The 60,948-nt window shown below is 39.5% G+C and overlaps 2 protein-coding genes across 5 annotated transcripts; one reads left to right on the top strand and one right to left on the bottom strand.

The window, feature by feature from the left end:
* Window positions 1–1,478: 1,478 nt before the first annotated feature.
* On the top strand, window positions 1,479–31,083 carry znf644b (zinc finger protein 644b). Its single transcript, XM_063891804.1, has 7 exons — window positions 1,479–1,558; window positions 5,139–5,183; window positions 21,025–23,688; window positions 24,535–25,074; window positions 27,133–27,246; window positions 27,500–27,590; window positions 28,831–31,083. The coding sequence occupies exons 3-7, from the start codon at window positions 21,039–21,041 to the stop codon at window positions 28,994–28,996; spliced, it is 3,561 nt and encodes a 1,186-aa protein (XP_063747874.1). The 5' UTR covers window positions 1,479–1,558; window positions 5,139–5,183; window positions 21,025–21,038; the 3' UTR covers window positions 28,997–31,083.
* Window positions 31,084–39,626: 8,543 nt separating this feature from the next.
* On the bottom strand, window positions 39,627–44,213 carry LOC134869304 (uncharacterized). 4 transcript variants are annotated; one of them, XM_063890825.1, is made up of 7 exons: window positions 43,960–44,213; window positions 43,362–43,456; window positions 43,225–43,266; window positions 42,876–42,923; window positions 42,620–42,673; window positions 40,924–42,385; window positions 39,627–40,783 (listed from the first exon to the last, which is right to left on the bottom strand). In XM_063890825.1, the coding sequence occupies exons 2-7, from the start codon at window positions 43,453–43,455 to the stop codon at window positions 40,567–40,569; spliced, it is 1,917 nt and encodes a 638-aa protein (XP_063746895.1). In that variant the 5' UTR covers window position 43,456; window positions 43,960–44,213; the 3' UTR covers window positions 39,627–40,566. The 4 variants fall into 4 exon arrangements, with proteins under 4 accessions (XP_063746895.1, XP_063746896.1, XP_063746899.1 ...); XM_063890826.1 differs by lacking the exon at window positions 42,876–42,923 and having other exon boundaries at window positions 43,362–44,212; XM_063890829.1 differs by lacking the exons at window positions 42,876–42,923; window positions 43,362–43,456 and having other exon boundaries at window positions 39,628–40,783; window positions 43,960–44,209.
* Window positions 44,214–60,948: the final 16,735 nt, after the last annotated feature.

Below are 60,948 nucleotides of genomic sequence, written 5' to 3'. Positions count from 1 at the left end.
AAATGATTGTAATAAATAAAACCTGTTCTACAACACATGAGGCTGACATGATTTTATTTACTGACTGATGAGGTTTAAATGGCCTGATGGTTTTCCTGTGGAATCATGAAAATCACACTTTGGCCAGAAAAACCAAAAAAACATGCGACAGTATTAATAATGTATTTCCAGCATGCATTCTGCATCATTATCCTACAATTTAAATGAGGGTTAAAGCTCACTGCTTTTCTTGTACAGCAGTTCAACATTAAATATACAACAGTCGCACATACAACCATTTTGAAATTCAGTTAATGGTCACATAAGACCCATAATCCTTTCTGTCCAAGTTACACTGTGGATGACACAGTTGTGATATACACACCCATCTAATATGAAGAGTATCCCTTCGACAATATTACCCTTTGTGTTTCTAACATGTTCATTTGAAAGTACTTTACCCTTCATTTTATCATATACAAGCTGATATTGTGAAAATACAATTTCATACAATTGATTTGTCAATATTAAAACTGGTCACATTCTCATCCATAAAGAGGAGCTCCGAGTGCATTAGGTTAGAAATGTCAACCATTTATCCATTACTTTTAAGCTAACTCAGTCAACGATTATTGCATCAATTTGAGCTATTTCAGACATCAGGCCGTTACGTTTAGCAGAGATTATCTAGCCAGCTAGCTCTCACTTTTTGAGAGCTAGCTTTTTTCATCTAGTTATCTAACCTTTTATCAACTACTTTGAGCTATTTCACCACTTGCCAATAAATTTAGCCAGCTAAACCAACCATTCTTTTTTTTCAACCAACACATTGTAGTTATTTCAACATATAGCTGTTACTTGGCTAAGTATTTCAATCATTTATCCATTCATTTCAATAATTTACCTTTTTAGGTTGCCTACATGTTTCAATTTACTCCATATTACACATGGTGTCTTGGATTGTTTCTGTAGGCCTACTCTATTAGTTTTTTTTCATTTAGGCTACATGCAGTTGAACTTATCCTAAATATTCCATGTCAACTGCAGAAGTAGCCTACCGCTTTGGTTATAAGAAGGTTAGCCCTGGAAGAGAATCATAAATATTATTAGATATATAAAATATTGCTATTTTATTTTATTGTCCCATTTGGGAGTGAGTCCACTAATAAGAATAAGTCTGTGTATCTCTAAACGAAATTGTAGGCTGTATATTGATTTGATATCAGGATGCAGTTCAAGGTCATGCACCTCACTCACAAACTTAAACATAAAATGGTGTATTCTGTTCTAATCCATTTCAACATGTTGGCCAATTTGTCGGTTTCATTTGGTGGTTACGTCAATATGGTGAGCTTTTCTAAGTTTGCATTTCAGGGAACTAAAGTGGAAAACAAGCTTTTTGGGGTGAGCAGTATGGGTGACGTTCTTTCCTCTGCCTCCTCCTGAATATTTCTCTCTGGACCAGACTCTGCAACCTGCGCGATTTTAAAGCAAAATGGCGACAGTGTAACAGAGGGGAGAGCCGAGTAACCGGGTCAGGTGCAATGACAAACCTGAAGACAGGAGTCGTCGTCCTGAGGTAAGATGATACAGCCTGTCGGAACCTTTGATGTGCGCAGGGATACATTGCAGTCTGGTACGGTCAAAGTCTGCCGTGTGTCGCTGTGGTGGGTCGATGTGAATGTATTAAAACACTGCAGTGACCGACAACCGGGGGCTAGTTTATCTCAACTTCAATGTGTTCGATTTGCTACACAAAGTGTTTCTCCAAGACGTCGCTGGTACAGTTGTATCTCTGTGGCTCAGCCTGGGGCAGAGCAGCTAGCTGACTGTCGCAGAGGCTGTCAAAATAAAGTCACTGCTAGCAGAGCCAGCTCTCTGCTATGTGGCTAAGTTATTTCAGTTTGTACTAAAGGACAGTCGGATAAAAGCTGTTTTATTGGAAGTCGAACGACAAAAAAGTTGGTTGTTGATGTTTGTGTAGGATATGTATGCAAAACGTTTGATTTAGGGCTACATGGATGCATAATAAACTTGGTTTCTCAAGTTTTACATCTCTGCTTTCTCTCACTTTAAATGACCCAATAGAAACAGAATGATTTGGGTTGTAGGGTAGTAATAACACCTTATTATACTTGCATTAACAGTCTTACCTTACCTTATTGTAAGTTGTTACATGGCAAAAGTAATGCCAATGGCTAATGCAAAGTAGACCCTGCAAGTCCAGGTGAGATAGCACTGCAACATTATCACTGCAGAGCTAGCATGACAGCATAGGATTACAATTATATTTTCGTAAAAAGCTACTATATCAGTTAATACAAATGTTAATAGGTTAATCAGAAAGTTTACTGTCATTATAGAGTCATCCATTTAGTCTCTATTGTATAGGGGAGGGATTTCTCTAGAGGTCTAATCAACCAGATTAATGACACTTCTGTGTTATTGTGAGGATATTCTTTGTTCTTTTTATTGTTGTCTAAAAAGACTGCATTTGCAGTAGTTACAGCCTCTCGAATCACACAAAGCTGCTGTTTACATTAGCAATTTCAAGTCTAAAAGTGGCAGTCAAAAAGCAACACCAAACATGAACACAACTTGATTATGTGCAGTAGCAGAAATAACACACTTTTATAGGGTTTAAAAAAAATAACACATTAAAAGCATTGTCAGATAGCTTGAGATGATATTTAACCCATCCTTACAGCACCGTTAATAAACAGCAAAAAAGCTTCCGTTATATAAAGCACAGGTACACAGAATAATTCACTCTAAGCAGAATGTCGGGCAGTCAGACGAGGTTGTACACCTGACATTGCTCCGCTGGACTGTGGTGCCTCCGCTGTCTCACTTTAGTGGCAGGCTAGCAGGTGAGACAACAGATTTGTTGTCGTTGTAGTACTGCTTTCTTTGTTCGTTCCTTTAGGGACTCTTCATTGTCTGTGTTTTGTTTTTATGTTAACATTAACTACTGGCACATGTTTCTATTGTATTCATGTTTGTGTGGTCTTATTTTTTACTTTTTTGAAACTTGAAGCACTTTGTGATTTTTATTTCTGTGAAAGGTGCTATACTAAATCAAAGTATTATTATTATTATTATTATTATTATTATTATTATTATTATTATTATTATTATTATTATTATTATTTGTACAAAGTTAGTAAAACCCATATATTTGTTACTCACTTTTGTTTTGGAGTTGTGGAACCAGATTACTCTCCTTAATGCTCCTCTGTACTGTAGTTTCTCGATTGTATGCTCAGGATGTCTTTACTCACTAGTGACCTCCATTTTCGTTTCAAAAGACATAATATTACTGGCTTAGTTTACTAAAAGGTCAATAGGGCATGCAATTAGTCAACCCGGTCACAAAGCAAACATTCTGTTGTGCTTATAGACACACCGATACATATATATATATATATATATATACTGTATATACTGTATATACAGTTTAAAATATTAAGTATGTTGGAACTCATGTTCATGTCTATGTTGATGCCCTATGATGGTGATGGTGAATACATATCAGCAGTTAATAGCAAGAGTTTCCTTTTAAATGGTGCTCTATCCATTCGTCCATCCATCCATCCATGTGTAAAAATGGCAGTGTCCCTTCTATATCTTTTGTTATGTGTGATTTCCATCGAGTAATTAAACAAAATAATGCCAACACAGATAAAAAGCATATATAGTGGCATTATTCGGAATGTGTGCACAGCAGACAACAAGTCATATTGTATCTCTGTAATCAGCTCACGAGGAGGTTGTATCAAATCAAAGTGAAGACCTACAGAAGTGAGTCCATGCCTCCCTGTAGGTGTCTATAGGGAGAGCTTACGTGGCTATAGGAGGAAGTCAATGCACCTTATCAGCCTGCTGTAGGTTTTACTGCTCGACTAAATAAATCAGAAGGTCGAAGCATTTTATCCACAAATTGATTAAATGTCACTTGACAAGGTCAAATATTTTAACCAAGACGCCTAAAGTCTATGACTGCTCAGCATAGCAAACAGGTCTGTGTTCTCTGCTGACCTGGCTGGCTGCTTACACTGCTATAAATGAAGACACCGGGGACTACATAAATGGGAGAACACTGGCCTGAATTAGCAACTCAGCTGAGGAACAGCTGCAGAGAGGAGATATTTTAGTAATCAGGTGGATCTACTAAGAACATTGAGGTCTGCAGAATTATATCAAAGGCGAGGAAATAAGGGCGGGCATGGAGTCACTGCAAGACTCATTAAACCTCTTGGAAATTAATTTATATCACAGTTGTTTCTCTTGGTAATCAACATATTGAGCTGTTTGCTCTTTGTTCATTCATGAAGTATATGCCTGTTCCCATTAGTGCTGAATCTAAAGGTTATCTTTTGTTTTCATGTTAAATCATCAGGAAAGAGTTAAAGTTGCATGCAAAACAATATCCCAGACGTCACGGTTATGTTAGTAACTATTTTTTTTATTTTTTACTTAAAGCCAGGTAATACATTAATCCACACATACAAGACGCCAGAGGTCTTGGGGCACTTTTGCTTAACGTTCTCAAAATAGTTGTTGATTATTGTTTCGCGGGAAATCGATTTTCATATCCTCCTAGCTTCAGTTTCCGTATACATTTTTAAAGTTCATTAACACACCTTGGCAAACAATTCTCAGTTTTTAATGGTCATACTGAGCTTTAAGTTGAAGAATAACCAGGAAACCTTATTGGCTGTCCCTAACTTTGCTGATGGTGCTGACTGTCTGTTCACTTTAGGCTTACCAGTGATTATGTTTCCTTTCTTGAAGCACAAAAAGGAAAGAATGTGTTTGATAATGATTAACATATAATCTGAGTAGATGTTGGTTAACCTTTTGGGTTTTTGGAGACACAAACACAAAAGATCCTGTAAAGCAATCTACCTTTCTGATTTATAACACTTATCTGACGCTGCAATAATCAGACCTTCTTATGTACTTGTGTGGATTTATTTTGCAAGTGAAAAAAATCATGCTCTTTTTTTGGTATCCTAATACAGTCTGAAATTGGAGGGACAGATTTCCTGAGGCAGGGAGTGTCAGATGTGATCACAAAATCTAAGTGAAGGTAAAATGTTCTTCAGTTGTCTGTGTCGTGAGCAGTTTAAAGTTAGAGAACATTCTCTCTGTTACAGATGAGTTTTCCAGGAGCCATGAGGGGGAATCTGTGACATTCACTGGTAAGTACATTACTTTTTTAAAATGTATCTTGTTAAATATTCTGCCTCATTATTGAGATCCACTTTCTCTAATTTGACAAACACAGGTGTTAGTAAAATATCGTCTCTTATTATCAGCTTTATGATTCAGACGACAGTCACAACAGGGTGACCTCCCGCGGAGCGACATATGTTTATTCAAATAGCCACTGATCTGAAATTAAAAGTATTTGAGCGGTTAAAACTCAAAAATGAGTGTTGATTGCTTTTTAATTGAAAAGCATGAAAAATGTGTGTGTGTGTGTGTGTGTGTGTGTGAGTAGAGTCTAATGTTCTTGTTAGTATTATCATCATTATAATCACAATGGCAGAGCATAAAGCTAAAATGTGACCGTCTCTGAAGAGGTGTTATCATCCAGAGGCACAGTAGTATGTCTCCTTACCGGCTTAACACCTGAAACTGTAGCTCTGACGTGTGAAATGCTCTCAAACTGTAGCTGGGTGTGATTAGCAGTCAAATTAAATCTGAGATGTCAGTTACATGTGTCAGTGCTTCCACTCCTACACTTGGCAGGTTGTAGGGAGTGACAAGCTGGCTGTTGATTATTCTCCGGTGTGAAACCCAACCAGTGTTTACTCCAGTCTTTGTTCAATTCTCTTAAAATGTAAGTCTCTTTTGTGGATTTAGATTTTCAAATTGTCCCCATGATGAATGTGTACCATAGTAATCTAATCATGAAAGGTATTATTTGTAACTTTTCTGCATAAAAGTGTCTAAAAACGACTAGACCGGTGTAATACATAATGTTGAGTTGCATTCTTGCGTTATCCCATATCTTTTTTGATTTCAAACCTAAACCTTTTTTTTTCTCTTAAGGTCATGGTGCATTTCATATTGTTAGCTTTTATGGCGACATATCCCCTCTGAACATTATTGTCTCATTACAATACTGCACATATTTTATTTTATTTTAGTAAGTAAAAATCAATAAAATGTTCTCATAGTATACTTTGCGTAGGTTTTGGTGCATTTATAGTTTTTCACATTTTTCAGTCGTTTAGTTTTTTATAGTTTTTTTATAGTAGTTTAATTTTTTTCAATAGTTTTTCGTAGAATTGATCTTCTTTATCTGTGTTTACGTGCACCATATACACCAAGGCAAATTTGCTCATATGTGAAAATCTACTTGGTAATAAACCTGTTTCTGATTCCGAACTCATACATTTCCTAATAATCTGGTTTTAATAAAGATTTTAATATACTTTCTCTTATTGTTTTTACATCCATATTCATATAATGTCTGGATCTTAAAACATCAGAAAAACAGGTTGAGATAATGGTAGCGTCAGGCCAACCACATTAAATGAACATCATTTTAAACATTAAACTGATTTATTTGTATTTTTGAATCATCGGGTCTATTTGTTTAGGCGAAGCGGAGCTAAGTTTGTACCATCATGGTCCAATCATTAAAAGTATCATTACCACATTCAAACTTCGTATAACTACGAGACCAGTGTTAAATGTGTTTTTTAGTTGCTAACTCTCACCCTCCCCATTGTATGTAACTACATCCAGACATGTATAATGTTGATCAGGATTTCATTTATTCATCTGTAATGGTATGGTATAGCTGTGATCATGCGTCAGCGTCTTCGTTCGCTGCCAGAAGTTGACATCATTCGACTTTTCATCCAGTTATAAAGACAGCAAGTTAAAACTTTTTAGATCTTGGTTGTATTTATCTATACAGATTTGAATCACCAGCCTCTGGATCTGAAGTTATCTGAGAAATAAGCTTTGCAAAAGTTTACTTGACTTAAAGAAATTCAGATTCTTACATTAAAACTGCACTATTGGGTGTTCTTCCAGATTTATTCGCTGGGGCCGTTTGTTTTGGAGGGGAGGCGGATAATCTTGGATAATTCAGCTCTACTACTTCCCAAATCGTTATTGGCAGAAATTGACATCCACTAATGTACATTTAAATCAAAGGTTTGTGTATCATATCCAGAGGTGCAATGAGTCATATTTAACTTGCATACATTATAATGCAAAATACCTCCTGAACCTACGTTTCTCTGCAAAGTCCACGTAAGTCCATGCACAGAGGATGTTGTGGTGGATGGATGGGTCAGTTAGAGACAGACTTTCCCTCACAAGACTGCTGTGTGTGTCCTGAAAAAAATCCAAATTCAAATCATTTTGACTCATAACTTTACTGAGAAAACAATTTAGTTAATTGGTACTGTACTTTTGTAGTATACAGGGTTGGCCTTATAGACTTCCTAATGACTCGTTTAATCCTGATCTTTCTTTGAATCACTAAACCATTCAAGCACACAAAAATATGTGTCCTATGAATTAATATTGAAAATAAAGTGTAATATAATTTTAATAAAATTCAGTGTCCATCCAGTTCTCATCCATTCTTTGACATTTTTCCAGCTCCATCCACAACTACCAAAGAAAGAGCAAACGAGAGAGTGGAATGGCATGTTTGAGCATAATTAGCCTTTATAAAACGTCACTTTAACAAACATTTGGTTTGGAAAAGCTTTGAATAAACCCCTCAGTCTCATCAAGTCCTGACATTTTGAATACCGTACATATGTTGTTTTAGGCAGGATTCAACATCTAATTGGGATGCACATCATTGTTGCCAATAGTAGGATTTCTTACACATTTGTTTTCTACATGTATGTGTAGTTAAAACCTCTCACTGAGATGTTCATGGTAGTGAAGCTTCCCTGCTGCTGCAGTAGACAACAGTAAGGAGTTATAAGGCAGATCTTCCCTGTCTTAATGTGACGGCAGCCCTACTGAGAGGGATTTGCAGAAACATATTTTGGATGAATTTGTAGAGATCAGGGTTCATTCTCTGGTTTTGATTCTCCGGTGCAGTCTGATTATACAAAAACCCTCAAGCAAGAAGCTTTTGAAGCCAGTTTATTTCAATCCAAACTTGGATTTCCATTCTTTTTTAGTTTTGGATGTTTTTCATGTTGAATCCTGGATTTACATGTAAATTGAGTGGCAGTGTGTTTTTAAAGAGCCATGGGAGTTACTCTTTCTTGGAGAAGGTTTTGTTTTAAAAGGAAAGACAGATTTCCTCTACTTAAATCTAAGAAGCCGGCAGGTGAGATTGCTTTTTGTCCATCAAAGGCTGAATGAAGCAGTAAGTCACGAGCTGCACATGTCCACAATCCAGCCTCTGCAGATCAAGCCTCCAATTATGCTGTTCCACTTGGGTTATGGACCGTTTCCTCCACTAAGGGGCAGAATATGATCACTGATGCGCTCAGCCCTCGCTCAAGGGGATGATGCACTGAAAAGCAACATCAGCTAATGTGCACTGTGTAATCATAATACATTGAAGGAATGATGCATGAAAACAAAGATAGCTTATAATAAAAAATAAAGTAAAAACATTTGTCATAAAATGAAACCTCAAAGTAAATCAAAGATAAAAAGAATCATGTTATTATGTATAAGGAATATTTTGACTTTAAAATAATAAATATAGGTTGTGTTTTTTGCATTTTGCTGCACTAAACTGATGATTAAATCTAGATTACCTACACGTTTTGCTATATTTTAGGCCTGATCCAGATGAACCAAAGTCTATGAGAATGTCAAATCAGTATTTATCTCTCCGAACATCTCACAGGTCCAAACTGCTCTGTGTTTGAGGGTTTGGATTAGCGAGCTTCCGTTGAACATGAGCTGCGAGGCGGCTAACCCTTTCTTTGGTACCGATCTGAGGTTGAGCTCAGCACTTTCCTCATTAATTTCCCACTTATTCTCAGAGTTGGCTGTGATATTTGAGAGATTTGAGCATGCGGGGCACAGGTTAGGTGCAATTATGCTGACAGAGGGCTTTTACAGTTATGCTCAATGAAATCTGGAGTGTAGGATTAGACATGTAGAAAGTTATATAGTGATTAACCTTCATTTGAGTCCCCTCCGTGATCTCCAGAAGACAAATCCGCCTGCTGTCAGGTATATTTCTCCACCTTGATAAATGACCTTCAAAATGATAGATTGAGGCCTTTTTTCCTTCTTTTTATGCTTTTGAAGCATTTGTTTGCCCTTTTCATGAAGTTCAAATGCTTCCTTAAGATACAAACCTCTTCAATTGTCTTAGGATGTATGGCAGTATCGATTCAGAGCTAACTTAAAGGTCCTCTGTGGAGTTTTTGACCACTATGGGCGCAATGGAGCACAGCAAAAATACCCAGTTAATGTATCCTTGTGTTATGTCTCATAACATGTTTAAGGAAAGGGTCAGTCTCTTATCATGGCAATGAAACATATTTTCTGCCCGAGTCATGACGTCATGAGTCATCACGTTTTTCTTTCCACTTTTTCATATTCCCTGCAAGGGCCTTCTGTTGGTGATTTTTGGTTCTGGGGAGGATTTATTAAACTATCACACCAAGTTTTTTACCAATTAATTGACTGATACCACTTCAACATATATATATATATATATATATATATATATATATATATATGTATATTTACAGATTTCTCTGCTGGATCAGACTGTAGTTCAAGCGGAAAAATCAAATAGCAAAATTATGATTTGCTTATTTGCATAGTCGTTTCTTAATTTATAGTCGGAGTTAGATGTTTAAATGTAGATTATAGCAGATGTTAAATACCTTTTGCTTTTTCCAACGAGTTAAAATCTTCCGGTGGGGCCAGAATAGTTTATTCTGTGTCTTACAAAAATGGGGACATGAATTATCTGAAAATACAAGACAAAATATTTCTCCACAACCAAGAAACTTTATTTAAAAAAGGTTTTTAGAGCATGTTGCCCCCATTGACTGATTTTCCTCTTGTTTTTCGAAATATACAATTCCTGGGATTTAGGATTTTCACAGTGTGTGTTTGAATATGTTGGGTTAGTTTCATTTGCTCAACGTTTTTGGCGTGGTGTCAGCAGCTGTCTTGTGTTATAACAAGTAAGTAGGAAAAAAATCCTGGTCTGCCAATGATATAGGAAAACTAATGAAAGCTAAAATGTCACAGTTAAGCTACATTTAATCTGTTAATTGTATAGATGCCATGATGTTCTACTGATTACGCTTAGACATTTAACACTACCAAACATCTATATTGCTTCATGTCGCGACTCTCTAATCATTGCTAATCGTTATTTCCTTAAATGCGGCATGATGAATGGAGCTAGCTAACTTTATCTTGATCATACGTTTGCTCTTTGACGCCACAGAAAGAAAGCCTTTCATAACAATGGCGGGTCTCCTCCCTCGCCCCTCCAAGAATGAACATTTTTGAGCCCCTTTGATTCGGCCCGATTTGTTTTGATGTGAGGAGTGAGCGGTTTTTAAAATCTCCTTAACTCCCCAGGCCTGGCCCAGCCTCCCACAGGGCTAATGACCGCAGCCCGGCCTGTGTTGAATAATACAGACGCTTGTGAGGTGGAAGTGGGGAGGAGGGCACGGGGTTAGACGTGGGCCCTCTTTCTACAGTACACCTCCATTGATAAGATTGTATTAATTGGTATGAATAGAGAGGGGTTTCTCTCTCTCCTTGTATACATTTAGCATTATACTCATTAGCTTCCCGTTGCCTCCCAGCGAGTTTCTCCTTCACATCCCCGGGGTCTCCTGGGAGGCAATTTGCATCTCTCCATGGTGTCCCTCTGGGGTTATTGAGGAAATATTAGCCTCTTTTCTTCTGTGGCCGACCCTTTGATTTATTAGGATCTGGGGCTGATAGAGTGCCACTCACATGTTAATGACTGGCGCTGATACAGGCCCCCGGTGCAAGACGACGCATTGATCCGGGTTGGAAAGGTACAATTGACAAGCGGCACTGAATAATCGCCTTACACGCGTCTGTGTGCTTATGTATGTGTGTGTGGACCTTGGGAAATGACAAGGGAATCCCACTGCTGTCAAGGCCGCTGCGCTCAGGCTGTCCGTTTTCCCTGATAGAGTTAGATAAATAGGCTTTTGTTGCCCCTCTGAATTCCTCACGACTTTTTGACAGGCGCAGTTTTGGGCGTTTTCTCGTCAGAGGCTGGCTTTGTTCTGCTATTCATGTCGTCTCTTTGACCCCATGCGGTGCTTATTTTAGCCACTTCTAGCTCTATAAACCCCGTCACAGGCTGCAGACGACACACTTGATCCATTTGCTGTTAAGAGATGTTCTCCTGGTCTAATAATAGAAAATCTAGATGACTACAGTTTGGTTGCCATTAGTGACTACGAGGCCGCTGCTCCCCATCCCCGCAGCCGTGCACTCGTATTATGTTTTAAAGAAAGATAATGAGAGATTTCATCCTAATACCTGCGATGCTTGACATGCCTTCGAATTGGAGCTCACTGATGTCTGCTCAGCAACATGGAGCCCGTCCTCAATTTAGAGAGCAGTTTGACACCGACTCTCTTCATCTGAATGGTCACATGTCTGCGGCAACAAAGTTTGATATAAATATATTTCATCCCCCCCCCATCTCAACCGGAGAGGGAAGCATCTGCCTAATCACAGCAACAACTTCTGTCTTGCTTGGTGTCTGTGCACTCTCAGTTATATGGTAATAATAACATTTAATAAAAGTCAACATCTATCTGCCACTGAATCAAGATACCCAGCGCTGCCTCTCCTCTGCATACTGATAACCCGGGTTTGGAGGGTTATGATACGAATGTATTTTGTTACATGTAAAATACTGTTATCAGTAGTATGATCTAAGTACAATATCAAAGTAATGTTACCCGATTCCTTAATTTACTTTTGGATCACCTCAGTTTTTAATGATGATAGGTTTATAGATACTTACTTTGTGTATCCTAAGTTGGGAAATTGTTTTGTCACAGCAGCATTTTGAAAGTCATTCTACAAAAATGACAAACAATAGAACAAAATACAAATGAACATAAAAAATGAACGGATCAATTCAAAAGTAAAGAAATATCAATGAGATGTTTTATGTATGACAGCAGAACAATGTGTCATCTTAAATGAAGGCAAGGTCTACAAAGTACTATAGTTAACAAAACTTGAATAAAAAATAAACACAGTATTTTTGTCAAATAAATCAGGTGTCCATCTACTGCATTATAAACAAACAAAAAAAATTAAGGCCATACATCTACCCATAATATATGCTGTGTCTTCATTTAAAAATGTTTTTTAACATTCTAATCCTGCTAGTAATCCACATTTTTTAAAGAATGTACCAGTAATCTGATTACATCCATCTATATACATTTTCATATTTGACCTTTTTTTTTGTATTTGTATATTATTTATATATTTAAATGTGGTGTAAATACTTGTCTCTATTCTTTTCTTTATGCTAAATACGTTTAAAAATATGTTCTTTTTATATTCATTACATTTTTCTCTAAGAGCCTATTATCTAATGTTGTTTAGTTTTGCACCATCAGACACCAAAGCGAATTCCTTGTATGTGTAAACGTGTCAGGTAATAAACTGGATTCCAATGTTTGTAACTTCAAGGGAAACCAGATATTTTGTTTTGTATCCTGATTACGCATTCCCATTACATGTAATCCGTTACTCCCCAAGGCTGCTTATACCAGATTAGAGTTTATGTATATCCATTGTGCAGCTCATGCATATTGTTATGAAGGAGTAATGCAAGAAATGGAAATGTGCCATTTCGACGAGCCGGCACAGCTTGCCAAAAGCGGGCAAGTGGGTAGTGCTTGTGGTGGTGCTCGGGTTTGTTTTCCTCTCAGTGTCGGGAGATGAGAAGTCATGTATCTAAACAGAGCAGATATGATGTTTATGAGAGCCATCTGCTCCACTGCCCTCCTCAACGTGAGAGCAGCCTCATTAAAACGGTCACATGCCTGAGAAATTTCTAACCACTTTTTTTTTTCTTCTTCTTCTTCTTTTTACCCTCTTTAAAAGGAGTAGAGTTTAAAACTAACAAAGCCTTGGGAAATCCCCATCAGACATCCCTCCCTTAATCCATTTAATTTTGAAAGGTATTGTTTAAAGCTTTAAAGTTTATATCGTTTAATCCCCCTCCAACACTACGGGCAGCAAATGAGGCCGTGTCAGCAGCTTGAACAGATATAATCTACTCCACACAACAGAAAATCCTCCTTCAAGACAAGGTTGCATGGGTTTCCTGTGAACTCGCCGTTTGATGTTTCTACCTGCAATTGAACATGACTTCTGTCTTAACCCAACTGTCACTCGCTCCCTGTCCCCTTTTATCACTCCCAATGTTATCGCTTCACCTTTTTTCATCAGTAAATCTACCATCACAGCCATTTCACTCATTCCCCATCTCTAGGACGAAGGAGGGGCATGGGGAACTTTGTTGTGGGCAGGATCGGGGGGGTTCTTCAACACACTTTTTACTCATGTAGGATCTCGGACAAAGGAAGAGATGGTTTCTGTGGTTTGTGAGTTTCAGTATCATCAGGGTTTAAAGCTAACAGTTTCACTCTCAGCATCTCTGTACTGCAGGTGCTTCCACACACCATGGATTGTCCAAGATATTATTATTTATAATTTTTCCATTTTATTTGTTGAAGCAACTACAGGGAACTTTCATTTTGTGTAGATTTTTGGGGCCATGTGCAATACTAGTCAAGTTGTAAGGGTCTTGAGCTGACTCATGCATTTGTTTCAAGGGGTTCATTTTAATAGTATCTACTTTGTTTAACACATCTGTTTTTGGCATGCATAGCAATGAGTAAATGTTTGTATCAGCGGTTTTGTAAGATTAACAACTGTAATAAACGTGTTCTATAGCTATGTGAATACTTACTGTATGATTGAGAAAGAGATGGTAAAGAGCGCATATTCTGGATCCTGCATTTTCCCACTTTTTTAGGTTGTGTCAATTCTCTTCTCTATGCTAATTCAGCCACAGTATCAGACATATCCACAGCGTCCAAAACTAGATTCTACTAAGAGAAGGTCCTCTTACGTTCTATAATGTACTGCTATTTCTGAAAAGTTGTCTGTAGAAGTGTGATTATTAGAGCTTCCGGTCGTGCTGTAAATCGTTCTGATATTGCAGGCTATCTGATACGCCATATAGGGCAGCCATAAAAATAACTTTAAAGAATATTATCGTTGATGGTCTACTCTGGTTATCTTGGTCATATAGAGGCATCGGGAATTAATTGAAACAGTTTTAGAAACATTGAAAAGTTGTAACTCTAAAGCAGTATTTTAGAGATGATGCTAAGCTAGCAGCTAGTTAGCCTACTTTACCTAATCTCAAATTGGAAATGGGGAGCAGCTAGCCCAAATCTAGCTTTATAATTTGTCAAGATTTTGTTTAAAATGTAAAAACATTTGCCCTCCAAGATGTATCGTTTACAACATTATTTGTACTCATTAAACATATTACAATCAAGTAACATTAGAATACCACCCAAACATATGGAGCTACTCCTTTAACTTACATCTTCCAGTTGTATTTGTTTGTGAATCTCTTCCGAACAGCCGGTACTCTTTTTGTTAAAGCATGTATTAGCATTTAATCTTCTCATTACAAAGCAGATCATTTTATTTGCAACACACCTCCTATGGCACTCCTATATTGTCATTTAGAGTCTAATTTTAGTATTGTAACATGGTATATATTTTCACTCAAGCAGTAAATTACATTGTTTAGTTATCAAAGTCTTTGTGTAATTACATTTGTGCAATTCAGGATGACAGGGCTGATAGTGTCTGCACAAGACGCTGGCATACATAATCACAGCCAAAATCCCATTAGGGAGAATGGAGACCATTATTATGGAAATGACCTTTGGGTGACAAGAATTCAGTGGGATAAAGGAGTGCGTAATCCAGACAAAGACATGGTGTGAAGCCGCTCTCCTTATTTTCTCCAGTGCTAATTTACGGAATTTAGTGTGTTTCACGAATCTCCTATTGGGGTTTTAGGTTTCGCTGCTAAAAAAAGGCACATTGAGGAAAGAGAGATTTGTGGCGTCTTGCTAATTTCTTCTTACTTTTCTTGAGTGTAGAACGGCAGGGCTAGGAAAGTAGATGTTTTTTTTTGTTTGCTGTGGCACCTTCTCCGAGAGAACACACTCACCTTGGGATTACGGGAGTGTCAAGCCGAATCTCTGTCTTTGTTTTTGAGCCATGCTTTGATACCTTCACACTTAAGAGGCAGCTTCATAAATTCACATTGTGTCAAATAAATCAATAGATCCCATTAGCCCAGGAAGTTGTGTAGTGCAGTACTTGAGGGACCCGTGGCTCCCCTTGTTTAGACGTTTCTGCAGCGAAAGGCGATGGCAGAGGAATATGAGGTTGGCTGTTGATCCGTACAGACAGCTCCAGCAGTTGAAATGGTTTGGCTGACTGGTCCCAGTTGGTTTTTAGCGCCGTCTCCACTGTGCTGCCAGCCCAGGTCTTCAGTTGAACAGGAAGAAGGAATTTGCTTAGACATTCACAGCCTTTACAAGCCTACAGCGCCAAACTCTTCAGCGTGTGTGTTGTCCTCAGTAGACCAGGAAGTTTGAGTATTTCACTTGTTTGCTTTAAATAATGTTGTGACTTTAAAATAACCTTAACTATCTTTTACTTTTTGCATTTGTAGTGGACGTCAGTACCTTAACTTAAGATGTTGTTTACAATAATTTCCCCAATGAATTCATATTCAGATTATTTTGCTTTATAATTTGTCAAGATTTTGTTTAAAATGCACATTTTCTACAGCCCAAGATGACTTTGTCTTATGGCTTGTTTGGTTCAACCAATAGTTCAAGAAAATATACATACAATCATATAAAATAGAAAAAAAAGATACAAATACCCAGATCTAAGGAGCTAGTTCTTCTCAATGTTTTGTATATCTCCTGATAAGTGACTAAATAATGGTGGAATCATTCTCTGTCTTTCAACAGAGCCGTCACATCACATTTTGCATTATAGTTTCTGTTCTCCCTGCTCCTCTGCATACCCAAAAAACCCAAAAATATCAAAAGAATCTACACAATGTATTTCTAAATAGCCGGTAAATTCAACTTTCTATGCTTGAGCCTTTTTATTCAGTCAGTTAAGAAAATGCAAAACATCAAGCCCTAGTACATCTGTGTCGGTAAGGTGTCATTTTACACCTTAAAACTGCTGTGGAAAGCCACACTACGTGATTACATGTTTTCTTTAGGTTCAATTCAACCATTTCCATGCTTTTGACACAAGTTATTACTTTCATTTGCTACGCAAGAATAATTAATCCTGCTCATCCTCAACTGATGGTTCACTGTCACTGCCCTCATCTCAAATTAGTGTTACAAATATTTGTATTAGGGTTTCACATTTTAAAAAATTTGCTGAAGGCCATCTTGACATATAAGAGCCAGGCAACCCTTAACACTACCACAAAGACTCTACTGCCATTCAAAGAGGCTTCTTCACATGCAGAAGAGACAATAATGACACTGACAGGTCAGATAGGAAAGCTTGAGTTTACAATCATTCTTATAGAAGCACATTGTTGACGGTACTACTTACACTTAGCAAATGTATTACAATAATGAATTTGGGCACTAGTTTTGACAGGCAATGTGTTTGTCATTTTCATGAAACGCACAGATGAGTGCAGGATGAAAGAGAATTTGGTCTGACGCGCGCTGAGGTTGTGAGCCAGACTCAAATCCATCCTGATGTGACTACATGGCACCGGTCCCAGCCCACCAGCTCTCTGAGTCTGATGCACACCATCATTCTAACTCACTAACTTAAAGTGATTTTTATTTTGATGAACCTTAATGTTTATCAAGTGCACATGAACAGTTGAATCTGATACAACGTCCTGACAATTAACCCAGAAAAATCAAACACTATAACCTACATCATACCTGTTATTGGATTGCATCTCATTGTGAGTAATAGCCATTCAGTGTATATTAAGACTGCATGATAAACATAGGCTAACATGTTAAGTAAGGCAAATTAACTTAACACGTCATACTACAACTTTTTTGCTTGTTTTACATGACCAACCTACAAGAAAGGTTTGTCCTTTAAAACATTGACTTTGATCTAAGGGTTTTGGGAACACAAAGTGTGTTGTTTCAATCATCGTTGAGTCAAAACCAAAGCAGGCCCCAGTAGCTGTTGACAACAAGCCTGAAATTATCGAGGAACAGAAGCGAAAATACAGAAAAGGAAGATTTGGTTGCAGAGTGAATCGGCTAATATTGTAGGAGCCATTAAACTTACACTTAATTGAAATTAGGTTTGCACTAGTTTATATTTGGTTAGTGGTTTGTATTAAGATATTATTGTGTGATCGCAATGGGTTGGTCATTGGTCACATGGATATGGGTGGCACTAATAGGAATTATAATCTCCTGTTCACCTGCATGTGTGTGTGTGTGTGTGTGTGTGTGTGTGTGTGTGTGTGTGTGTGTGTGTGTGTGTGTGTGTGTGTGTGTGTGTGGAAGAGAGGGTGACAGGGTCGTTTTTTGTTGGCCGCTGACTTTATGATTGCTTTGATTAGTATTACAATTCATTTGTCTACGTTGTACTAAGTTGCTCATCTAATTTTTCATTAAATTACATATTTGTCACCATTTTTGATCTCAGCAATTCATGTTTTGATAGCATGTCAGACAATTGCGACCAGGCCCGGCCTCAGCCTCTCAGCGACTTGTTTTTTGTATTTCCTGAAATCGCTATAAATATGTTTATCTATAGATAAGAATGACGTTGAGCAAAAATGGCACTTATTCTTTTCATTTCTAAATGTTCATTGCAATGTTTTATATTTCCAACATTGTGCAGCCCTAGTGTATATCGACTGTTCTATTATTCTGTCCACCCTGTACAGATTGCCAAAAACCCTTCCCTCTATAACCTTTAATGCTTATATTTGCCGTAGTGGACTACAGATTCTACCAATATACGAGATGAAATGCATTGTAGCAAAAGTCTACAATATCGTGAGAAATACAAACAAAGAAAAGGAAGTGAGAAAGTCAAAGGATTGCTCAGTACGGAACTGTGAGGGGTTATAGTTTGTTTGCTATTGTCTGACAGAACACAATGATAATGAGGCGCCCATAAATCTCATTTACCAAACTGAAAAGGAGGCCAGTGTTTGGGGAACGTAGCAGGCAGGGTTAGCGCGGCTCATCGCAGATTGATCTGTGCATACAGCTTAATGGCATTAAAGCTCATAATCCCTGTAAATATCTCCAGGCAAGGCAAAGTCAGCCTTTTAACATTGACTAAATGAAGTAAATAGAGGCAAATAAATTCATAAAAAATTACATTTCTGTTGAACCCTGCGTTTGTTATATATAGACGCTGGGATGTGTGAGTCGGCTGCTAATGATGCTTACACATTTCCAACCAAGATATTTTGATGGTTTTGCCACCCTGCCGTTTGGGGGTAACAGTGAAGTCGGTTTTAAATGGAGAGCGTCTGTTCTCCCCCTCCAACCTCTTACACCACAACAGATGGGGAGAATATGGAGCTCGGAAGGTTTACCTCTGAGGTGGTAACAGTGAAGCCACTCATTAACACTGAATTTACCACTTCGTTAGCAACACAGCTTCCTGCAGAGAGAGCAGCCCTGGATGTCAAATCCACAGAGCATACGTTTAGAAATAAATCAGCTCTGGACTGCACGGTGTAATCCGTTATAACATGTAGCATGTTTCATTTATACTAAATATGATCCTGTTTAATAACCAATTTAATAGTTTATAATATAAATAGGGAGTAAACAGGTTTGGTGAGTAACAGATTACATTTAACAAGATTACTTATTTAGAATACTAACAAAAACTCTATTCGATTACAGTGACATTAAGAAAATAGGCAATCAGATTACTGTAACATAAAAAAAGAGTTCAGAGTTTAAAATACATTTTGAAATAAAGATGGATATACAGTATTATAAGTAGACGTGCTGAATGAATTTCTTTATGGTTTATAGTTAGGCTACTTTTATTCTTCTTTATTTTACATTTTAAATGTATATTCAATCGGAATATCTTTTCTATTTTGAATTTGTATATACTTGCTAACTTACATTTTTATTTCTACTATATTTGTATCTTATAGTAAGTTTTAAACATTTTTACCTAATAAAATGTTAGAATTTGGATCTATCTATCTATCTATCTATCTATCTGTCTGTCTGTCTGTCTGTCCGTCCGTCCGTCCGTCCGTCCCTATCTATCTATCTATCTATCTATCTATCTATCTATCTATCTATCTATCTATCTATCTATCTATCTATCTATCTATCTATCTCTATCTATCTATCCATCTATCATCTATCTATCTATCTATCTATCTATCTATCTATCTATCTCTCTATCTATCTATCTATCTATCTATCTATCTATCTATCTATCTATCTATCTATCTATCTATCTATCTATCTATCTATCTATCTATCTATCTATCTATCTATCTATCTATCTATCTATCTATCTATCTATCTATCTATCTATCTATATCTATCTATCTATCTATCTATCTATCTATCTATCTATCTATCTATCTATCTATCTATCTATCTATCTATCTATCTATCTATCTATCTATCTATCTATCTATCTATCTATCTATCTATCTATCTATCTATCTATCTATCTATCTATCTATCATTTATTTTTAATTCCGTAGGTGGACTCCTGATTTATTCAACAAAAATACAGTCTATGCTTTTGATTAATGTATAAGGCTTAAAAAGTAAAAACTGTTATTGTTAATACATTTTTTATATGAAATATATTGGTTTCTTATTTTCTAAGGTTACATTGTTAAATAAACTCAAGATTGAGGAAATCCAGAAGTAACAGGAAGTAATCAGGTTACGTTTGTTTAATATTGTGACGCACAGATTAGGTTACTGATTTTTTTACATGTAACTAGTTCTTGTAACGGATTACATTTTTTGAGTATCCCTCCCAACCCTGTTTTCTGAAGCATATGTGTTCTTTGTGCGTGTCTTTGTTTGTGTTTTAAACAGATTGTGTGCCTGCCAATTTGTCAGGACTCAAGTAACAACAGTCTCATACTGGGCTCCGTGTTGGCACCATCACAGAGTGATAAGACGCAATATGATCTCATCGGAGGTGTACTTTGTTCCCATGGAAATTGGTCAATTTTAGCAGACGCTGAGAAGTTGAGGTGGAGACGCAGGAAGTTTGTGTCCCAGAGGAACCCTCACATAATTAAGCATCCTCGCCAGGGTATTCAGGGCTAACAGCAGGGTTTGTTGTGAATAGAGGTGGCGAAAGAGGGTGTTGGAAAATCATAATGCAGCACAGAATAAAACCTCTCTCATTTTATGGAGGAAAATACTTTTTTAACTGAACCAAATGATCGGCATGAATGAGAAAAGTGAACTTCTTTATGTGCAACAGTGTTTAGTTTCCTAATTTATATGTCCTTTGTTTTTTCTTCAAAATATCTTCGGCTGGTTGAATACCAAAATAAAATGAATATAGTGCTTGTAGAACTTTGGTTTATGGATGTATATGTGCATTCTGGGTACTGATTTTTTTATGCATTTAACTTTCTATCTATATTTATTATTATTATTCAGTAGGTTTATGTTATTCAGTCTAAGTGTTGTATTTCATCTTAATTCTATTTTCACCATTATTATCAAGTGGGTTTATTCCCGTTGTATTTTTCATTAACCTGGTATTCTATCCCTATTTTTATGTCCATTGTTGGCTTGTTGTAAAACACTTTGCCCTGCATTTCTTACATGCAAGGAGCTTTACAAATAAAGGATAATATTATTTTTATTGTAAGAAATTGTTTGCTTTATTGAGCTTGCTTGTTATTATAAGAAATAAAGAGTTAATTTAACGATTTCATAATGTTCTTTTATATTTCAGAAAGTATTGCTACTATGTCAGATCTGAAGCCAAATGCACAAGAGGACAAAGACGTGGAGCCCGTGTGTGACAGCCCAGGTCATACTGAGGAGCCATTACTGAGTCACACTTTGTCCCTGAAGAACAATGCTGCAGGTCTGTCCTCAGATGAACACGAAAACCCTTTAAATGGAACCCAGCCGAATCCATTTGTATACAGCAGTGTCCCTGCTGTTCCCCATGCAGGCAATTCATTGCCTTCAGGAGCACTTGTTAATGGACCTGGTTCACACCCCACCTCAGAGGTACACTGTGTCCTGAACAAAGGCACTGTTTTATCCAACAATGTCCTGGATGCCGCGTGGCAAGCGGAGAAGGACACGAGGCCCGAGGTGTTACCACCACCTAGTGAGCTTCAATCAGACGCTTGGAAGAACACAGCGGGGCCCGTCGGAAAAACACCGGCCACACAGCCAGGTGTCAACACGCCATCGTCTCACTCGGAGGAGAATGAGTCCAAACTGGCTTGTTCTACGCTGTCAGGTGCAGACAGCGGCGAGGAAATGCACATTAGCCAACCTTTGACAAAACAGACAATGAAAACAAGATCTCGACGGGACGTAGAATGGTCAGAAAGCTCCTCGGATGATTATGACGATGCTGAAGTAATCAGATGGGATTCAGCGAGAGAGTGCTTCTCACACAATGACAGAAGGCTGGAGACCCAAGTGATGCACCAGAGGGACAGGAAGCACAATACACATGTAAAAAGCATGTCAGGCTCTCTGGAAAAGGTTAACAACAGCTTAAATAACACATCCAGACACCTCCGTTTCACCAGTGGCAATGATGTTGGAAATGTTGACACTGCCAACAAAGACGATTCTTCATGTACTCAATCTGATATTAAATATTCCAGCGTGCCGCTCAGAGACAGTTCTACGAGCACAGCTTCAGACACAGAGCGCCACATTTATAGCACAGCGCAGGAAGGCTGTAATGAGGGAAATGACCCTGAAGATGAAGACAATTTTAGTTCAAAAGTGGAACAGCTGAAGACAGAACAAGTAGAACAAGAGCCACTTTTCTTTTCATGCACGATATGCAATGTTAATTTCAAGGAAAGAAGACATTTCCATAGACATATGATGTATCATTTAGGCAAGCATAATCAGGTGAAGAGTGAGGGTGTCTCTCAGCCCTTTATATGCAGGGAATGTGGGCGTTTGTTCTGTGATAGCAACTCCCTCATGAGGCACATCATTATTCACCGAGACAGACTGGAAAAACTTATGAAGGAAATAAAAGGTCTCAAAAACACCAAATCCGAAGAGCGGGGCACCAGAGTGCAGTGCCCTCAGTGTGTGTCCGGCTGTAATTGCCCTAAGATCTCTGTCCAGCACGCCAAAACACATGATAATCTGAAGCACTACTACTTCTGTGAGGAGTGTAACTACATCACACTGACTCAGCAGGCACTTGAAGCACACATACATGTCACACACCTCGATACACACCAGCCTAAGCACAGGAAAATTACTCATGATGATGGTGCACAGGAAGTGGACCAGCGTAGGAGGGGTTTTTTCACAAGCAGAAACAAAGTAATAATGGAAAGATGTTCCGAGCTGCGTTCAAACTATGGTGATTATAAAAAGGTGGCCAACATGCCAAAAATTGCCATGTCTAAACCAAATCTCTTGACTCTCGGAAAAACGTCCCATTTCCCCAACCGTTCCAGTACAATAGAGGGCATTTATGTTCAAAAACACGACAAAAAGTGCTGCACCAAAAACATGCCGTCACCGTCTGTATGGAGGGTCGACAGTCATGGAAAACTACTCCTACAGCAACATTTTGATGTGGCAACTGATCTCACCTGTGTGAAAGGAGACTCTGGAAACAATGACTGCGAGGCTTTTGGCAGCTCAAAGCAGGCAATCCGTCCTGCGACCGCTGATTTTTTACCATCAGCCAGAAATCTTAAATTAGACCAGATGTTCTGTCAGGGTGGCGAGAACCACCCCAAAAACGTGAGTTTACAACCGCGAGCGAACCAAAATTCTCTGTCAATAAGAGAAATGTCAACACCCTTGCATAGCACTATTGACAACATGAACGGTAATATATCGGCAAAGCTTTGCTCGAGGCTCAGGAAACGGTGTGCAGCAGATGAGGAGTTAGAGAAAGGCTGTGAGGGCAGGGAGAACTCCAGTGATGACAGCAGTGCAGCTACAGGCAGCTTCTTAGAAAGGCAGAATGTGAGGAACCCGTACGCTCGAAGGTATTTCACAAAGAGGCAGAAGTTCTCAGCCAAAGACCAAAGCCTGTACAAGACTGAAGATGGTGGAGATGAAGACTGCAGCGACATAGAACAGCTCGTAATCAAAGAGGAGTACATTGAAACCACAGTGTGTGATGATTCCCCACGGTCGCCTTGCATGTCTACAAGGGACAGCTTTGATATGTTGCCCCCACAGGGGGTAGAACACAGGCCCTGTCCGTACTGCCCCGCCATGTTCGAGTCTGGGGTGGGTCTGTCCAATCACGTGCGAGGGCACCTCCACCGAGTCGGCTTAAGCTATAACGCTCGGCACATGGTTTCACCGGAGCAGGTGGCATTGCACGACCATCAGCCTCCGATACGCAGAAGGATCCCCTGTGGCATGAGGAGAATGAGGAGAGGTACGAGCATTAGTGACGATAATGTGATCAATTTAACTCCAACAACTCAACACTACTCTGTTTTTTAAAGTGTAAGGTCTTGACATCCTCAGTTTAGATTGCCATGACATGTGGTACAGAACATTCTCTTCCACCCTGAACTGTAACTAATATGTTAAACATATATGATGAACATTATACTTTTTAATTATGTGTTAGCAATATCCTTATGGGCAAATCTGATTGCAGCCTTGCAGATGCTAGCATAAAATCTCGGGGTTGTTATTTATAATAACAGCAATCTTTCTCTAACCTTAAAATGCCGCTTTTGGCATGAAGAGATATTTAAGAAGGTTGACATTCCTATAATATTACTTTTTTTTCACTTCAATGAAAATATTGTAATTACACATACTGTAATTCTGAATTTTGCAGTTCGTCCAATTTTCTTGGTTGGCAGTCGGATTGAATTTAACAGTGATGTACATGGCTTTTATAATGGGTTACTAATGCATTTCACTTCAAACTGCAATGTATGGCACTTTTTAACACAAGACATATATATTTTAGTTTGAATGGGCATAGTAGTTTTTCAGACATCCAGCAGTTGCTCTTTTAGCTCAGTTTTGTGTCATTATATATATGTACTGTATATCCAGCTCTTAATCTGCTGAAAGTTCAATTTATAATATAGATAACCAGTTAGTTTCTGTCTGTGTACCGTTTAGTGCTGAGCAGGTCAATCACGTTCAGTTTTCTAAAGCTTTCTGACAGTAGAGTAAAAGCTAAACAATGAGCTCAAACTGACTGTCTTATTAAGAGGCAGGGAGCAACTGCATTAACACTGTCACATGTCTGATTTTGCAGCTGTAAAGCCAGAAACCCAAGGAGAGCACACATGTCCGCTGTGCTGCGGGTGGTTTGATACTAAGACCGGCCTCTCCAACCATGTGAGGGGACACCTGAAGCGGATTGGTAGAAGTGCAACCAGCACCAGCAAGTCTCCACTGTCCATCTTAAATAAACTGCTGCAGGAAAAAAGGGAACATCAGAACATCCTCCAGAGCCAGCTCCCCCCACCATCCTTTGTCTCTCAGAAGTTAATCAGCAGCAATAGTCTGGTCCTGATGCACATGGGCATCCCACTGAAGATCCAGCATGAAAATAGGAGCCCAGATGTCATGTTGGACGGCTTGGTACCAATTCAGGAGTCAGAGGCTGAAGCACAAATAGACACCAAGGCCCCTTCCAGCACTTTAGTTGATCTTCTCAAAATAAGACAGGAAAGTATGGAGCCCACAGCGAGACACAACCAGGAAACCTATGGGACCAGGGAGCTCTGTGATCCATCCAAAGATACCACGGAGGAAACCCAGATCACCAGTGTGGAGAAAAAATGGGCTCATGGTAAAGATATTTCTTTAACATGGGGGTTTTGTATTATTAAGCCCAGTAATAGTATTGTACATAAAGTAATTAAAGAGGCCCTATTATGCTTTTGGGGGTTTTCCCTTTCCAGTAGTGGTGTTATGTTTGTGTGCATGTGCAATGTGCATGTGCAATGGTCTGCAAAGGCTAAAATCCCTGCGTTCCCTCCAGAGGGAGTTTCTCTCCCCAAGCCCCAGAACGTGCCCCGGACACTGATGCAAATTTGGTTGTACTACAACTTCTTTGTAAGTCTGTGATGTAATACTTTTTCACATTGACATTTGGAAAGTGGCATCTGTAAATCGGCGGATAATGTTTGTTCTAACTAAATCAACTATCCAGTTATCCAGTTTAGGGTCTTAAAGTTGTAAAATGCTCCAAAAGCCGAATACAGGCTTATTTTTCCTCTCGATTACTCTGACTGAGCGGAGAGCAGGAGAGCGGAGGCGGGGCTTAAGGATGCTCAGGTCTGCATGCTTTATGCGCCGAGGTATGGGCACTTTTGCTCTCGAGTCAGGCCATTTGGGCTTCATGCACCAAAACATCACTATGTAACACTCGCTATGCTATTGGCTAGTGCTCGAACACATTGTACACGTGACAGGCTAAGGGGCGGGACATCCCTAAGCGATGATGAACTACGCTACATACTGATATGAACATTAACATGAGAAAAAATAGGGCCCCTTTAAATTAATTGGAAAGCATCTTAGGTAAGTTTCAAGTCTTTGCAAGTCGATTTCAAAGGAGAAGAGAGTAAAGAACCAAATGAATCTTAAAATTGTATACAAAAGTCAGCATTTATCTACCCGATTTGTTGATTTTTGGAAAAATCACTTTCAAGATATGAAACATTTGCAGAACTCCACTTTTTTCTTGGAAGTACCTTGCTCTTGGATCATTCTGTGATTTTTACACATCAAACATGTTCAGCTGTGTTAGATTGCAGGGGAGTCTGCTATTAATTGTGTATACACTAGCTTTCAGTTCTCTGATGTTCATCAATATTTTATTACACATTTTCAATATGTCATTACCCATAAACTGCAGGTGGGGGTCAGTTAAACAATAGTCCACAATCATTTGATTTGTGGAAAAAAAAACACTGAATGTCACCAAAGTGCTTTTGAAGTTGATATTAAAAAACCATGAGGTCCTCTTGATGTTTAGTTGAAGCCCATCATCCGTGTTCCCACAATAGTGTTTAATGTCTGTCCAAAACAAACTTTTATTCAGGTTCTGAGGAAAATAAGATGAAAGATAAAGATTTAAAATGAAATGACTCTTTGTTGGGTTCTATTTTAAACTAAATTGTGTGGTTATTGCGGTTATTATGGTGTTACCGTGACATCTGTAATGTACTCACAAAAAGGGCTTTGTTTCTCCTGTACTAAAAACTGATCAGATATACAAGGGGCAGATACATAAGGAGGGTGTTAATAATAATATAATTTAATATATTTTCATTGGCAAATTACATGGTTGATATTAACCTTATTTTTGATGAATACTTATGGAGATTTTTCTAAGCATTCTTTAAAGCTCAAAAAGGTTTTGGACTTTAATTTTGAAAGATCTTTTGGGATAACTTCTTTACACATTTTCAAGTTAACAGGAAATGGTTCACAGCACATTCTGCCAGTTTTCTGTCATAGGACTAACACATCTGTGAATTTTCTTCATGTTTTTTATGAATTCTCTGTGACACTCGTGAGGTGGTGTATGTGAAAATAGCCCCCCCGAAGACACCAGATTGTGTTATACTTTAACAGGAACACTTTTCAAATAGGAGAGTGCAAATCAGTTCCTTAGAATGAAAGCAGGTGGAAGAAGACTTTAGCGCACACTGGGAATAACAGTTTGCTTGATAATAAAATTACTGCATGAACTCAAACACTATCCCACAATGCTTTTCTCCTTGAAAATGCAGTGTCTAATTTAGCTGTTTTAGAGCAAACAGATATTATAATCACATAACTTTTCTACATTTGCCTTTCTCTCTTTGAGTTATTATTTTTTCACTGTTCTATCTTGCAGATGAATGTGACTCGAAAGAGATTTGTATTCAGTGTAACGACACCTTCCCCAGGCTTTCTGGTCATCTTCGAGCCTACGCACACAGGAAGAGGTTTGCCCTTTTTCAAGAACCAGGTACACATGCAAAATGTCAGCAAATGTGTCTCGTTGACATCAAATGTGTGTTTTCAGCACATGAATCAAGTGGTTCGTATTTGTGAGTAATGCTTCTGACATTAGATAAATTGGCCCATCTAAAATGCATGTTAACTAGAAAAGTAAACATCAGTATTAATTGCAATAGTTGGATTTATTTATTTATGCCTTTTGTCAGTGATCACTTAATAAATTCCCTCAGATTAAGCAATCCACATTCTTGTCTTTTTAGGCGATGATTATAAACAGAAGAAGCCAAGGCCCGGGCTAAAGAAGAAGATTTTACCCTCCTTAGATGCTGAGATATGCACGCTCACCTGCAGGTACAAAGATTTGAAGGTTAACCAATGTTCTTTTGTGGAAGAGTGAGTGAGAGTAGCCTACCCAGTTATATCTCATATGTAGCCCTCAAATTAAATACATATGCCAGCACACCAGTCAAAATTGTGACCAGACATCCCTACCCTTTTCAGTTACATCCAAAACCAGAATCTAGGGACAAACTGAATCTGATACCCTGAAAAGATGTAAAAGACCCAGTGTCCCAAATCAGCTTCCACACTCCAACGCCTTTCGGCCCAGGCATGGACAACTGTATCGCAGTTATCCTGCTCTTTGGTTTTGCTTTTAACGAGAGCATCAATCAGCCTGTTCTTTGCTGTGTTTCCATTACCATACTTGCTATTTTGAGTGCGTTCACACTAACACATGGAAAAATGTAGAGCACCATGAGTTCCCAGATGGTGAATTCATGATGGTCAAAAGGTTGATTACCCTCAATGGTTGCCAACCAGGCTACGTAGCGGAAGGGTTGTGAAAAGTTGTGAAAACAGTGTCCAATGATCTGCAGCAGCTGCGGTTCGTTTGTTGAACACAGGAAACATTTCATTGCCAGGTGAAAAAACAAGAGGGCTACAATTTATTGTTGAATGTTAACAGTAATAATCCGACCAGTTGCAATCTGCCATTGAAAAGACTGAGAGGAAGAAGCAGCCAAATGTTGCGATTGTCCTTTTCTGATAAGTGCACAAAATCTGAGTTGGGTTGAAGCCGACACTACCCTGTCAAAATTCACACAAAGTCTGTAGATAATGTACACAGTGCCCTTGCCTGCCTGATCTTCAACAACATGACCAGTGAACCAGAGACCAGCTGGAAACAGTGATGGACCTAACCCTAACTCTAATCATAACCCTTAGAGAATTACAATCCCATTGTAAACATGGAAGCATAGGCTCTTTGGTTCACAGGTCCAAGATGTTGGACAGAAGCCTAAAGACTAACCCACTCTGGAGAAGAGAATCTTCTCTAGAGTTCTCTCCTCTACTAATGCGATTCAAAGGCGGTCCTCTTCCAGAAACATACATTTCTGACAGCGGGCAGACCTTTTACCTTGTTATAATCGAAAATGTTGCTGACACCCCCCTGGCCAATCCATAAACATAAGGATTATATCTAGATAGATCGCTTTATAGTCCGAATAGAAATCAAGTAATAGAATAAAAAATGGCTTACTTCGAACACTGGGAGACAATCAGTGATGGGCTTCCCCTCTCTTTGCAGGTTCTGTGACCTGGTCTTCCAGGGGCCCCTGTCTATCCAGGAGGATTGGATCAGGCATTTACAGAGGCACCTCCTGCACATCAGCGTGCCTCAGTCAGGGACCGGGATGGTGGAGGTTTTGGGTCTTCATCAGAAAATGTGTCGTGAGCACCAAGACCTCCAGTAGAGTTTTCCCAGTTGCCTGAACTTGCACATTGTTTATATGTATAATCCATAAACTGTTTTAGTCCTAGAAATAAATAGTGAACTCACACTGCTTAAAATTATATATTAGTATAACTGTTTAAATAAGCAAAACTTTATATATAGGATATTTTAATGCTATGGTTTGCCTTATATTTAGCCAATAAAGCTTATAAGATTTATATATATTGACTGCTAGAAAAGTTAGACAAAACAATGGATATCAAACATTTGTTCAATGGTCTGGCAGGGCAGAATGGTAATTTTAGAAAATGTTGTTCTCATAAAGAGAAGTGCCTTGTCATAAGCATTTCATGCAAAATCCTATTCATTATGAAATTAAGAAAATGTAAAAGATTCTGAATTCCTTGTTACTTTTTATTCAAGATTAAATGAAAAGTCCCAAGCTCCTCCAACATACAACATATTTAAAGACAATTTAGGTCAGAAAAAGACAATTTCTACTCTCGAGAAAGAATAATGGAAGCGTTGCCACTCCTATATTGGCAAGAGAAGAAAGAAAGCCTGCACTTTCTAATTAAGTTGATGTCTCATTTTGTTTTAGAGACAAGATAAAATAACGTCTTGATAAGCAGTGTACACCGGTCTGTCATTAGTTTGTTCTCTAGTTCACCTCGCTGTGTCTGCATCACACAGAGCATCTCTCTTAATCAAAGTGGCGTTCAAGATGTTAGGACAGCTTGTTCTGTCGGTGTTCCTCTGCTTAACCTTCAACCAGCAGTATAACATCTGGAAACCGCCTCTCGATATAGCCACAATAAACATCTTTTGGTAAAGACAAAACTCTGTTTATTACAAGAAAACAGATCTGCGTTCCTGAAGATTTGGACCTAAAATTAGGTCCAAATCCCTCTATGACTAAGAAGGTATTGAAATTCTGTAAAACCACTGGCCCTTCTTTTTCAATCCCATAACCTGTATTCCAAACGTATCTTCATACAGTTGGTGCTTGTTTTGCCGGATGCAGAGACTGTTCCATACGTTCAGACAGGGAAATGGCTATGCAAGGTGAAGATGACAAATCATTTGAAATGTGTTGAATTTTATTTTAAGGTTTGTCACTGGAAGGTAGCACTTTGTCTTTTGCCAGGACATCTTGTCAAACACTTTGTCCTTCTTTCTCCTTCTTCATGGCACTTACAGGAAGTGGTTGAGTCGACGCCAAAAGACTCAACTCAGGTTGCCATTATCCTAAATAGTTACTAGAACATTTCATTTCCAAGATTTCAATTTTCATATTAGAGAAAGTAATACAAAAAATAAATAGAAATGTGTGTGTTATTCAATCATGCCTCTCCAATGATAGTCATCATATTATGGTAAAAATCCAACACCTAGAATGCAAGAAGAAGAAAAAACCCTAAATATTTAGCTTTAATTACCTAATGTAATTCAATGTATTTATCTATTTTTCTTGGATTATCCAACTTTCTAAAATTGTGGACACTTACACGTTGTTAAAATATTACAATTTCTATAAAATAAACCTTACTCTACTCAGGCTGGATAGTTTAGTATTGCTTGGATTCTAATATTACTGTAGATGTTTGTATATCAGTGGTATTAATTGTAAACCTGTGTGATGCAGAGGGGTATCTTTATTTAGATTAAGTCAATTATTCTGAAATAGTTTGATAAAGTCAAGCATTTATTTGTGATTATTAGATGAGATACATTAACAGCTGGATGTAGATCTGGGAATTACACCATGGCCTCGTAAATACAGTTTTAGGGAAGATGTGCAGTACAGTTTTCTGGGTACCAGTTAAAATGAAGAGATTATTTACAGTTTCTGTGGAGAGGTTTAGCTAAGGGTTCACCTTGTTTGTCTGTCTGACAACAAAACACTTGGGTGTCTTGGACATTCAACGTCAGGTGACTATTGTGTTCCAAAGAATTAGGTTTATTTTTTGGAATGTCAATGTGGAGAGCCGACCAGAAACACTGATGTCACGATGGGTTGGCCAACACTAATCTACAGTTATTCAAATGTATGATCCCAGTATTCATATGTTATATGCTGCTATATCTGTGTTCAATTAATAACATGTTCATGTCAATAAATTATCTGTCAAATCTTATTTATTATTTTATGGTTTTGTTTGAAAGTATAGATTCAGTATACTTAGACCAGAAAAACAAGTGTTTATAGCGGCAGACTGGCACAAGGACTCTCAGCAGCCCAACCTTTTTGAAGTGCAATCCCGCATTTATATCTTATTAGTTCTAATGCCACTATATAAAAGACAAGATATACTCTATTGATCACAAATTGGGAAATTGCAGCACATAATTAGAAATTAAAAGAGTAGAAATAAAAAAATCTATAATATAAACATCTAAACATAGAGATGAAAAAATAAACCGGCATTAGAGAGTAGAAAACATACGGATGACCATGAAGATAAAGAATCTATAAGCTATCTGATAAAGAAAACACTATTGAAGGGCCAATTTTCTGTTAACACAATATAAAGCAGTATTCAACAATATATAAATTGTAATATACATTGTATTTATTATAGTACAATGTGAAAATGTCACCAACTTTTTATGTTTGTCTGTTTATTTGTAATGTTATGTAATTTTCACCAAACCCAATTTCTCCCGGGATAGAAAAGGTGTTTTTGTTCTGAAAATAAGAAATCAAACAGTGAGGCATTTAAAAGCTATGAGTAAGGTTATGTTATTCTGCTGCAGCTTTGTAACATTTGAATGTATTTGCAGAGAGGCTGAGGAGTCAGTCCATTAAAACACAAACTTTACGAAATGACATCATAATTCTATAGGCTTACTTTAAATCAGGGAATGATACCTTTGTTGCATTCTAAGATTTTCAAAGCCTGCTTGTAAGGGCAATCTGGAGTTTATTGGCCTGGACCGGGATCAGGGACAGATGTGAAAATATCATTATACTTTGAAACAGCTAACACCTAAGTTAGCATGCTAGTGCTAATAGGGATCTTGATAAAGAACAAAGAACAGCAAGCCATAGCCAGATGTCGAGGTAATTCTTATCATTTTTAAATCAGCCACAGTCATCAATTCACAAATCTTTTTTTCCCGACTTTTAAGGGGAACAAAATGTGCTGCAAAGGAAGTGATATTTTAGGATTTGGGCAGAAACAGTAGCCATGTTTGTTTTTGCTTTAAATAACCTTTAACATAGAGAATACTAATGGCACAAATTGAATAAAAAGATGTGCTTACTAAATACATTTCTGGAGCATTTTATCAATGACAATTTAAATTGTCTTGTGTTTATCATGTAATTTATTACTCTGTGCTTACTTCCCTGTCTACAGTTTTTATTAATATACAGTGTTTCAACTCCCCTTATTGAGCACAGACACAACTTTCAGCATCAGCTGGAGTTGACCCTTCCATGATGAACTATTCCCCTGCCTACAACACATTTTATTTGTTTCAATTCATCAGGGTGAAACATTCAGACTTCTGTATGATGCTGCGCCATTATTCCCAACAGGAAGTACTTTTAGGGCTATGTGCTATTTTAAACTCCACTTTTTAGCGTTAGAGGTGCAGTATTTGATGTATCCAGTGCTTGATAGCCACTCCTGGGTTTTCTACTTACCAGTGGCAAAGGGGGCTAACCCTGCAGTTTATCTTGGGCAGTATTTAAAGCAGCGATCAAAGCTGTACAAACCAATTGTCATCATGCCTCTCCAGAGGGAATTTTGAAGTACATTAATGCTCCTTCTTTGGGAAATAATTGTGGCACTCTGTGACTTCATTAGGTCTCCTGGCTGTTTCAAAAGATGTTCTCTCTGGAGGTTGAAAGCCACATCGCTGGCAGACAGCATCCCAAGGGGCCGAATGAATAAAAAAGGAGAGATTATAATGAGATTGAGTTAGCCATGACCAGAATTGGGCTTTTCATTATTCCAATGGCTGAAGAGAGAAGGGACAAGGCCGACATAAAGAAATGTGTTGTTGCAGGACCCTCACTCGCCATCTGCCATGGGGGTCCAATGGTAGGCAGCAAAAGCATGCTTATCACTGCCATGGGTATCAAAGGGGGGGCTCCTCCCTGGAGATTGCTCCATTAAAACGGCAAACGCCAATCCCTGTATACACACCACAGACAACCTGCATTTTATTCACACATGTAGCACTTGCTATTGATAGCTGATTAAAAAGGGAATATTGGAAAGCTTGAATCACTTTGTGTTTTTAGAATTTTTAAATTTGAATAGTTATGGGATTTTCTTTGTATTTTGTATATTTCTCTTATTCTCTTATCTTTCTTCGATTTTAGTATTAGATGGCTTTTAGCACCGCCATGATTTGGAGAAACTAAATGGAGAACTAGCAAGAAGCTTAGCAATACTACTGTGGACAGCAGCAGTACGTGTTATTCCGTGACTCTGGTTAAGTTGTGTTTACCAAAGTGACACAAACAAATTAACTGATCGAGGCAGTGGTAGACCAGAAGCTCTCGTGTTTTGTGATTTAAAATGACTATTTATGTCAATGGAGTCTATAGTGGTTGTGTAAGGATCATAGCTCAAGTTGTCAGATGTCATAAAGGACTGTTTGACAGCAAAGTAAACCTGTGGAAATATTCTAAAAATAGCTTAGTGATGTTGATTTTTAGGGGTGTTTGCTATTGCCCCCATCCACAGCAGAACACTGCTTAGCTCCCATGCTAATACTTCTGACCGCCATCAAAACACTGAAATGTATGTAACTTTTGATGTTAGTTGAAAGCAATAATATTGAGTTTAAATAAATAATAGGTCTATCTTTATATTATTGCGCTATGATTCGGTCATGTGAAATCTGTTGACATATTACATTTAATAAAGACAACATTGCCGTTTCTTCAGTGTTGGTGATAAAGTCACTACATAATACCTCACAGAACCCAACTTCAAACTATCAGAACTTCCCTTTAACCGCGTGTCAGTTTTAATGACGCTGTTCCCTGAGAAAGTGAGCATTAACTAACAGGACTTATTTTTGTCAGCGCTGTGTTTTTGGCAGCAGCGGTCCAGAGATCAGAGCCATTGATCATGACCTGTCCTTCTGCCAGTTATTCAAAAGTGCCACAGACTGCCTGTTTGAGAAAAGGAGGGGGGAAAAAGGACAGAAATCAATAGGTTTCCATTATGTGGTTGGGCAGTGTCACTGGCCTGTCAATGATCCTGTTACAGCGGCGGTGCGGGGGTGACACAGGCCCACACTGCTGCTGCTGACAAGAGGAAAACATGCTGACAGGCACCGGGAACAAGTTGGAACACAGATTTGCACTTCAAGCAGCCGTCCGAGGAGGCATCGTGCAAGGCCACCACGCTGCAAGTGGGCGAGGTGGGGTGGAAGGGTTGAGATGGGGGTTGGGAGGGGGGGATTCCCAGCCAGGCAGCCTCCTTCTCCTGTCTGACTGTCTAGCTCTCTACCAAAAACGCTTTTATCCTCCCATAAATTATTCACCTCTGGATACACCAAAGGAAACTCGGCTGCACTGATTGTGGCTGAGGGGAAATTCATAAGAAAAACCTGAGGCCCGGTCTGCGGCCAGGACTCGGACACGCCTCATCTGCAAGCACCTACAGGATGAAACATATGAGGAGCATTTGCTCTGCATTGTGCATTCAACTCCGACATCACTGATCATCTTTTACAAATTATCATTCAGGGAGGTTTGGGTAGCACCTTCTATGACTCCCAAGACTATAATTCATTGTTAACATATTGTGTTATCTGCACTCATAAATATTCATAATTCTATAATAAATCAAAGCACACTTGTATAGGTTTTTTTAATGACATATGGTCAAGTCACAACATTTCAAAAAAGCTTGCTGACATTTCTTTCCATATTCTAATATTATTCCACCATTATGACCTTTATATAATGCATTATAATCACTTTTACAATGCATTATCATGAAACTATAAGTGACTAAACATGCTTATTGTTCGCTTTTAGTACAGAGGAACAATATATTGAATCTAAAAGTGACCAGAAATTATTTTTGTTATGATACTTGACATTATAGGTCATAATACATGTGTCATTATACATATGAAGGGCTTATACAATAGTAATAAAATGTTATAAGCCAATTATAATGAATTATTGACTTTTACTTCATACAAAGTGTAACAGAGTGTTTTCATAGTTCATAACTGATGTTTTGATCCCTGACATATTATGTGTTGGCCTCCAGAGAACAGGAGTCCACCCTCATCACTCAGTGCAGATGGCCCGTCAGAAATTAAGGAAGACATCAACTGTCTGCTGAAAGAACATGAATCAATATATTTTGACAAGGATCAAATGTGCTTCAGATGAACCTTTTGGCCCTCCCAAAACACCACCCTTCCTCTTGTCAAATCTCTTTATTTCTGCTGGTCTACATTTAATCAACCCATGACTCATCGTATTTCCTTTAATGGTTACACTGGTGAAAGAAGTACTCAAATTAATTCCTTAATCAAAGTAGCAAAACTACAGTGTAAAAATACTCAGTAAGTAAAAGTGCTGCATTCAAATTTCTCCTGAAGTAAAAGTAAAAAAGTACTAGCATTAAAAAACATTTTAAGATCAGAAGTAAAGTAAGCGTTATGCAAATTTAAAGCATTTTAAACACCAGATATTTCAAGAAAAATGCTTTGATTATAGACAAATGTATGTGTTCATCACTTTAATGTTGCACTTGGTAAAAGTAGGGTTTATTTGAATTACTTTACAAATTAGGTAGCTTAACCTATCATAATATATTATAATGTGTGTCAATTTAAATGAGGCTGCAATAAACTGCAAATAAAAAGCATAATGTGAAAATACTCAGGTAAAGTGATTCAGTTTACTACTTAGTCCTTGAGCAAATGTACTTAGTTAAATTACATCATAGTTATTACAGGTTTGCATCAGTCTTTAATTCCAGCATAATATATGTCAATAAACATGTATTTCAGCATTTTTGCAGCTCATTGACTATTCTATTGTCCGAACTCCAGTCAGGCTCCCTGCTAATAGACTTGAGAAAATACTATTTCTTTCAATTACACACACATATGTGTACATTTTTTTTTTCTTATGTGGGCAATTCAGCCCATAATGACTGGGGAATTCAGGTTAACATGTTGACATGGTTTAACAACAGCGGGTCATGTTGCACATCACGCATGGCTGCCTGCTTGTGCAGCAGCTGACAGGTCCTAATCAGCGCGGCCCTGAAGGCCCAGGGCCACAGGGCTGTAATCACTGCAGTGTTACAGAGCAGCGCGGCAAATTGAGACGTAATTAAAGTCAAAGTTGTAATAATTGTTTCAGCTAATTGGGCAGACAAGTGCGTTATGGCGCGATTACATTATGATAACCTGAGACAGAGGTGGGTTTCTGTGTGTTGCTGGAAGAAGAGGGGATGTTGAGTGTAAAAATGAAAATGGTGGTGCGTTCAAATGCATGTTCTGAGTAAAAGGGAGAAAAAAAAATAATCTAAAGATCAGTTAAGCCCATTGTTTCAAAGTAGAATTTATTTTTATTTGGCAAAATGCATCCTAAAGAATATTTTCAAAAGTTATTATTTACCATAAAAATAACCTTCATTTTGGGACACGCCACCCTTTCATATTAATACTCTTATTTAATATAGATAAAATACAGAATGTATGATGGTAAAGACATTAAGATTAGATAAGATATACTTAATTGATCCCAATCAGGGATTTTTTATTATTTTTTTGTCACAGCAGGATGTATACAAGGATTTATATACATATATGAATGCATCTATAGCCCCTTACTGCAAACCTCAGCAGTCTGAGTATTGTGTTTCATTTACAGTAAGCAGATTCATAATGCAGCCAACAATATGCCCACTTCTGACGTGTTATGTGGCGATGCCGCACCTTGGGCTACATCATTACTTCCTATTAATGACTCTGCAGCTGAATGCCAGTGTACGGTGGGGGGGTGGGGGGTGCAGTAGGTGTTGGGGGGACCGGTCAGGGAGCAGCTGCCCTGATCCCGCCGGGCTCAGCCTGACCTCCTTTTCTTATCCTTTCTTTTTACATCACTAAACTGCAGGCTGACAGGCTGAGCACAGAGCCGTTTGATTGGGACGAGGGGAGAAATGTAGAATATGAGCTAGAAATGACGAGTCAGCCAGTATTTCAGGGAATAAAGAAGAAATTGACGTGAAAAAAATAAATCACAAGGAGTCTGTAGTGATCCATCACTGCTGCTCTAACATGGACTTCCATCAACTCTCATTCAGTCACATCATACACCCCTGTTACACACAACTCACATGTGATTTAAACAGTGGGGCAAAGTAACTACAGTACATGTAATCAAGTGCACTACTTTGTAAGTACTATTTTGAGATTTCTTTTGCTATACTTTGTCCTTCTACCCCACTAAAATTCAAAGGTAAATTGTGTACTTTTACTCCATTACATTTATTTAATAGCTTTAGTTACTCCTGGATTATTTTCACATGATACCAATCAGAAAATAAAGTAATTAATCCCACCTTTATTAGCTTGATAAACACATCAATAGATCAATAATTATAATAAAAACACATCACATATATTATTCTGAAATGGACCAATCTGCATAATGACTACTTTTACTTTAAGTATATTTTCATACTAATACTTTTGTACTTTTACTTGAGTAACATTTTAGTACAGGACTTTTACTTCCTGTAATTTCCTACAAATCAGGTATTTCTACATTTAAGTAATACATCTGACAACTCCTGCCTCCTCTAAACCTGGACTTCGATCCACACTCATTCAGTCTTAAACTCCCTTTTGCGCAGAAACGAACATGTGAATTAAATCCTGCAATCATTCACACAGAAATGAATATTTACAGTTGTGATTGTGTGCAGTGATCACTTCGAGGGGTGTGAAACGGCTCTGTGGGATTAGAAACTGTTTACTAACCGCTGGGCCCAGGAGCTTTACTGTGCAGTGAGGTGCAGGGTCAGCCAGCGGACGTTAGGGGGCGCTGCTCATTTCGTTCTGAGAGCACACTGCACAGTGTGGGCTACACTGAAACAATAATAATGGAATTAACGAGGCTAAAAATAAATGAAAAGCAGGGAATTAAGCTGGTAATTCGTTCAAATAAAAGCCAATTAATGCTGATGATGCATGTGATTTTTGCGCACCTCTTAAGCTTAATGGATGCGATGTTTTCAGGTATTACAGATGCTAAATTCCTAGAATGATCCCTCACTGCAGGCCGGATGGATTCCACTTCTTATGCACGGTGAATGAAGGATTCAAGCTGACTACCAGACCTCCTTCGAGGCCTCCTTCTGCAGGCGATTCCTCCCCGTTTCCATCACCCTGCTGCGGCCACAGAGAGCTCACATCCCCGCCTTTTGCTCCGCAGTCTGCAGGATCTGCACACTGTCTCAACATCAGCAATCAAACACATCCCAGAACAAAAACAGGAAGGGAAAAAAAAAACCTTTGTCGCATTTGAGGGAGAAATTTAATTACAACCGCGGGTGTAACGCAGGCATTGAAGACACACAAAATAGCAGGCGACAAATGAATATACAGAGCAAATGACAAAACATGAGGGGGATAACTGACAGATGAAAAGGCGCAGGATGTGCAGCTAACAGGCAAAACGCGCCGCTACAAAGCCGCGCGCACCTTTGAGAGCCAGAGTTTGTTTTATTGCTCTTCTCCCGGGTTGCATCTCCTGTCGATTTGCAGCAGAAGGAAGGGGGATAAGTGAACATGCCCTGTTTAAGAAACAAACATGCAGATTAGATGGGATCCTGACAACACACGGCTCAGGCTTCATGTCCCACAGCTCATATCCTAACAATGGAAAAAAGAGGGTTGGAAAATCCACTCAGCGCAGGTTGACAACACTTACCGTCACTCTGCTGAAAGTAAATGCAAATAATGAGGTGGCATATGGAAATAAAAAGCGGGAGTTAAGACAAACTGATATCAACTCTGGCCCGCTTAAGACCCAATGGGTGGCGCTGGGAAGCTTTATTTAGACATGAATATAGAATAATAGTGTGATAAACATTGACGGGTTTGTGTTGCTTTTTTATTTCTAAAATAGAAAATAAACCCCCCAAAAATGTCTAGGCACACTGTGGATTTGGGGCGTAGCCGGCAGGATGCCTTTCTGAAGAAAACAGCTTACAAGGTGGAGCATGTACTTCAGTGCGGGGGTGTCACCTGTTCTGCGGGACAGGATGTCACTCACATCCACCTCCAACATGCAGCTCACACACCTCACACTCACCTATACTGCGGGTGGAGCGACCCCTCAGGCCTCAGCACCATACAAGAAGATAGGAAATATTTTAAAGGAGCATTATTATTCAGTGTTAGTGCCAACAAAAAAAAAAAGTGTTATTATTATTGTGGATGATGTTTGTAATCCTGGTGGTGATTTATATTTATTTTAACATTGCTTATGGAGCTGTTGATCCAAAAAAAATGATTTGTACAGATGTTTCTACCTATCGTCGCTGTCCGATGAAACTCACGTACATCCAAAACGGTTACTTTTCAGGAAATGAAAAAAACACCCTAATTTCAAAGCAGTTGAACGTAGCGTTGTCATACTTGGTATGTCATCTTTAATTATAATCGTAATATTGACAGTGTGAAGGTATAGTTCACATTTTACCAAAATCTAGTTTAAATGGATATACGTGCATATTTTACAGTAACGGTGGTCGATACGCGTTCTTCCGATCATGAATGGGCAAGTCGCGTTTCATACTGACAGATGAATAGGCTACACTAAGTTTATTAAATAGCCTACGTCCAACCTAAGGCTATTTAATAAACTGAGCATAGCCTATTTATCTTGTCAGTATGAAAATCAGTGAACTGATTCATTGTCCCTTCATAATTATGTCTCCTGCTAACTATGGGATAATGAATCAGTACGCTAACAAGCTAGACAGAGGTTGTAACGAGACCTACCGTGCCAAAAAAATGAATTACGGTAGGTCTAACGTCACTCCTCCACTCCTAGACCTACGTCTCAGGCGACAAGGGGAAAACTTTTTCTAGCGATAAAGTTAGGCCTACTGTAAAGGAAAGCTATTGTCTCACCAGGCTATCATCAAAATGATATTTATTTGGCACTGTATTGCAGAAAAGAAAATGAAAAATGAAGCTGCCATTTCACTAAACTCCAGTTAGCCCGTTCCTGTTTATTCCCTTTTCTTCTTCAGGTGATTCAAGCACGACTAATTAGGCTCACTACTGCTACTACAGGTGGAATTATAAAATAGCAACTTGCCTAAATGCAAGATTTTAATCATGTCTTTCCTGTCAGATTAGCAGATAGGAATTCCAAGAGTTCAACAGATAAAACCAAGTCATTTGAAACATGCACATAAACAATAACTTGTTCTATTTATTAACATTTCATTAATCAATAACACATTTATCTAGGTAGTCAGAAAAACCACACTTGCTTTTATCAATAAATAAATAAATACATAAATAACGTTCAATAGTGGTGTGTATGTTAATTGTTTGTTGAGCTGACCATCATTCATGGTCAAGTGCATCGTAAAATGGATGAAAGTCCTTCGGTAAGACATGTTTCAGTTCTTGAAGGTGCTTGAACTTCAGTGCTTTAATTTTCTGGGGGGATGTATAGAGTGGGGCCACGCTGACACACGTCTTCCTCAGGGATGGGGATGTGAAGGGTTGCCAGTTGTCGGAGTGGAGTAATTTGAACTCCATACTGCCATCCACATTGTATCTAATAGAGAGATGAAAGAAAAGAGGGGTGTTGGGGAACAGAGAAAGGAGGGAACCAAAAGCAAGTTTAGATTTTTAAAACAAAATATTTTAATATGATATGGCTAATGTTTCATGTATGAAAAAGTAGTATGTACAAACCTGACTGCTCGGAGGTCATGCACCGTAGGATCGCCAACTTTGCTACCAGGTCGAATTGACTTGCAGATGTTCACTTTGCTGAAGTCTTGGAAAAAGCTGTAATCAACATACTTCAGCTCGTATGGTTTTGGACTTGAACGAGCTCCCCGAATGACTGCAGCATACTCAGCTGGAACATGTACATCTCGGTTCCTCAATTTTCTGTCAATCACACTGTGCACCGAGTCACATTCCATCTGTGTGTGGCCTCTTTGAAGGTACTTCTGCGTCACTTGCTTTTTTCTTTCAGTGGCAAACTTCAAGAGGGCATTGCTCAGGACCAGGTTTCGGTTTTGATAACCACACCCATCACTCCAAAGAATGAATTCAGTGTAAGTGGGGTGTGTTTCAAGATAGTCCACAATGCAGGAGGCAAACTCATTGGCAGAGACCCCCCCCTCACCCTCATGCCAAAGGTAATTTGTCGCTTCATGTGATGCCATATTGTAGATGGTAAAATTATGGACACCGAGCTTCATTTTGAAGTAGAGGGCAGACGCTTGAAGCTTTGGGCAGAGGAGAAGGCCCTGCAGATCCATGCATGCAACCAAGGTGGTGTTATTTGCAAGTTGTTTGTCGCTTTCCTTTTCTGCTCGTGCCTCGTCCTTCTTAACGCAGTGTTCCTCCCACACAGCAGCCTCGATGTTACCGGCTTTGAAGGCACAGCAAGTGTCACATTGATCTTTCTTTGGATGGAACAATGACAGATTTAATTCCTTAAAGGTGTTACTGAACACTTGTCTTGACAGAGGCTGGATGCCGTTGGCTGCACATGTTTGCTTATATTGTGAGTGGAGATGATTAATTGACCTGAATAACGGCTCCAGGTACATCTTGGAAGAGGAGGACCTACAGTAGTGCGATGGTACTTTCGGCAGATCAAGAAGAAAGGACTTTAGGAAGTCCCGCTCCTCTGTCCTCACCCTCACTCTTGCCGTCTTCTCAGGACTTTCCTCTCTTCTTCCAACCCATTTTAGAAAACTCCACTGCTTGATGCCAAGGGTTGACAGGAACATCCGCTGACAAACTCTGAGCCTTCTACCATCAACACATAAAAAACAACAGAGAGATGCTGACCTCCGAGACTGAACCGCTTCTGTCCGGCGCCGCTTGACATCACTAACCTCCGCCAGTGACTTCACGTAGATTTTCCTTTCTTTCCAGTCCAATTTCCCCCAAAAATACTTGAATATTTCTTCCCTCTTCCCTTCATCGATTTCGGTGCAGTGTAGTTTGCTGGATTTCTGGCAGGACTCAGCCAGGCACCGCCCCTCCATTTTTCGTTCTTCTTTGTTGATGAATTCATTTTTTTTCCGTCCAAGATATGATTGGCCCCTCATTCTTCTCCTTTTCTGGATGTTACCCTTCCAAGCGTCTGGGTTGGCCCTCTTCCTTGACCTTCCCCGGTCAACAGCAACAGCATCTTCATATGATTAAAAGAAAAACAAAAGAAAACATGTTTCACAAATTCACATTTCTCTTACATGGTTTCTTAGCATGTGGGAGTATGTGTGTCAGTGTGTAGGCATGCATTAAAGTTTGGCATTTGCTGTGGTGTGTGTGTGTGTGTGTGTGTGTGTGTGCGTGTGTGCATGTGGCTGAGCCCATTAGTAGCTTACAGAAATGTAAAAAAACAAATTGACAATAAGTTACTCACCTTCATTGACAGGTGTGTAATCCGGGTCATTTTCAGGATCGTGTTCAAGTGAGTCTTAGAGCAATATAGAGGAACACATTTAGTACAACAAATGTACTTATGACATCATTCTGATATAAGATTGCATTCATTTTGACTCATAATTGATTAAATACACTAGATTTGTAATTAGTAATGGGCTTTAGTCTGTCAAACCAATGTGAGGTGGAGGCTGTAGTTTAGCCTAATCTGAGAATGAGAATAATAAGATACTTACCCTCACTGTCACTTTCAGTGAGATTGTCATTATCACTTTCCAGAGAATCTAACAAAAATATAATACATTCAGCACACTACAATGCTTGAATAATTCAGAACTGAGCTTGCATCATTAGCTTTGACCAGCAAACGTACAGTAACTATTCATTTTGAATTCTCTATGAGTAATCATTTTTAACATACAACTTGATGAGTTAGTATTTGGATTCCTTCCTTGATCAAGGGAATCAGAACAACAAGTGTGGCAGGCTTTCATCTTAATGTGCAACACATCAATATGCTTTGGGTTGCAGAATAGTAGGTAGCTGCTACTGGGAGAAAAAATAATTTAAGCCTAAAGTACTTACCCTCATTGGCAGCTGTATCTCCACCGTCACTTTCAACTGAATCTAAGAATGACAGAGAGGGAAACCATTTAGAGTAATGAATAGCCTACAGTGTAGACTTTCCTGTCTGGCTGACTCAATTCTAGTTTCCTACAGACCTTCCTCCTCATTGCTGACCCTCACGTTCGCCTCAAGTTCCCTATCATAGCTGACATTGACCATTTCACACAGCTCCTTAACAGAGAAAGACATCCTGAAGGAAGGGAGAAAACCATATCAGAAAAAATGTAGCGCTATGCCCTGTCAACATAGCTTCACTTCGGAAATCCGTGCGTTAACATCTCCGCAAATGAAATCGTAGCAAGTTGGGTATAGTGTTGGAAATGCTCAGCCTCTACCAAGCGGTACGAGTGAGGCATGTTCTAGTGACAATCACGATAGTAACATTACAGTCTATAATTTCATCACTTAAACTCTGGAAAAAAACATATTTGTTTGAATCGTATCAATGTCACTGAGTTTATTTACCAACTAGCAAGCAGCAAGCAAGCTAATCTGTGGAGAAGTAGGCTAGCCTCTGGAGAGTTTAGCCTAGCCTACTACATTTACGTTCGTCGTCAGCCAGGTTCACAATAAAAATATTAGATGACAATTACTTAATCTAGATAATTTAGGCCTACCGGTAAATAACAGTTGTGAATATATTGCAACTAGATTAAACTTGAGTACAGTTGACAAAAAAACGAAATACCTTACCTTCAAAGTGTTATTCAGCTACCCGATGATGCGCTTCCAGAGACGCTAATGAGATGACACGAGACAGCTGAGATGGCTCCACAGAGCGGGAGATACGCGGCGTGATTGACAGCTTTGACACCAAATGGATATACTTGAAAATCAGATGACATGATTTCACAACTTTTCATTGGTCACTTAGGTACATGACGCATACTGTATACGGAAATGAACCTGGACATTGTATCCATCGTAAAATCTCAAAATCGGCAAAAATGGACATACGAGGTTTTCATCGGACAGCGACGCTATATTCTATTGCTGCTAAACTAAATGGCTAGACCCAAGAGTCAAATGCATATCAATAAATAAATACATACATTATTATTTATTAATTAAGTTTAGGCAACATCTAGGACGTTTCACCTTTTAATTTTTTTGTAGAATCTTTTTTTTGTTTGTATTATAGTTTTAAATGGTCACATGAATCTTAATTTGTTCAAAGATCCCGGAAATACGTTTTTCAGATAGCGGGACGGTTTAGGGTTAAGCACAAGATATACATTTAAATATTTATCAGGCTTGTCATTAATGCTGTGCTAGCTAATTGGGTCCAATTCGAAAATACTGCGATAGTTTACAAAGTTATTGGCAGAAGTTATGATGGAGGATGCAATGTGATTGGCTAATAGGAGCTGCAGACTGAGTGAAGATGTCATCAGGATGTAGCATCACAGTCTCCATGTGGTATACCCTTGTTATAGTTTCCATGTCCTGTTACATCTGCATTATGAAGGGCCAGGTCTAAATACATAGGCTTCAGTTCCCCATAGGGTCACAAGCTGATTTGGGGGGATTATGAAAGGATTATGATAGGAAAGACTGTAAAAACGTATTGCTGTTGCACACATTTAAAATGTTATGGTATTGTATGTAAAATACTGAATAGTTCTGAACTCACTCTTTAGCTGGACTGCCCAGGTCATAAGACACCATTGACACGGGTTCCCACATTACCGTGGATGCTGTTTTCACCTTTGTCTGCTGATGGGGTGAAGTTCCTCCATGCTCTCTTTAAATATCAGTTTAAGTTGTGGATATATAAGTATGAATATGTGACATCACAAACAGTTTGAGCAAATCGCGATCCAATATACAACTTAAATAAGTGTGATTTGGGAACTTGAATGCACAAAAAGAGAGTCCAGTATTTCAACTTTTGAAATGAAAAATATTAGAATTTGTATGGATCCTGGATTTACCACGGGAGTAAATGCTTTTTATATTTTTTTTGTGTTTGTATGTCTGCTAAGCATTGTTAGCCAAAAAGGTTGGGAATCACTGCTCTAGTCTGTGAAAATTAGCAAAAAGATCTTCCCTAAATTACTAAATATATTTTTCTTGTACCAATAACGAAGCTCCCAAAACATAGCAAATTATTCCTCGATAACCTGTAGACCAGTGTGACGTAATATTTATACGTCTGTTTAAATGTTCTTAATTTTTTTACACAGTTTCCCGCTCTGAGCTGGAACAGTGAACTGCACGGAGGCGGCGGCGTCCCCACAGGCCGCTGAGCATCAGACCTCATTATTCCATTCTCCTCCACCATCCAAGGTTGATCTAATCACCAGATCAACAAGCGGGATGTGGAGCGAACAAATAATGGAGACAAACTGAACAAATGATTAGTATGCTGTGAAAAGTACAATACGTTTCTTATTTAGCATTTAGATAACTATCTATCCTGAGGAGCGAGCTTCAAAGTTGAACTCAGTTTAGGCGGGGGGGATTAATTCTCTCTGCTGCATGCTTCATTGAATCTCTCATTACCAAACTTTGTCCGTATTGATGTTAGATTTGATTGAAGATTAGAGCATTTAGCAAATCTTGCTTTTCCACGTGTATCAGGCTTTTTCAAGCGCGGCGCACCGCTCGCTGGTCAATACCCTCACTTTTATCCAGTGTCTGCTTCATTTAAACTTAATCAACTCCATCAATGAACTGGAACAGCGAAACGTCCCCTGGAACAATAGCTTTTGTTGGATAATGCTTTGGTCTTATTCCCAACCGGGCGGCGATAAACCTGAAATTACACTATGATGAACTATTTCAATCAATATGATAATGGAAATTGGCTTTGGTGACTCTTTGCAGGGCTTAAGGAGGCAGGCTAAAGCCTATGTGACATTAATACATCTCCATGCTCTCTCCCTGCTGTTGCAACCCCCTACCTCACTTTATTGTCCCATCTTTTCAGTGACATTGACTACACCATATTGCAAAGCGCCTGGTAGTTTAATGATCTATCTGCACCGGGGAATGCTTGTGCTGAAATGGATGCACGAGCCTCACGGTCTCATGCATTGTTTTCCAACTAAATTATAGGCGCTATACTTTGTTTCCTGTAGTGGCTCAGCGGGGTGTAGATCAATCATTGATGGCACTGTTGTAAAGCAGACACAACATGACTTTTGCTGCTCATTTGGACATTTTGTCCTTGTGTGGCATCCAGTGCCTGTTATAGGCTCCAGTTCATCATATTTATACTGCTACCAAAAGACCAATTTCACAAGCCATAGCAAGGAAAAACGCATGCTCCCCATCTGTTGCATACTAATAAATATGCCACCTTCTGGGACAATCCAGGCGTGATCATGATGATCAACTGCCAAGTGATATGACTTACCATAAAGCTGTTTATTTGAGAAGTTTCCCCTCAGCCAATAATTGTCAAATTTATTTCAGCATCTATTATCATTTTTCTGAAGTGATTTATAAAACCGGCAGAGTTGTTTTCCTCCACGCCTTTCAGAGACATTTCATTATCATTTCTGAAGTCAGTGTTGGCACGCAGTGTGAGAGGGAAGCTGTGTGTTGTTTTCACACAGAACTGAGCAGTTATCAGTGGAGCTGAAAGCACAGCTGTCCTTTAGCAAGGACTCTGATCAGCTCCATCTCACGTGAATGACTGATGGAGTCATTGGTTATGCTTTTAGAACCACAGGTATCTAGTTGTAATTGTATTCAAACCAACAGCATTTATTTGAAGAGAAGGGATATCGATGCATGAAGGTGAGTGTCACAACTAATAAGTACATTTCCATTTCTCAATACTAGCCAGCTCTTCATCTCCCTGAGCTGCAGAGAGAATACAAACTCAAAAAATGATAGGAAATTCTTCTTTAAATGACATTCATTTATTTTGACAGAGAAAGCCCTCTTAAATAAAGTCTACTAAAGTCAATAAGTTCTGTAAATGTAAAGATGGCAGGACAGCTGGAGAGCTCAGTGTGCTCAGTGCTGCTGATGTCAATGTCCCATCGCAGTCCCACAACTACCAATCATCTACACTGAACCTATTTGCTGACCAGATCCCAAAGTTGAGGTGATATTTTCTATCTTCTAGGGATCAGTCTGCGCCATCAGTACCAGGTTTTCCAAATACAGAAACAAACATGCTGACTGATTATATTTTAGGTTTCAAAATTACAACATTACAAATTCTTACCTGCTCCCCAGCTCCGAATAATAAGTTAAGAAATATAGTTGTTACTTTGTACATATCCTTTTATTCCCATTATTTTCTGTAAAACATTAAAGAGAGACTTGAAATTATGAATTCCACACACAGGGTTTATTACCTGTCAATAATACTAATAATATGTGTCTGATGGCAACAACATTACTTGAGATTGTGATTATCTTGTTTATTTTAAGCCAAGGGTTGTACTGAGGGAGACAGTTAACATTTATAAAATCAACATCACTGCTTTCTGGTGTCAAAGTCATGTTATGCTGACATTACTTATTGTGAGACATGCGCTAATAACATAGACTATGGCATTCCAGAGGGAGTCTTTCCCCCACATAAACCCCCCCCCACCCTCCTGCCTGAAACACCTCCATTGGACTCCTTTGTTTACATCAGGGGTATCACTTTACAAGAGATACATACTATCCTTATAAAGGGTTTAAGAAAAGTTTGGTATTCATTTATTAATTAGGTTATGAACACTTTATAAATCATTAATACGCTTTTTAAAGACAAGACATAAACAGGGCAACTGTGACTGGTCTGGTTTCAGACAGAGGGGGAAAAAAATGCTCCAACAGCCACGGTTATTTTTTCTCTTGATTCATCTGACCAAGCGGAGAGCAGGATGGCGGGGGCTTAAGGACACTCAAATGCGCATGCTCTATGTGCCCAGGTATGGTTACTTTTGCTCTCGAGTCAGGCAATTTGGGCTTCATGCGCTAAAACATCACTATATAACACTTGTGATACCATTGGCTAGCGCTCAAACACATAGTACGTGATAGGCTAAGACGGGACATCTCTAAGCGATGATGAGCCGACGAGCTAACCATCAGAGCAGACTGGGCTCTGGTTTCAGACAGAGGGTGGAAAGAGTTGCTGCAGCACAGGCAGTATGAGAAAAATAAAGAGCTTTTTGAACATTAAAGCATGGAGACATGTCCCAGGAGAGACACTAAATACTAATGTCAACCTAAAAAAGGGCATAATATTGCCCCTTTAATTGTGTTATGAACACATGGCTTGCTTTCTTCATATTTTGGACTTTAACCAAAGGTATTTAGTCACGATGATATGCAAACAATGAAAAGCAGTAAATTCCTTAAATTGAAAAAGCTACAGATAATGTTTATGAATGACTTGAATAGTTGATTTAAATGATTATTTATAAATCATGCCAGGATAGCGTCTTTATCCTGCTTTATGTAAATATAAATGTGAAGCCTTTAAGTATTTATCCGCAGCCTAATGAGAGTGAGTTTAGCTGGAGGACAGTTCCTGACAGAGATGGATACTCGCTGCCTCTCTAACCTCTCGCCTCCTGCGGCAGCCACTGTCAATTAGCCCGTCCTGCATCTTCACTGCGCCAGGCTGCTTCCATGTCACCGTAATCCCACTAACATGAAACAGCAGATGTGTCGTTTGACACTTTTTGAATATGTTGTTTGCCTTTGTTTCCATGTTTTACTCCCAGTGCTGGGGATGATTTGAGAGGACAGACATGCACAACAGATACAGCACCTTGAACATCAAAGGCCTGCCGCAGTATTAATGTGTGTGTGTGTGTGTGTGTGTGTGTGTGTGTGTGTGTGTGTGTGTGTGTGTGTGTGTGTGTGTGTGTGTGTGTGTGTGTGTTTCTGCTCTTACTCTGCACACACACGTATAGCTGCTGTGAGTTTGCGTGCACGTCGGTGTGCCTGCTGTAGGAAAGCATCTGAGACAGCTCCGAATATAAAAATGTACAGGCCTTTTTCCTGCTTTGTCTGTCTTCTTTCCCATTCTCTTAGGTGAGCGGGGCCTGAGCGATAGAGCCAGAACCTTTCATCTCAGCCAGTGAGTGTAAATAGCTGTCATGTTTGATTGACGCTCTGACGTACACCGTGATGCCCAGGACGAGGGGAAGAGAATCAGTGAGAACACTTTACATGAAGGCCTTCCTGTCTTCAAACCAAAGACCTAATAAATGAGTAATTACACAAAAACCAACAGTGTTCTACATTTCCTTGGATGAGATTTTATGCAGAGACATTTACATAAATTCCTAACCAGCTTATACTGTACATGGTTGCATCTTATTTTAGCAATGCTTTTACGAATTGGCTTCATGTTGAGTGGATCAGTGCAGAAAACAGGAAATGTTCATTTCTTTTTGAGTGACCATCAACCAATCAGTGCTGCTGTAGCCTGTAGAGCATGTGGAGCACTGAAGCTTAAAGTTACACATCAGAATGGTTAACTGTGATATGAAATCTGGTCACCCCAGCCAAGGACGTTATACATTTGGTCTGGTTTGTCTGTTTGCCAGCAGGGTTGTGGAAAAACTACTGACACGATTGCCATGAAACTTGGTGAAAGGGGGTAGCTTGGGTCTGCACCCTCAATGCCCCTCTTGTTAGTGTGTTAGCAGAATCATTAAAGAACTGAAGCCTTCAACTTCTACATAGACTGCAATGCAGGTTCAGACCAACATACCAACATTCCCAGGGGATAGATTCTCATGTCTTGGTGATCCGACAGTATGCTTCTTCATCTAGAGCAGGGGTGTCCAAATTTTTTCATGAGGGCCACATACAGAAAAACATATGAAGGGATGGGCCACTCACTAGAGGTGAGCTATACTACACATCATTACACTGACATGTAAATATCACTATAGTAAGCATGCTAACATCATTTAGATGAGGACAGTTCCGTACATACAGTATGTTGAGCCTAACAGAGCTGTTAGCATGGCCTTACACTTTAGTACCTCAATCTAAGAAAAACAAAAACTCATAGCACAACTTAACAAACATCAAAATTAGGGTATTATATTTAATATTTTGTTGCAAAGTCATTTAAAAAATGCTATAGCACATATGCAGAAACCTGGTATTTTCTCAGTCACAGATATGCACTGAAGCCACTTAAGCAGTGAATCAAATTTTTTTCAGGCAGTAAAATATCCTAAAAAAGACTGTTGCCTTGTCTATGTGTTTGAATCAGGAGTCCGTCTAACCTCATATGGACATGAACACTTTCAAACCACAGTCAGAGTGCTGGAGTGTAACACCAACAGTACTTCTAAATGGACAGCGCTCCGTATCCTTTTGATGTTAAAGGCTAAATGTATTGTTTTTAGTATACATTATGCAGTGAGCATTGTGACGGCTGTGTGGCCTGACACATATTTCTTTGTTTGGCCTGATGCATTTTACAATGTGCTTTTGCTTTGATTTAATGCACAAACGCACTCTCATCTGCACGCCAATGGGCTGGAACTGGCGAGAAAGAAACAGTTTAACTAAAGAGAATATATGCATCAAATGAAAAGCAGATGAAAAAATATGCAATTATGTTCCTGATTGGGTTAAGTATTTCTCTGCCAGCTCGTGCCAGCTCCCACTAGAACCTGTCCCAAATGGGTGGCTTCCAGGCCTGGGCGAAGTCCCAGAAAACATCACATCAGAACGGTGCCATCTCCCGCTGCACCTCCGTTTCCTCAGATCCATGGCCAGTCCGTCCCCCTCTTTGCTCTTTGCTACGTTCAGCCCTTCTCTGCGTTGCAGATAATGGAGCTCAGCTTCTGTCTGCCAAAGGGTCCGTGGCTGCCCGGGAGTAATGACCTGAGGGGGTACTTTGTGACAACCAGGGTATAATAATGCCTCCAGCCACGGACAAAGCAGACCCTTGGGGTCAATTTTTAAATACTTTTATGTTTCTCACCAAGGGTAAGAGTCATTTGTTTTTATTGCAGACCATATACCATACACAGTGCAGGAACAACACATTTATTCAAGACAACAAGAGACATAGTGTGCTTAATATTGTTTATTCCAACAAAAATGCGGTTAAGTTTTGATAGGACTTCGCCAGTGCTGACCTATCGCTTTTGATGAAACATCTTCCACTTTCAACAGAATTTATATAGCAAATGTCCGTAGGCTGACTCCCTCAGATCAAAATAGTGTTATTGAGGCACGCAAGGGAGTATGGAATCACCTGCGAATGAAAGACTTCTCCTAATAGGTTAATTGTAACAAAAGCACAGGGTCTTGCCCCATTGAACAGGAGAGGATTGTGGAATACAGGCCTGTGGAAATGATGTCAAGCAATGTGCTGCCTGCTCTCCCCTGCAGGGCCAGAGTTTGTCTGTCAGCAGTTAAATGCTTACCTCCCACCCCTCCCCTAACACTCTACAATCAATTTACCTCCTCGGGGTCTATGAACCCAAAGATTTGACCTTACAGACTCGAGCTTTGTTTCCCTCCTCATCTCTCACACCTCAAAGAGGAGTTATTAGACAAAAGGTATTTCGAAATTGCATTTTGTACACGTAAAGAACATTTAGTCAAATGTTTCTGCGGCTAAAAGCACGTAAATCATTTGTTGAAAAAGACCACAATTTCCATGCAGATCAGATTGGTCAGGAAACAATAATAGGTCACAGTGCCCATAATTCTGGTTCCTGATGGAATTAGTTGCTTTGATTTAGTTAATATCCTCAGGTGCTGAAAGGAATAGTTTAACATATTTAAAGATATATGTGCTGAGAATTACATACAAATAATACCACCCTCATGTCTGCATGGCAAATATGAATCTGCAGCAAGCAGCCGATTAGCTTAGCTTGGACTGGGAATGGGGACAGTTATCTAGCTTAACATAAACACCAATACAGAATCGGAGGGTGAAACCCTCTTTATTAGTCACATACATGCACACAGCAGAGCACACACAGTGAAATTGGTCCTCTGCATTTAACCCATCCTAGTACTAGGAGCAGTGTGTCTTCTTTTAACCAGTTTTTGTGAAGACAACAAACAAAACCTTATATGTTAATTTGTGAAATTTGGAGCTGCTGGTAGCCTGGCTATGTCTATGTTTTGTCTGAGCTGAGCTAAACTAAACTGAGCTAATCTAATCCAACTGTCTCGTGACCTAATTAATTAGCATGCAATTAGTGACTCGTATCAATCTTGTTTTCTAACTTTCAACAATAAAGCTCAAACCTTTTTCTGAAATGTTAAATAATCACAGCATACACACTTCTGTTTTGGCAGGTTATGCTGAAAAGTGCTAACCATCCAACATGATGCCACTCGCTAAAGTTTTACTCCATGGCCTGCTAACCTGGTATGTCTACAATGATTATTCAGTGATAGAAACACAAAGCCAGTTCCTGATGAATGACTACAGTGAAAACAGTAGGAAAACAGAACAGCAGTTTTTAACATTTGTATATTTTACTTTTGATTCACTTTTATGTTGCTGGATACACAGCCCCGGGACATCTCTGTGTCAATCAAAAACTTCAAATCCCAAAATGTATTCAGTCCCCCTCCCATCTGTACAGTAACCAATGGTGAGAGTGCACACCCTGCAAGGTGCTAGCTAATTGGGCATACTGGGAATACAAAATAAGAGAAAAGCTGCACCTTTCCTCTTATGTGATATTTATTGAAACTGTTGATGGTTCTGCACAAAGCGTTCTTCGGTTGCTTGAGGAGAGCTTTGTAGCAGCATCTGTTTAACAGATTATTTTTGTGGTGTCTTAGTTTATAGAGGAAGGCAGAAAATGTAAGTGTGCGGGGTGATACAGTAGGCAGTGCAATGTTACAGGACCATCACTGTAGAAAAAGATGGGAACAATATGGGATGATTATTCAGGAAATGGGAGTTAGGTCTTTTTAAGGTTTATTAATAACTGAATATAAATACGGATATAGATGCATTGTTCAAATGTGTGTGGTTCAAAAGGAAAGAAACCAACATCTGCATTAATTAACATTAAATAAAGCTAGTAGTAAAGTTACTCATGGAGAAATAAATGCTACCACTCAATATGAACTCTCTATTAAATTACAGAAACAGCGGGTAAACCTATAACTTCTCTGTACTGTTGCTAACAGAAAAAGTGCTTTCATTAAATAACAAACACATCACTTATTTGTGGTCAAGGACGCACACAAGCACAAACCGAAATGTACCTGTTTAACAGAAACGTGAGACTGAGCTCCCGGCTGCTTGAGCCAACACTAGATATGAAAGGGGGTGTGGCCTAGCCGGAATAAGTGTCTCCACTGATGCTTCTTCCTATTAGGTGATTCTTTTGTACAAAAGTCTTCAAAGTATCTCGATCTTGGTGACGACTTTCCGTCTGGCAGCATGAGGATGATATTTTAGTTATATTGTAAAAATCCATTAGAAAGACATTACGTTTTGAACAGACAATACAAGGTATGTACATGATGAATTCTCACATTCAGGAACTCTTTGGCTTTTTTGGGAATAATAATCAGGTCAATTCTTTAGTAAGTCCAACTCTTTTGGTAATACCAAAATAACAGAGAACTCCTGATATCCCCACCAGCCTGTGCTCTGTGTGTTCAGTGCTAATTAGCACTGTGATATGTCTTGGAAACAATAGATAGTAAAGTTTCTTTAAATTGCATCATTATTTAGTTGCAATTACCTCCAGTCATGCTTCAATAGCCAATCAGTAGCTCACATTACAAATGCTGTAGGCTATAGCACTACATTGCACTTTCTTTGTCCCCTTAATTGAGCTGTTGCCACCAGCTTTTGTTTGACTCCTGAACAATAATCAACAACTTCCTGTTCAAAGTGTTTGTGTACCAGCACTGTGTTTTGGTGTATAACAGAAGCTGTTACTTGGTTTTTGTTTTTCACCACTGTGTTAACCATAAAGAGAGCGCCACATATTTGTGTTGGTGGAGTGTTCTCTTGCTGAGGGGAAGATGGAGTGGTTGTGGATGTATACACGTGGGGGAAGAGCTGCAGTAACAGAACTCAGCGGAAGTAGGTTTCTTGAGGGAATGCTTGAGGAGCGGGAACAGAGCCAAAAGAGTGCGGAAACATACTTCACTTTATTGATTTTGTCGATCGTCTTAAATGAGGGGCACTCCAGGCCAAAGGCTCACCTCTGCATTTTCTCTGTGTGTGCCTCGGCTGCTCGGTTGACAACAAGCAGCAGTTACAGCAGCTAGAAGAGAGGAATTATGTGCAGGATGTGTGTGTGCGGAAAGGTGTGTGTATTTGAGCCAGCTGCAGGGAAGTTCTAACTTAAGTTTATGACTTCTCAAGTGTTGGGCATCAACAATTTGTCAGGGCTCCATGAGGTGCACTACCTCGGGTGTGTGTGGCATAAATAAGCCTATTGTTTGGATCACATGCATCATGTTGAAGTCCAGCAATGAGATACAGTGACGGTATGAAACACCCCCCACACCACCCCCATCAGGGATCACGACCCTTAGCTTTACACCAGAGATACACTACGATGGTGACTTATTCATCCACTGTGACTCGGTTATGAATTGCTTCTCAAGGCAAATATTGATCAAGTCAAGCGTAACATTACTGGACTTAAAGCAAATGTCCATAAACAATTACGAAGCGTGGTCTCATTGTATTTTCCATTTTTGCTTGGACTGACATGCTCATTTGTTTTATAGTCCCATATGTGCTGTCAGGGGCACAATATTTGTTTTCGTACAGACAGTGTCAATAGATATTCAATAACCAGCACCAGGAGGAGTTTACCGCTGGCCCCAGAGGCACAGTCTGTTGAGTCACTTTATTGTTTTTTGGCTAAGCTCCAGACCATTCATTGAGATGTTAATGCAAAAATGATCTCATTGCAGGACGATGATATGGAACTGCTTTTTAGCATTATATATGTGTTATTAAAATGTGAAGACATAACATACTATCACTTATACAGTATATGTTGAGAAAACACATGTTTCTGCGTGCACCTTTAATCTCACTTTAACAGACCTATTTTCCACGGAAACATTTTAAATCCAATTACGTAATTTCATGAGTTTTGTACAAGTTATCTGATACCCAAAACTAATTCTAATTCAAAGCATGGCAACATAAGCCTTATAAAATATCTAAAGGGATCTCTAAATACAGGATACACGTTGTCACAGTGCTGCAACATCTAGTAAACCCAGTACCATAAAACATCCGTAAACTAATATTGAACACTCTTTTTCACAGCGGAAAAAGTGACTAGTATCTCAACAGAAAAAAGACCTATTCAGATATTTGATTCAATGCTTAATATTTTATGTGATTTTCTGGCTTCCAAATTGTGAAAATAATTCTGCTTTTGTTTGTTTTACGTGGTTATAAATTACATTTCCTTATGTTTTGGTGCTTTGGATTAAACATTCACTTACTGATGTTTGACTATCTATCTATTTTCTTTTACAAACCATAGTCATCTTTTCTTGTGAGAATAAAATACAGATTAAACCATAATGAAAATCATGTAGCTGATGTCTTTTTTTAGAGTACATAATGCTCTTTCTTTGAGTTGGTGCAATTAGTCGTATTTCAATAGTGAGCGGTCTGGAAGTCTGAACAGCATTAAACAGTGACGGTGAAATCCCTTTCAAGTCTTTATTTGCTCTTTATGTATCCTTGTGTTGAGGTTGTCTGTGTAGTTACACTTTGGTACTGCACACAGACGGATCACAACACATTTCAGAGGTTGCATGTTTTGGTGTTGTTCTTCCTAACAGCAGGTTAAACCTGTCAGTATCTCTGTCTGATCTGAATGTTGGTTTAGAGTCTCCTAGTTATCCTTTATGATTGCCTTTTGTCACACAATAACACTTTAGCTGTGTTGAGGGAATGAATATCATTTTTGCGGGGTCTTCCCCCTGCATCCCCCTGTTGTTGTCCTACTTATCATCTTCATCTGCGTCTCCGTTATAAAATACCTAAGCTTCTGTATATCTTGTCCCTCTCATTTCATTACACACAATTCCAGAGAAAGCACTGGGCCGGATCAGTTAGTCCCAGCCAGCTCAGTGCTTCCCCTGTTTCTTTATTAAAATGTAATCAAACATCGCTTTAAGTGGAAAATAAATATCCAGATCTAATAAGCTGCTCAGCTGGATCATGTAAATGCAAATTTTCAAGCTGGTTCCAATCCGTCCCACCGAGGGGAAAACAAGCCCTGGCAATCGCCTCCTCCACCCGCGATTGTAAATCAAGGAAAATAATGGCTGGATAATGACCAGTTTGCGGTCCCAAGCAGATTGAATGATAACAAAGCGCGCATGTTGCACGCAGCTTTGCATTTAACATCCTATCACGGGGAAAGCCGGCGAACAGCTTGGTGTGTCTCATTAAAGGGGTTCATCGAAGCCTTGTACATTTTGTGGAGCAAGGAGGAAGAAGACTCACAAGACAAACTTCCTTATTGGAGAAGACAGGGTTTATTTCCCGCCCAAAGGGGCCTCCTCCCGTCACAGGGGCCCGGAGATCTGAGAGGACCAGCGAGCCAACACTCGTCTGTTATGTGAAAGAGTGAGAGTGTGACGCAGAAGGGAAGAAAACCCACTTAGACGAGCGCTAAATAATAATTTATAAGACATATAAATTGCGTCGTTTTCTTGTTTGGGGAGAGGCTGATTTAGCTGCTAATTGGTGACAGAAACTGTCAAATGGGTGGCAGATAGTGATTGTGGTGGCTTCTGTCAGGATTAGGTGAGAGGGAAGAAGAAGACTAGGAGAAGAAAAAAAAGGAGCTTTCGTCTGGTGATGGCAAAGACAATATGACGGCAGTCCCCTCCCTTCGCTTGTCTGATATTTACCCAAAACACATTAAACAGATAAAAAAAGGAAAGGAAACAATAAGCTCAGGATTATGGACCCTGTCTCGTGCCTTCGTCTCGTGCTCTCATGTCTTCTTCTTTTTTTCTCCTCTCCTCTAAGCTGTCTCTGTGATTGATTAACGTGTTTGTTTGAAGACATTCTGAATGTTTGTTCGCACGATAAAACACACAGGCACAGGGATACAGGCAGGATGTACACAGACACGCACAAAGACAATGAACGCAGCAGTGACACGGCGGAGAGACGGATAAAGACTGACTGACTGATCTCTGGAGGGCATCTTCCCCTAACTTCGCCTTGACTCTCCTCCCTTTTCTCTCGAGCATTAAAATGAACAGTAATTAGGCTTTGATACTCTGGCAAATGAACAGTAATTAGAGTGTGCTACTGTGGATCCTCTGCCTGGGCCGCTCATTGAATATTCACACCATTATTGAACATTAAGATTAGCTCGCCGCTGTTGTGCACAAACACTGTGGCATGGCAACGGGCCTTTGCAGATGGTGTTAGGGGGATGGTGGAGTCAGAGCATGTGTATGTGTGTGTGTGTGTGTGTGTGTGTGTGTGTGTGTGTGTGTGTGTGTGTGTGTAGACAGGTCGCCCGAGCCCGGCGGACCCTCAGAGGGGATTTTCTGGTTATTAGATCCTTGCCAGATCATGGGCCAATTATAAAGAAAACTGTCAGTCAAGGCAAAGTGGCTATGTGATTAGCGGAAAAGGACAAAATCAGGTGAGCAGTGTGAATCTTTCTGGAGGCAGCTTTGATTTGCTAATAAGAGAGGGAGAGGGGAGAGGGCCGGGGCCGGGTCCCCAGCTGTAGTCCTGCTTTGCTCTCTTCATTTTCACCGTGACCTTCTTAGCACTGCCGGTCTAATCCGCGCTGCAGAGGAGGCATAAAGGATGGCTCTCGAGGGGGTTTTCTGGGTCTTGCCTCTGAATGAGGCACAAGGGGGTTAGCCACCAAAAAATGAGAGCAGTACCCTCTACTCCCAACCAGAGGGCCATGAGTAATCAAACAGTTCCTTCACCGCGACAGGGGCCAAATGCTGCTTAATTAGCCTAATAGTTTTAAAGACTTTTTACTTGTGATAAAGAAGAAGCTCTGTCAGAGAGAAGGGGGAGTGAGAGGATAAGAGGAGGGAGGGAGAACCGCTTGTCTCTGAGAGACAGAAGCTCTGTCCGCTCCTCTTCCTAATTTCTGAAAGCGCGACAGTGTATCCTAATTTAGTGGCTGGTGACCAGGGCTGACATTGAGGGGCGTGGTAGGGGCCTTTTTTTTTCTCCCCCGCCGTGCTTTCTGGCTGGGGAGAAGTGAGCGCAGAGGGGAGACAGGCAGCACAGTGCCAGTGCTATAATGAAGCGCGGGAGACAGCAGGCCTGACAGCTCTGGCAGGTGATGCATGGGGCCCATGCTAATTCTTCAGCAAGCCAGTGATGGATCCTGAAATCTTGACCACACATCCCATTAGCCCCTGTCTGTGACAGGAGAATAAAGATATTAAAAAACCCAGGAGAAGTTGGGAGGCTGGGGGGGGGGGGGATGTTCGGGACGTGGACAGCCAGTCAAAGGACCTTACGCAAACCTCCAAGTCCTCTGCAATATTTTCAGCAGCAAAGTTATTGATGACTTAACCTCTGGGGTGCAGGTTATGGGTGATGGATACTGTGCATCCGCAGCATGGAACAGCAGAGGATAACAAGGCAGACAGTGAATCACCTGCCGCAGCTGATAAAAATAGAATATGACAAGCTCTATCTGCAGCATCTACACTGCATTACTCCCTGAACATGGTAAAGAGATGAGAGAACTGGGCTTTCCTGTTAATACATTAGTTCATTGAATGGCTTTTCTATGGTCTCAGCTGTTCTGTGCATCCCCACTGCCCTGGCTTTTGCATCTCAGCACTATGAATGGAAGAACTGTTTATTAGGCTGTCCCTGCCAACTCCTCTGCGACCTCCCTTCCTTTGCAGGGATAAAACAGAAGCAGGAAATAAAAAAGCGTAGGAGGGTTTGGAACTCCGCAGCTATCAAGCACTCAGGTGTGTTTACCATATATCTTTTATCTTCCTGTGCAGGATAAGGCTAATATTTCTGACAAGTTTTGTGTGAAATATAAATGACCTGGCCTCGATACAAATAGGAAAACCGGCAGCGAGGCGAGCCGAGTCGCAGCCAGGGCCCCAGGAATCCTCCCTATTTCTCAGGGTTGACAAATAGCACCGAGCGAGTTCCAGGGGAAACTGAGAGGTTACTGTGACAGACAAGGAGCACAATTATCACACTATGATGAAAGAGCAGTGGCGAGCGCGCGCCTCACCGTTAATTACCGTCCTTTTTCCACCAGCCTCTAATGTGAGGAAAAACACGCGATGACAAGTGTGTAAAAGAGCAAGCACTAAATTACTGTCAGGAAAAATAAACGGAGGATCGCGCGGCCTGCACAGTGATTTACGGGGGCAATTAGTCACCGCCCCACGGAGATGCTGAGGACAGCAGTGCGGCGGGAGTGTGTCAGGGAGAGAGAGAGTGTGAGAGACACCCCAACGCTCCACCCACACTTCCAAAGAAATGGGATGGGGAGCGGGAGAATGTTCTCCGTGCTCTTGGCTGAGTGACCTTTGTCTGGCAGAGGGCCTTCATCTAACTTTTGTACGGTATTAAAGTAGTTCATAAATAAATGATCAAGCAACAACAACGCGGCGAACATCCTACTTCAAATCAGTGCCATGTTGTCATATGTATATGTATCATAATAGAATGAAAGGAGTGGCAAATGTGCGAACATCAATGGGCGATATGGAGCAAATTTAGGTCACCTTTACTTGTTTTGTGCTGAAGTAGGTTGATTACGACACAGGTGTAAGACAAGCTACAGCAATGTCTGGCATTACACCGTCAGTACAATGCAGCCTTTTGTCTTAAGTCGAATGTGTCAGCGTACTTGAAATGCTAAACGTCTAAAATGAGCAGTCCCCCGCTCCACCATCAAACATCAATGGGCTCTAATTGTTTCTAAACGTGACACAAGTTAAGATACTTCAGTTAAAAGCCCCGTCGTCACATCTCAAAAGTGACGCTTGATTTCTCATCTCGTCTCGGTGAACGGTTTCCGAGACAGGAGGTCGCATCGCAGGCGTCACATGTCCCTCATATTTCATGCTCGGCTATGAAACAAGCCCTTTCATCACGCATTAAAATACCTGCTGTACTTTTAAGGAAGTTAAACCACTGGGAATAAGCCCGAGCGGGCGGAGAGCCCATTGATTTGTAATGGCTGATGACAGATAGTGTCACATCATCTTTGTTAATTTCACTCATTCCGAGCCGTTGAACAAACATGGCGTGCCCATTTTTTTCTCTGAGAGAAATTTCTGAAGTGATGGGCTATTGATGAGTGAATTTGAAGTGTGCCTTGTTAAGAAATTGTCACACCGTGTGATATCCTACAGACATGTGATGAAATAAAGTAAAGACGGAAAGAGGAGGGGATGCGGTTGGAAATTTGTCTTAATATATCCATCACATCCAACTAAAGACAATTATAGTCGAGCACCTTCAAGAAAACCCTCAAACATAGACTCTTGACTTGCAAAGCTTTTGAAGCGTTCTTCTTCACTTAGCGCTGATGCTAACGTGACAAAATGTTTTGGACGAATATTGACATTTTAATCTGCCTTGTCATGCTCGTATACATATTTAGACTGAGCGTTTGCGCAACCTTTTAAGACAATAATAATACTACCAGTGTTATGGACAGTGTGATATGAAGTAAGGGGGGTTTCACATTCTCCCGGCCATATAAATCCAGTAGGGGCTAGTGAGTGGGCTTG

The sequence above is a fragment of the Eleginops maclovinus genome, chromosome 9 (genome assembly GCF_036324505.1).
Source record: "Eleginops maclovinus isolate JMC-PN-2008 ecotype Puerto Natales chromosome 9, JC_Emac_rtc_rv5, whole genome shotgun sequence".
Classification (NCBI taxonomy): Eukaryota; Metazoa; Chordata; class Actinopteri; order Perciformes; family Eleginopidae; genus Eleginops; species Eleginops maclovinus.
Note: the sequence above shows the minus strand (reverse complement) of the source record. Positions and strands in the feature narration are given on the sequence as shown.

Coding starts and splice junctions, on each gene's coding strand:
- znf644b (XM_063891804.1), top strand. CDS start 21,039: ATGTCAGATCTGAAGCCAAATGCACAAGAGGACAAAGACGTGGAGCCC. Junction 23,689..24,534: donor CATGAGGAGAATGAGGAGAG/GTACGAGCATTA, acceptor CTGATTTTGCAG/CTGTAAAGCCAGAAACCCAA. Junction 25,075..27,132: donor GGAGAAAAAATGGGCTCATG/GTAAAGATATTT, acceptor TCTATCTTGCAG/ATGAATGTGACTCGAAAGAG.
- LOC134869304 (XM_063890825.1), bottom strand. CDS start 43,455: ATGTCTTTCTCTGTTAAGGAGCTGTGTGAAATGGTCAATGTCAGCTAT. Junction 42,674..42,875: donor CACTGAAAGTGACAGTGAGG/GTAAGTATCTTA, acceptor TATTGCTCTAAG/ACTCACTTGAACACGATCCT. Junction 42,386..42,619: donor TTACACACCTGTCAATGAAG/GTGAGTAACTTA, acceptor AATCATATGAAG/ATGCTGTTGCTGTTGACCGG.